This window comes from Protopterus annectens, chromosome 6.part0, assembly GCF_019279795.1.
Source record: "Protopterus annectens isolate FY-2018-M chromosome 6.part0, PAN1.0, whole genome shotgun sequence".
NCBI classification, from domain to species: Eukaryota; Metazoa; Chordata; order Ceratodontiformes; family Protopteridae; genus Protopterus; species Protopterus annectens.
In genome coordinates, this window is record NC_056737.1 from 74,742,997 (window position 1) to 74,815,085 (window position 72,089).

Genomic DNA, 72,089 nt, shown 5'->3' on the forward strand with positions numbered 1-72,089 from the left:
CAAAAGTAGAAATTAAAGCAGCTAAATCCACATTGCAGTTTATAATATACCAGTGCACATAAGGCAGGTTCTTCCCAACAAAACAGACTCATGGTTTTAACTAAAATACACAACTGGTACTTTAAGTTCAGCCTTATACTTCTGGGAAAAACTTCTGGTAGAAGATCTCCCTGGAAGCTTTCTGGCAGGAATATTTTCCAGCTTCTTTTCCAACATTGTTCTTCAGTTCTGCTGTTCTGGGCACCAACTTCCCTTAACCAATGGCAAGCATTGCCTTAGCTTGTCTCCATACCCCCTTCTATAGTATATTTAAATGCTCATTTAGCAAATCTGTTCTAACACATGCAGTTCCCTTCTACTTCACTGACTAAATTTAAAAAAAGCAATGTTCTATTTATACTTTTTTGTGTGATTGACATTACTTATACAACCATGTACACATTTTTTACTTAATTATTTATTACATCTGTTAACCAGGTAGGTGAACTGGTCCAGGGACTGTTTTCTGTCATGAACCAAGCTAAAAGCCAAGGGCATACCAGGCAGAGGAAATATACAGAAGGAAAGAGGGAAGGTAACAATAGGATTGGGGAGAACACTGAAATGTATTTTTTTCTGCATATTCAGTGCTTAACTGCCCATTTTGTAAATTTTATTTATTTTTTCTTTTGAGAAGGAAAGCTTGGGAGGGATGCAAGGGGAGCGTACTGGAGGCAGGGGATCAGAAAAAATAGAAAGCAGAAAGACTGACAGGGAGGTGCTGAATCCTGGGAGTGTGACAGTGGAATTACAAACATTGGGGATGAGGAGGACTGGTTAACAAACAGGAAAGGGATGTGACACACAAGGAAGGGAAACACCGGGATGGAAGATAGTGTTTGTATAACCCTCCTTTTTCTACACTGCCTGGTTAGAACCAGAGGAGGTCAGTCAGAATGCTGACCATCCTCCCTATTGGGCCCTGTCTGTGGCGGTGAAGACTGAGTACGACAAAGCTGAGACTATAAGTCATGAGGACCCCTTGGAGATGTACATAGCTTGACGTGATAATCAGGAAAATTATTTCACTAGTAATATGCAAGCAAGATGTAGCACTATAACAAAATAATACCACTTCTACTGTGAAACACACTGATCACATGCACACATAACTGGTAGTAACATTAATGAATAATGCATAAAAAATAACTATCTCATAAGACTACTTCACCTTGACAGTGACTCCTTATCCTCTGGAAAAGTAGGAGTCCTCCTTGGTTTCCAGCTAAGCCTTAAAAGAAGGACCAAAAAATTAAAACCTCCTCAATTACATATCCAATACAATCAGAACAATGTACAACTGAGATTACAATACAGTAGCAATATCAAAGTACCTGCAGTACATCCCAGAGGTCCTTACTTTGACACGTATTCCCACTGACTAAGAAGGAGAACATGGCAGATTCTCAGGTCACTGTAGTGGTGCTGGCATTGCCCATTTGAAAGTGGTACACCAGTGGCATCAGACACAATCCTGGCACGACTCTGTCATGTACCGATTTTACACTGGAGACCCTTCACAGCAGTCCCCATTTAGGCTCCCTAGGTTGCACCTATGTAGCAGTGATAGGAAAATTTTACTTTCCTTGCTGCACCACCTGGGAGGTCTGCCATTATCAGTGCCATTGGAAGCAATTGCAATTCACCAGGTGGTCACATTACGGAGAACTACAGTAGTCATCTTGTGGTCATGCATGCTGATGGTGCTGACATATGATACACACCATTGCATTGATACCGCGACTAGCTGCAGTACACCCATTACTTAGCACACACATGGCATGATGGTGTTAGTGTGTGAACACTGGCATCGGAACTCGATGCATGCTTCATGCTAACTGTGACAACAATTTTTCTCTTTAGGACCTTTGTACACTACAAACCTAAATTATATTTCTCCACATCTCCAAAAGGGTCACTCACCCACCCATGAATGCTCAGTGCGTTTCACATATGCTCAAAGGTTCATAGCCAAATATTAGGAATTTAGTCTGCAGACCATTTCAAGCCTAGCCCAAAAATATATTCAAAATTTCTCTCTAGCCTCAAGGAGGGCAAGGCAAGGCAAGACAAGACAGACCAGGGAAGAATTTGAGGCTGCCAGTCCAATTATGTCATGTAGTGGAAATTTGTTCCAGACTTGAGGGATATGAATCTATCACTTCAATGTGTCTTTATCTACTGAGGAAGGTTTAGCTCCTTTAGAGTATTTGAGGTAGCATTAGCTCTGCAAAGGAATAGGGGGTCAAACAGGGTTAGCTCTTTCATGGCATGAAAGGCTAGATGGAGATCCCAATGGAGGAGTCTGTAAAAAAACTAAGTACAGAGACAAAGCTGCCATTATCTCCTGATAACTAATATTTTTAAGGCCACTGATCTTTTTAGTTACAAATCTGTGAGGTCTCTCACGTTGTGTGATATGCTTAGATAAATGCAAGCCAAAAGGTACATTATATTTAATAATGGGTCTGATAAGATATGAGCAAAGGGGAATTAAGACTTCTTTGGATCTAGTGGAGATGCCTTTAGAAATTAGATGGGACAGAAAAAAGTATTTCTGAACTACTGTGGCAGTGGAGACATTTCCCTGTGGTACATTTGTCTGGGGACACATGGCTGAAGTGACATTCAGCTGCAGAGAAATATGGCTGTTTGCAAATTCCCTGTGGGCAAAGAGAAGCACACACTGCCGTGCTCACAGTTTTAATAGCCAAATGCATGGCGGCAGAAGAAGTAAGGAGTGTTGTGCTCGTTGTACAGTACATACTTGTATAACTACAACATGTAGAAGTGTGCTATAGCATGGAGGAAATCCTGCAGGCTACTGTTGTCACATTTATGCTCCAGTTTGTGTTTTAGGTAATGTTCCCTAGACATCGTGAAGGGGGTAGTGGTCCAAACACTCCAATTATAAAGGCACTGCCCATTGTGAACTGCATTTGTACTGCCACTGACATGCCCTCTGGCCAGCCTGCTGCTGATGCCTGCCATATTGCCTGCTGTCTCATGTTCCCTTGGGGACCATGGAAATTGTTTTCCCCCTGTGCATTGGTTATTAAAACTGTGGGCATGGCAGTGTATGCTTCTCTTTGCCCACAGGGAATTTGCAAACGGCCATATTTTTCTGCAGCTGAATGTCACTTCAGCCATGTGTCCCAGTCAAATGTACCACAGGGAAATATCTCGCTGCCTAGGCGCCTGAACCCATCTAATCCATGTTGGAGCAATTGCAATTAAAATAACATTCAATTTACAGTTATCTGCAAATGTAGTTAACTGTAGGCCAGGAGTACTGGCCTGAAGGACTGAGAAATGGACCTATGTCTGTTGATCGAGTTTTCAGAAACTCAAAATTCATGTCGATGAGATGATATGATTGAATTTCTGAAAACTCAAGCATTAAAAAAAACAAAAAACAAAAAAAAAAAACAAAAATCTTTTTTATGGTTTTGCAGGGGGGGCAAGCCCCCCCTGCCCCCCATACTCCCTGCTAATTTTATATACATACATATATATATATATATATATATATATATATATATATATATATATATATATATATATATGGGTCTACTACTAAGGCCCGAAAACACTATATACCGACAAGTATTTAACCGACGTGAAATTACCGAACTTTCAAACCACCGAAACTGTATATTGCCGACTATCGGTAGACCGACCAGAATAATTATCATTTATTGAAAACATGTTACGTACTATAATATAAATATAAGGATTGTGTATCCAATTGCGAAGCATTACGCATTCATCATGGCGGACACGTTACATGATTTTCCCGGAATCCTGGGAAAAACATATACACCAGTGCTATCACAAAGGAGTAAGCCTATGCTGGAGTTGGACGGTTACCTTTATCATCTGGAAAGAAGCAGAGGGAATCGCCAGTATTGGGGATGCAAAGAAAAGAAAACAGAAAGATGTAAAGGTAGAGCGGTAACCCTTTTAGTTGCAGAAGGGGAGCAACTTCTAAAATCTGTTTGCCAAGACCATACCGCAGACCCTACAGAGTTGCAGCGGTATCAGTTAAATAGTGATGTTAAATTAAGAGCTAAATATAGTAGAGACAACCCTTGCTCAATAGTAGATATCACTATGATGTCCACGTCTGTAGACACTGTGCAGACTATCCCGAGTAGAAGGTCACTTCTGCAAACTATTGGTAGAGTACGTAGGAGAGAAAGAGTTGTTAATATGGATGTTAGTGTCAATCTACACAATGTTAATGTAGACCATTATCCTTTGAAGTCGGGTAGTTTTATTGCAAAACGTGCCATTGACAAAACTAGCGATACCGTAGTGTACGTATTTACAACCATAGCAAACTTGAGTGATATTAGTAGTGCTACCATTTGGCTGATGGATGGGACATACTTCAATAAACAGGTTGATTGTCGACAGTTATACAGTATACATGGTTTCATCAAATGTGGACACTATAGTAAAGTAGTTCCGTTAGTATATGCTGTAATGAATAAAAAATCATTGAAATGTTATAATATGCTATGGCACAGTGTTTTTGAATTATTAAACAGTAACGGTATGGAATGTCAGGTACAGTTTGTACTTTGTGACTTCGAAGTAGCGGCTATTAAAAGTATCAGACATAATATTGACGGAGCCAAGTCTAAAGGGTGTCTATTTCATTTTGGACAGAATGTGTGGAGGAAAGTACAGTCGTTAGGTTTGACAGTATTGTACAATACTAATGCTTCCTTTCAATTGCAAGTGAAATCGCTAGTATCATTAGCGTTTCTACCAGAAAGTGAAGTTAAAGATGTGTTTGAACAGATGCAATCGACTTTCCCAGTAGAGGGATGTGAGTTACTAAAGTATTTTAATGATTGGTATGTACATGGAAAGTTACGGAAGTTTACAACTAGAATGAGAACGTCTGTTAGATTTCCTCCTTTACTTCCAATATCGTTTTGGAATGTGTCCGATTTGAATGATTTAAATCTGCCCCGTACGCAGAATTCTGTGGAAACTTGGCATAGAAGATTAAAGTGTCTGATAGGAATTAAGAACGTGGATCTACATATAGTTATGCAGGCACTGGCGCATGAGCAGAATAGAGTTGATGAATTGCGTGTACGCATGTCATCTGGATTTCCTCCATCTCCTAAAAAGCGTAAACTACTAAAACGTCATGAGCAATTCCGTACTGTTTTAAATAACAGACAGCATTACGACGGAGTGGAATTTGTTCGTAGTATTGCAAGGCTTCTTAAATTATAACTTTATTTATTTACTGTAATTTAAAGTGGTGCACGTTGATTTGAAGCGTAAAGTACAATTGTACTACATAGTTGAATAATTATACTGACAGTTGATTTATAAATGCTATTGTGCATTTTTGAAATGATAATTGAAGCTTCGGAAGCGTTACACGTGAGATGAATCACAGTGTTTTGCTTTACTTTAAAGGATTCTTTGTTATCTGCACTACTGCTATATATTTCAATAATGCTTTAAGTGACTATTTTCTTTTCACACGAGGATTTATATCGTGCTGTTATGACATCAAATGTTAGCATTGTTTCTGCTGCATTGTCGGTGAGTTTGATGTCGGGAATTTTGATTTTCGGTGAATGCAGCTGTCGGTACTTTTGTGTCGGTAAATTTGTTGTCGGTGAAGACCGCTTTCGGGCTTTTAAAGTAGACCCATATATATATATATATATATATATATATATATATATATATATATATATATATATATATATACCAACTCTGAGATAGCACTACATTGAGGAAAACGGTAAACTTCCCTATCCTCACTGTACTGCGATCTCTTTTCAAAAGCTTCAGATTTTCAGAAATTGGATCATATCATTTCACTGATATGAATTTTGAGTTTCTGAAAACACGATCAACTAACACAGATCCTGAGAAATATATGCCAAATAAGAGAGGGCCCAAAACTAAGCCCTGTCGTATACCACTGGTAATTTTTTATTCTTTCAGAAGTGACAACGAGATGTGTTCTCTCAGACAACGAGTTAGCAATCCATTGCAGAATATAAGGATTTATATTCAGATTTATAAGTCTATCAATAATGCTTGCATGGGAAAATAGTTTCAAAGGCCTTGGCAAGGTTTAGAGATGTGGTATGTATTGCATAACCACTATCCACTACTACAGTTACTTTTTCAAAAAAAGTAATGAGATTAAAAAGGTAAGACCTTCCTTTGTCAAAGCCAAATTGATGAGTGTCAAGGGTTAAGAGATTGTCAATGTCCAGATAAATGCAGTCTAAGATAATACACTCCATAGATTTGCATATGAGGCTAGTGAGATTAATGGCTCTATAGTAACCAATGTCCGTTGCTGGGCACCTTTGTGTAATGGCATTACAATGGTTGTTTCCCAGGTTTCAGGAATGTAACTAGTGGAGAGGTTTAAATTAAAGTAGGGCTTCAGAAAGGCCATATTTCACATTAATAATCAGGCAACTTGGTATGTTTGTCAGGGCCCATGCATGAAGCATTTCTAGTTTTTGAAAGGACTGAGAGAACTTGTTCCATAGTAATTAAACAGAGTGGCTGGGATTGTAGAACCTATGGAACTGCTGTAACTGTGGATGGAGTAAAATGTCCAGTAAATTTGTTTGCTAGGATACTATTTATTTATTTATTTACTTAACATTTGTTTATTGGGAAAGTCCGACTTGGAACAAAGCCAATTTTCAGTGGAGGACCACGGAGAAACACTCCAGATGCATGTATTTATAACGTGGGAGGAAACCAGAGCACTCAGAGGAAACCCACACAAACGCAGGGAGGACATGCAGACTCTACACAGAAGGCAACTCAGCTGAGAATCGAAAGGAGAACCTCTTGCTGTGAGGTGACAATGCTACTGCTGCACCACTGCACTGTCCCCAGAATATTAGCTATTTCATTTGGATCAAGAGAGTACAGTATTACTGTAGACTATCTCGGAACATTGTTGGATGTTAGTTCTTAACTTCCTGACATAGTTAAAGAAAAATGTGCAGTTATCAGTTAGTTTTGTTTTTACTGGCTATTTTAAGTTAATACTCATCTTTGAGCTTCGAAATGGTACCCTTTGTTAAGTTTGCACACGTGTACTCTTACGCTAGGTAGAATGAGACCTCTTACAAACATTAAGCAGTTTCTTTTTCTTACTATACAATTTATTTATATGGATAGGTATTCTGCCACAGGGTTTGCTTCTAAATTTCGCATTATATTTGTTGTGGACAGGGACTGCCTTATCAATAGAATTATTTAACTGGGAGAAGAATACAGAAGCATAGGTAGCAGTTTTAGTAATGGGATTCTTCAGAGGAGGATTACAGCAGAATTGACTCAAGTCACCAAGAAACTGAAGATTTGCTTTTGATAAGTCCCTAAACACAAAGCTATTTACAAGGGAAGTAACATCAATTTTAAAGGAAAAGATCACTAAATTATGGTCTGACTTATCAAGGCAAGATAATACATAAGGAGATGTGCAAAAAGTGACCACATTTCTGAAGACGAGATCAACGATATTGGGGACTTTAGTAGGATGGTTAACTATCTGTAAACGAGAGTTAGCATATATAATGTTAAGGAAGTGGACAGCATGCTGGCCATTGACAGTGTAGGTTAGCCAGTTTATTGATGGATAGCTGAAGTCTGCCATAGAAAGGTCTTAGGGTTAATGAGAATTTCAGGTAATGTGTAAAGATAGCTATCATGCTCAGAAGGGGCCACAGAGGGTGTTCTATAGCCAATATGAAGTGGTAATTAGTCTTGTTTATGGTGGTTTCTAGGAGTTCAAATGTGGCTTCCCAAGGAGTCTGACATGAGGTGATGATAGCCTTGATAAATACTGATCCTCCCCGACAACCATCAGTAGGTCTGAAGATGTGATAAGCATTATACCCAGTAGTAGTTCAATGCTCTGAAAGCATGTTTCTGTAACTACACATACAAATATTTGCAGGACAGCCCAAAGTTTGGAGTTTTTTTTTTTGTTAAGACTCCTTACACTGAGTAGTACACATAGATAAGATAGCCTCTCATAGTGGCATTGGTAACTGCTACAAAGAGGAAAACATGCAGTTTAGACATATTCTATACACTACTACTTGTTAGCAAGATTGCTGCTCTAGAAACTTTGAAATTGTTTAACATGAGCTCCCATTTCTGCCATGGGTCTCAGCTTGCTATAAAAAACTACACTGCAGCAACAAACTAAGCACTTCTCAATATTCTGAAGAAGGATTTGTAAGTTCAGCAATCATCCCTGACAGGTAAGTTTTTGGGATATGTATCACTTATGTGGTGCACTAGGTTATCCCTGACAATTCTGCTGTACTGTTCATTTTGCTGTTTCAAGGCACAACAGTGCAGTCTCTGTTCTGGGGAATGCTGCCATGAGAGGATCTACTTACTGCCATGGCAGCATAAAGGGAATGTTACTACAGGGATGCAGACTGACTTTTAAAGCACTGATGATCATTTTGTGTGTTAATATAGTCCATATGTACCTGCAGGCCAAACACAGAACATTTAATGTGTAAAGATATAACAGTTGTCAGACGGCTTGTATATTGTGCAAATTACTATAGATGTTACAACACTGCTACCTTGTGTTATGTTTGTTGGTGTGTTGAGGGGGATTTTGTGATGTACATGTACTACTAGGTGGGATACTTACATGCTAAATGCCATTGTCAAGAGCTTTCTGCAAGTTGCTGTAAGAGGTCAGCAGTGTGGATTGTGTCTTTGCTGGTGATGCACAAGAGGGATACAGATAGTACAGTGAGAAATGGATTATACACTGTTGAACTGTATGCAGCACTAATGCAGATACACACACACTTTGCAGTTGTGTCCATATACAAACCCCCCCCCAAACTCACACATTTGGTACGTTGTTCAATTTGTGGCATTACTGAATTGACTTACAATACATGTGTGTGTGTGTGTGTGTGTGTGTGTATATATATATATATATATATATATATATATATATATATATATATACACATACATACACATACACACACACACACACACAAAAACACCTTACTGAATGGGTACAAGCCATTTTGTCATGTACAAACATGTCTAGGCTAATTGAGATATGAGCATTATGTTCATTCGCACTGGCCTGTGTGAGTGCAAAGGCCACATTTGCAATATCATAGACAAGTGGAGTACAGAGTTTGCACACAGTAGGTGCCCCTGTGTGGCCACACATCATGACAGATAATGGAGAGTGGGGACAATGCAGTGCTATCATCTCCACTCTGTCATTGCTGAGGGGCATGCAATCCGATGTAGAAGTACATGAGAACAGTGTCTTTGTGCAAAGTCCAGTCAAGGCATGAGCCATTATTCATGGTCATGGAGTATTCTGTCTTCTCAGTGTGGTGTGGACTGTGCCTGTGATCATTCCAGTACAAGGCAATTCCATGGACAGGATTGTGCACTACTAACACCTACGTCTCCTGTGGGTAACCCATCCAACAGATCCCAGCACAGTACTGTAAAATATGCTAAATCTGTCTCCCCACACACACACACACACACACACACACACACACACACACACACACACACACACACACACACAAGTGCGCGCGTAGTATATCAAACACCTCCCCAAAGAGACTGTGCCATCTCTGACACTTGCCACTGTAGCTTTCCCCACATGTGCATATGATAACTGTACCTTGCACTCAGTACTGTGACTTGGGTAGCTCATCTTGGAAGCATAGTGTAATGAGGCTAAGCATGGAACAGCACAACCTGAGTGTAGGCTTACATGCATCATTTTAATGTTCTGTATAATGCTTTTCTGTGGCCTATAATTATGAACCAGATGCTGCCTTTTAGCCAGTGCCACAGCACACTGTACCCACCTTCACCTGATACAGTCCTCCTTGGCAGCTGGCTCCCTGACACGCTCCTCCTCAGGCACCTCTTCCACTACTTGAGTCTGGGACTTCCTCCTCCTGTCTACCCTGTTGTAACTGCTTGTATGTAACTATGTTGTATAACACTGCACAGACCTCAAAGATCTTGTTGTATGTTGCAGATTAATACTGAATTGCATCCTCAAATACATCCTGACAATGAAAGCGGGCCTTCAGCATGCAAAACTCATGCTTGACAACGACATGGGTCTGTGGTAAGGCATAACTGCATTTATTCTCTGTCATAGTCTGGAGAATTCTGATAGATGACGTCATTAATTATGGAGCCAGGGCATATCTGAAATCGCCAATAATATGTCCTTGGGTAAAATCACCTTGCACAAATTGCTCATACATGTAATATGTGTGAGTTGTGGGCACTGCATGAAAAGTCTGCAGACACACAAGTTATACCGTGCGCGTTACAGGCTACCATGCACTTAGAATGGAAGCCAGTATGGTTAATTGGCATTTACCCTCCTCATTATGTGGGCAGTTATTGCAATGTGGATACAATCTATAGCCCCGCCCCCAGCAGAGACAGTCACAAAAAACCTGGATGGTGTTGTTTCTGTCTACCTCGTTCTCTCCTCTGTGGTATGTGAAAACAACAAATGTTCCCTCAGATGCTGTAGAATGACATTAAGGAGCTAATGCAGTATCCTTCAGACAGATGCCATGGATACACCCATCATTTACACTGTCTGCTGTTGAAAGGTCCCAGTAACTACACATACAGTTGTGTCCACAGGGATGGATACTCTACAATTCTCTGAGCCTGCATATAAGGGTGAAACATATCATCCAGCACAGCGCTTTGGTCCACACTTTTTGTGTGTTAGGGGGTGATGCATCTTGACCAGCTTCTGCACACTGCTTCTGTCCACATGTGCATATTGGGGGGGGGAGTAACTCATTCTCCAACTAACTTCTACACAGTACCTCTGTCCACGCTTTTTGTGTGTTGGGGGTGGCACATCTTGACCAACTCCTGCACGGTGCTTCTGTCCACACTTTTTTTTTTGTGTCAGGGGTGACACATCTCAACTAGCTTCTACACAGTGCCTCTGTTCATACATTTTGTGTTTTAGGGAGTGAGACATTGTCTACCTCTTGCACAGTGCCTCTGTCCACACTTTTTTTGTGTCAGGTGTGACGCATCTCGACAACTCCTGCACAGTGCTTCTGTCCACACTTTGTGTGTGGCAGGGGGTGACACATCTTGACCAGCTTTTGTCCACACGTTTTGTGTGTCAGGGAGTGGCACATTTTGACCAGCTCCTGCAAAGTGCCTCTGTTCACACTTTGTGTGTGTTAGAGGGTGACACATCTCGACCAGCTGCTACACAGTGCTTCTCTCCATACTTTGCATGCGTTAGGGGGTGACATCTCATCCACCTCCTATACAGTGCCTCTGTCCACACTTTGTGTGTGTCATGGGGCGAAGCATCTCAACCAGCTTCTACACAGTGCTTCTCTCCACACTTTTTTGTGTTGGGGTTGACACATCTTGCCTAGTTCCTACACACTGCCTTTGTCCACACTTTTTGTGTGTTGGGGTGATGCACCTCGACCAGCTCCTGTACAGTGCCTATGTCCACATTTTTTGTGCGTTAGGAGGTGACATTTTGACCAGCTGCTGCCCAGTACTTCTGTCCACAATTTTTGTGTCATGTCCAGCTCCTGCACAGTGCCTTTGTCCTCACTTTATGTGTGTCAGGGGGTGACGCATCTCGATCAGCTCCTGCACAGCACCTCTGTCCTTACTTGTGTGTCACCATGATGCATCTCAACCAGTTCTGTGTGTCAGAGGATGATGCATTTTGTCCAGTTCATGCACAGTGCCTCTGCCCACATTTTGTGTGTAACGGGTGACATGCCTCTACCAGCTCCTACACAGTGACTCTGTCCACACTTTTTGTGTGTTGGGGGGGGGGGTTCATATGGATCAGCTCCTGCAGAGTGCTTTTGTACATACTTTTTGTGTGTCAGGAGGAGACACATCTTGACCAGCTCCTGCAAAGTCCTGCTGTCCACACATTGTGTGTTACGTGGTAACAGATCTTGATCAATCTCGATCAGCTCCTGCACAGCACCTCTGTCCTTACTTGTGTGTCACCATGATGCATCTTAACCAGTTCTGTGTATCAGGGGATGATGCATTTTGTCCAGTTCATGCACAGTGCCTCTGCCCACATTTTGTGTGTAACGGGTGACATGCCTCTACCAGCTCCTACACAGTGACTCTGTCCACACTTTTTGTGTGTTGGGGGGGGGGGTTCATCTGGATCAGCTCCTGCACAGTGCTTTTGTACATACTTTTTGTGTGTCAGGAGGAGACACATCTTGACCAGCTCCTGCAAAGTCCTGCTGTCCACACATTGTGTGTTACGTGGTAACAGATCTTGATCAACTCCTGCACAGTGCTTTTCCACACTTTGTGTGTGTTAGGGGGTGACATCTCGACCAGCTGCTGCACAGTGCTTCTGTCCAGACTTTTTGTCAAAGTGGATATACTAATTCCAACTAAAGGCTGTCGTAAACAGTCTAGAGCCCCATTTCACATCAAAGACTACTTTAAACTCTTCCATAGTCAGAAACTACCCTATTCCTGCGTAATAATGTGCTGAGAGTCACAAAATGCATTGTGCTGTTTAAATAGTTTAAAAATTCTAAAAACATGCTAAGATTACCTTTGCGCAGAATTGTCAATGTTGTATTTCTTTATTTATGTTTGTTTATTGGGAAAGTCCAACTGGGATAATAAGAAGTTATGTACCTACCATAACGTTCCATGTTAGTTGTCTTCTCTCGCCTTCTTTCTTGCTTGATGGGTTCGGCGCCGATCCTCGGCTCCGACTCGGCACTTGCTTTAGCTCGAGAACTCCTTTTACCAGCTCGAGGCAGCCCCATATCCCATGATGCAAGGCAGTAAGTACCCAGATCTCGTTTGTTGATAAAGGGCAATAACACCAAGCATAAAATACTTCCCAAAGGAAGAAGAAACTTACAGATGGAAAAATGACCAGGTCTAAATGGTCTTTAGCATAATAGTTTCTTATACAAGGTCTGTCCAGGCCAGGGGGAAGGAGGGTAGAAAGAAGGCGAGAAGACAACTAACATGGAACGTTATGGTAGGTACATAACTTCTAATGTTGTTGTCAATCTCGCCTTCATTCTTGCTTGATGGGACCGCCCCTAGCACCTCTATCCTGGGTGGCTCAATGGAACAAACTCTTGAGGACTGTAGAGCAAAAACTTGCTCTGTCCCTGGAGGCCAAGTCCAATTTGTAATGGGAAACAAAAGTGTGAGGAGTGGCCCAAGTGGCCGCTGCACAAATAGTGTCCAAAGGCAGTCTAGCTTGAAAGGCTGTAGAAGTAGCTAAACTCCTAGTTGGATGTGCTTTAGGTTTTGAGCACAGCTGTTTTCCCCTGATCGATAAATTTCAGTGATGACCGAAGAAAGCCATCTGGACAAAGTCACTTTAGAAACAGGAAGGCCTTTTTATTATCCGCATAGGAAACAAAAGTTGATCAGATTTTCTAAATTTTTTGTTCTGTCCAAATAATATCTAAGCTGACGGTGGACGCCAAGATAATGTAGCTTTTGTTCAGCTCTATCTGAATAGTTAGGAAAAATACAGGAGATCAATGGATTGATTCAGATTGTTTTTGAAGCGACCTTAGGTAAAAAGGATGGATTAGTTCTCAAAGATACACTGTCTTTGTGAAAAATCAAATAGGGGTCGAACCGAAAGAGCATGAAGTTCAGACACCCTCCTGGCAGATGTAATAGCCACTAGGAATAACGTTTTCCAAGAAAGATATTTTAGGGAACAAGAAACAGCTGGCTCAAGGGGAAGAATCAAGGATGTCAGCACTAAATTTAGATCCCACTGAGGAGGAGGATTCCTGATTGGAGGCTTTAGTAGGAAAATTCCTTTCAAAAAGGCCCTGCAGAGCCTATGGGACATAATATTATGATCTGCTATCCCGACATGAAAATTAGAAATAGCAGCCAACTGAACTCTGACTGTGGAAGAAGAGGAGCCTGCATGAAAAATCTCTGCTAAGAAGTCCAGAACTGCCTGAACAGGGCAGTAAAAGGATCAATATTTTGGGCCTTAGCCCAATAAGAGAAACGCTTTCCATTTGCTTGTGTAAATCCTCCTGGTAGAGGATTTTAGTGAAGTTACTATGATATCTCTAACTGGGTTAGAGATCAAAGGAAGCCTGGCTAAGGAAGGAAGTGGAGCAACCATGCTGTGAGGTTGAGAGAAGGGATTGACCGGTGCAGCTGACCGGATTGGTGAATCAGTAGATCTGGCACTGGGTCCAGATGCCACGGCTGCACCAAAAGGTGATGATGGAGGAACGGGAACCAAACTTGTCGAGGCCAGTAAGGGCAATGAGAATCAATTTGGCTCTCAAAACGGTAGCTTTCTGGATCACCTGAGGGATCAGAGGAAATGGAGGGAAGGCATAAAGAAGTCCCTGGGGCCAATCCTGGGTCAGAGCATCTCTGGGGATGGCCTGATAGAGGGAAGAGGCTGAAAAGTCTGGACATTTGCTGTTTTGGGGAGTAGAAAAAGATCGCAACATGGACGACCCCATTCCAGAAAAATCTCTTCCGCTACGGATTGCTTGAGAGACCACTCGTGAGGCATGAGAATAGCTCTGCTCAATCTGTCCGCTATAATGTTGGTTTTCCCAGGGATATGCGTTGCTACCAGAAACCGATGAGAGGAGATCGCCCATTGCCAAAGTCTGAGCGCTTCTCGACACAAGGGGTAGGACTTGGTTCCGCCCTGTTTGTTGATATACCACACTACAGACATGTTGTCTGTGTGGACTGCAATTGTCCCTACGGGAAGAAAGTCGTTGAGGGCTTGCAACGTTAAAAGCACTGCTCTCATCTCCAGGACATTTATGTGCAGATGGTACTCGAACGGTTGCCACGCCCCATGAACCATCCTGCCCTGATAATGACCCCCCCACCCGATCAGGGAGGCATCCGTGGTGACAGTGGCTATCGGGGACGGAGGTACAAAGCACCTGCCTTGGTGAACCTGAGACGATGTGATCCACCAAGCAAGATGTTCTTTGCATGTTTGTGTCACCAGAATCTGGTGACGCATTGGGAGTTGCTGGTATGACCACTGTGTGAACAGCATCCACTGAAGGAGCGCATGTAGAATCGAGCCAGGGAAGAAGAGTAATGGCCGCAGCCATGAGACCTAATACCTTTAGAACCATTCTGGCCTGTACTTTCTTGCTGGCCAGAATGATCCTGACATGAGTCTGAATGTCTGAAACTCTTTGTTCTGTAAGGGTAGCTGACATCCTAACAGTGTTTAAGTTTGCCTATGAAGGTAATAGACTGGCAGGGCGATAAGGATGACTTTTCAAGTTGACTGAGATGCCCAAATGAGAACAAAGGTCTATTGTGTAATCCCTGGCTTGTATAAGGTGATGCCTGGTGGTGGCTGACAGGAGCCAGTCGTCGAGATACGGAAACACCTGGAATCCTTGACGCCTCAGGTGAGCCGTGACCACTGCCATGCATTTGGTGAACACTCTGGGGCTGTAGTGAGACCAAAGGGCAGGGCTCTGAACTGGAAATGACTGGACCCCAGCAGAAAGCGGAGAAATCTCCTGGAGCGACTGTGAATTTTGATGTGATAGTACGCATCCTGAAGATCTATTGAGCACATCCAGTTGTCCTTCTGTAAGAAGGGCAGAATTGACTGAAGAGTGACCATTCGAATCTTGTCTTCCTGACAGACTTGTTGAGTCTGCTGAGATCCAATATTGGTCTCCAGTCTCCGTCTTTTGGGGACCAAAAAGAACCTTGAGTAGATTCCGGCTCTGAATGGTCTATTGTAACTGGCTGAATGGCTCTTTTGCAGTAGTTTTGCGATTTCTAACTCTGCAATGTCCCTTAGACCGGGTGGTACATCTGGAAGGGAACTTGAGGGGAAGGGACTTTCCTCGAAAGGAATTATGTAACCCTTGGATATGATCGACTGTACCCATCTGTCTTGAGTGAGGGAATGCCAGGCTTCTGGGTACAGTGATAATCTTCCCGACTGCCTCCAAGGAGGGACAGCCGGGCAACACCTCAGGGATGCTGAAAGGGCTTATCAGAGAGAGGCTCCCTGTTTCCCTGGTTCTTCGACCCCTCTGCCTCTAGAGCGTCTGTTGTTGTTACCCCTCTGCCTCTAGGGGTAAACTGACCACGTGAATCCGGCGTGACTCCTTGGGATTTACGGAACCACATCTTCCCACCCTTCTGTGCTTTGGGATAAGGCCTAGTAGCGGTGGAAAACGGACTCCAACAGCAGAAAGAGTCTTGCCGTCCTGCTCACACCTGGTCAAGGTCTCCTTCACCTGAGGGCCAAACAAAGCTGACCCATCAAAGGGAGAATTTGTGAAGGACGCCTTAAAGGGATCCGCGAAAATCACATAGCCGCATCCAGGCTTGGCGCCTAAGAGCCACACCTGTGCCTGCGGCTCTACTGTCCATCCGCAGCATAAGATATTAGCCGCATGGAGGAGTTAGCAATGGAATTGAGGGTTCCTAGCTGCGAAGCAATCTTTTCTTGAGCCCCTGCAGCTGTAGGATCCTGAACTACTTCTCCCAGCTCCTTCAGGATATCTCTGGAGTCTGGTGAAGTGACAAAGATAATTCAGCATAGCAAAGGTCGCTGAGGAAAACATCCGCTTGCATACCTATCCATGGTCCTAGAGTCCTTATTAGGAGGATGGACAGGCACGGAAGGATCTGCAAGTTCCTTTTGGTGGCCGCAGCCACCACCATGGCATCAGCGGGACACCCTTGGTTAGGAATTGTTTGTCACTAGGGGCAGTGATAAATTTAGAAGGCCTCCTAGGGACTGGCTCTCCAGAGTCAGGAGCTGTCCACGCCTTTGCAATAACCTGCATAAGGGGTCGAAGGCGGAGACACCCAGGAGGTGGAGGGCCGAGATCCAAACGCCTCTAGGTATACTGACTCATCTTCAGAGGGATTGTTGGTGGGCCAGTTTCCCTCTGTTTGAGAAGTTCTAGGATGTCTGAAAAGGAGACATCCTCAGAGGGGATCTAGGGATCCCTCTGACTCATCAAAGTCAGTATCCAAGTGACAGACTCGGGAGTCTACATGCTTCCTCTTACAAGTCCTCTTCCTAGGAGGATCTCCAAACATCAGGAGAATCCTCGGAAGAGGGGAAATTCCCAATGGGGAAACCTGAGGCGGAGGATCTCTGGGTCCTATAGCAAGAGATGTGGCAGAGATGTGAACAGGGACCTTAGAGGGAGGAGCTACGGAAGAGACTGCTGACTGATACCAGTGGCCAGTACACTCTTCATCACCTCAATGCTCCCCTCCCAGGCAGGTCCGAGAGAACCCGCCCAAGAGCTAGGAACTCCAGGAGCCACCGAAGGGAAGTCTCCGAGGCAGATGTCGGAGCCGAGCTCACCAAGGTCGAGGCTCCAAGGGAAGAGCGGCTCGGACAAGGGTCCGATGCCACTCACCCCTCGGAGGAGACCATGGAAGCCCGACCACCGAATCCCTCTAAGGAAGAGGAGATAAGAGTAGGGGCTGAAGGAACAGAAGGGGTATCCGTCCTCCAGCCGTAGCAGTAACCATGCCCGAAGACTCCAACTCCAAGCTCTGGGGTAGAGTTGAAGGAGGAACTGTAACGGGGTGTGGACCAACAGTCGTCTGCTGAGACGGACTGTGTAGCATTTGGGCCAGTACCTGTGACTTGAGTAATCTACTGACCACTCTCTCTAGGTCATGGTCTGACAACCTGGATGACCTTGAAGATCGGCTCCGATGGCTCCGCCCGATAGAAGAGGCGGAGACGAAAGTACCGGCTCCAAGGAAGGAGCCCCCCACCTCTTCCTGGAATGGCCCATCGGACCCGATACTACAGATCCTGTCGGCACCGACTTCTCGGAGCCGACAGAACGTCTCGATGTACCGGCTCCAGGAGCCGATACAGCTACCAAAACGGTGTCGGAGCCGATCGAGCCGACACCGATGCCTGTGCCACATGGGTGTCGGAGCCGATCGGAGCCGACATCGGCGGTCAAAACAGATTCGCACCGATAGCCATCGGCCAAAGCTTTGTGGATCCAGAATCGGCTCCAGCCGAGCCGATCTCGACTCAATACAGTCGGAGCCGAGGCCGCAGGCTTAGAAACAGAAGCCTGGGCCTTGGCAGTTTTAGTTGATTTTGTGGAGCCGACTTAGCCGGAGAGCCCTCCGCTTAGAAGACCCCTGAGAATCAACTTGTTCTCTCCTGCAGGACTCTCTGGCTGAAGGAGTGACAAATAGCACAGGAGTCCTGCAGGTGAAGAGGGCCCAAACAATACAGGCAAGAAGTGTGACCGTCTGTCAGAGACATCTTCTGACAGCACGAGTCACACTTCTTAAAACCTGAAACCCTCTCCTTAGACATGGTGCCGACACAACACACACAGACACACCAGTCAAAATTAAATTAAACAAAATACCAAGAGGTATTTTATAAAAACACCAACACACACACCCTAACAGGGGGGGGATGGGATAGGGAAAATTGACTAACAAAAAATTAAAAGAGACAGGGATTTCTGTCAGAAAAAGGGTAGAAATAAATTTAAACTATCAAAAAATTAGTTTAAAACTAAAAGGGGCTTGAAATACACAAAAGTGAACTACTTACCAGGAGCTGGTAAAGAGAAGACCTCCCAAGCGAAGCGGCAAACGAGATCTGGGAACTTACTGCCTTGCATCATGGGATATGGGGCTGCCTCGAGCTGGTAAAAGGAGTTCTCGAGCTAAAGCAAGTGCCGAGGATCGGCTCCGAACCCATCAAGCAAGAATGAAGGCGAGATTGACAACTTAACATTACCCTTTTTTCAGCAGTGGTCCAAGTAGAAAAGCTACACACTTAGCAGTTTTGACATTTACATAAAACACAGTTGCATGATATCAGAGGAAATACAAAATATAGGTTAAGTGTACATACATGACAGAAAACACTACAATAGCTTACATACACATCATTTAGAAATAGAGCAATGTACACAGCTTGCATAAGTAAATACATTGTTGATCTTTTAATTGAAATAGAGACAGGCTTGTGTATAGCAGATACAGAGATATAACACTGAAATACATTCTATAACATTACCTGTGATTTCTAGCAATTAACAAAGAAACAAAGAGGCTGCTTAACTATGGAAGTAACAAAAAGAGGGGAAGGAGACTGATAATGTAATACACCATGATACATTAACAGAAAAGCAACTATGAATGTATCTTTATATTTAAGACTGAAAAGTAAAGCAATTAGAAATGTAGAAATACTTGACGTTAACTGCACTGTTCTAAGGAGTATTAGTTTTGGAAAGATGAAGGGAAAGAGAGCTGAAACTGTGACAGAGGGGGTAAGAGTGAGACAATGGAGAAAAAGAAGTTAAGCTAAACTATTCCTTACTGTGTATGATAAAAGGTGATTCTTTGCCATGACACATTTTGAAAATTGAGGACCATAATGGATCCTGCAAAAATCTGTAGTAGTATTTTTCATTAAGGATGAAACAAATTTTCTTTACAACACCACCTGTAGCCTTAGCCCTTCATAACTACAGACAAACTATACCGTAACAATGTCAAATTATAGCTTCACTCACCCCAAATTACCTTCTCAGTGGCTATTCTAATCTGTAACCTGTCAATGTGAGCTAAACAACTCCTACAAAAACTGAAACATACTATGCTAACAACTGATCAGCTTCCTTCAGAATATCTTCAGATTTGGACTGTGATACTGGCTTAACATGATGCACATTTTTTGATCAAGCTAAAGTCTTTAATTCCCTGCGACATGATGAAATACAATGAAGCAATGACTAAGTTTGACATAAATCCTTATATTCTTAAATACATTATGAACTAGTCTTCGTGTAGAAGTCAGACAATAGTTATTCAGTGTTTTTCATCAAATTCAGCAAAAGTTCTTTGAGATGCCCTTTGTTTAATATTGTCTTTGCTACCAGTGCTACATGCAATGCTTGCTGGATTAATAAACAAAAAGACAACTGCAAAACAGGATTTACCATAATCACTATCAAAGATTTTGATTTAATTAATTTCTGTCTGTAAGAAATTTCAAATTGGGTGTCCAAGTCTGGGAACTCTTTCAGTCAATTCCAATGCATTCAATTTGCCCTTTCTCTTTTACTGCTCCTATATTCCTCCAATCTTTCCAATCAAAAACTGCAATAAGCATATCATTCCCAACAACACACCACTGTATATAACTCAAAAAAACTGTTGGCTAGAATTTCAAAGCAGACGTACTGTCTTCAATGCTGATTACTACCAGAGTCTTGTACCATCCAAACAAAAGACCACTGCTGTAATCACTCATACAGTGGTACATTCCTAATCATCAACCAACAGCCTCCAAGAGTCCTTACTGCTCCTTAGACATACCTTAAATAAGAAAGGAGATGCCCACTTCTCAACTTAGTTTCAAAAGTCTGTAATAAATGCTCCCTGTCCTTAAGAAATATCACTACCTTAACTACCTCCTAACTAAGTCAAGACGTTCTCACCTTGGACTTTCAAGATGAGTGCACATTGAGTAACAGCTTAATTCTAGCTCTCTCAGTGTGAAAATAAGGTCAGCAGAGAAGGCCAGTAGACTTGCGTTTATGGTTAAATTTCAGTAATTGGCTAGTAAGTGCACTGCCTGGATGCCAAGAAAAAAAAGAAATACAGAGGACCTGAAAAAATCAGCTACAAAAAAGTGAGGAAGAAACACTGACTGGGAAAAGTTCTGCAGCTGTTCAGCAAAATGCAAAGCAACCGCCACACATGAATTCCAGTAACCTACAGGAAGAAATAAGACAAGTGCACACAGACCTCGTTAAAACAAATGAAACACTGATGGGAGTATTTTAACACAAACAACAAAAGACTGGAAAAAATGAAAAAAGCTTTAAACAAATATTCAGATGAGGTGATAAAGCTGAAAAAAATCAGAGTTTAAAATGAAGAAAAGGCTAACTGAATATGAGACTGCTCAAGAAGAGATGTTTAAAAAAATAATATAATTAGAGAACAAAGCACGCAGGGAAAACCTGAGATTTCCAGCTATACCAGAGAAGCTGGAAGTAACAGACTGCATTAAATTTATGAAAACACAAATAAGCAACTGGACTGGTATTCCACAGCAGTTGTTGTTAGTTGAAAGGGCACATCTCTGATCTGTGATATATAACAATAAGTATCCTGTTTTTTTTGGTTATTTTTAGTAGTTATTGCTTCTTCTAGCCATTTATACCACTTTTTTCTTGTCTGCTGTCACACTGCTTGTAAAGCGTTTTTAGATAGTTTCACTGTGTGAATGGTATTAACTGACATTTTTTCTATTTACTAAGCATCGGTTTCTTTTGTTCTGATTTCCTGCCAAGGAGTGCATCATACAACTGATTTGTTTGCACTTAAAAGCATTCTTTAGTGTCTCCTTGCTTCTTTATCTGTTTAAAACTCACTGCTGTTTTTCTGCTGTTTTAAACATTTCTGTAGTGTTTTCTGTCTAAAATAGTGTAGCTAGTAGCTAATGCATAGTTTCCCACCCTCCCTATTGGTGTCTTGTTCTTATACTTGGTGGCTTTGCAGTTGCCCGCCCCTACTGTAAATTTGATCTGGGACACTCCTCTCAGTCTAGTGTCATTAGCTCATTCTACCTAATACACAGAGAACATTTGAGAAGGCCAACCCTCTTAGTTTCTTAACCTTGAATTATCTTCTGTTCCTACTTTCTTCATTTCCACTTTACTAAAAAAAAAAAAAAAAAAAAAAAAAAAACCTTTATTCAGCTGCTTGCTACTTTTGCAGTGTTTGTGTTTCCTCCTATAACTCTATTACTTCATCTTGGTTTTTCTGTTAATTCAAAACTATCATTGTTATACCTTACAATCAGCAAAAAATAAGTAGTAAAAAGGAATAGGAAAAACAGTACAAAATCAAAAAGAAGTCCACTCAGTATAGTTTAAAAACGGATAGTCCTTTATTCACATCAAGAACTCCATAAGATTTAGCTTTTTCATCTACTGCACCATAGACCTCATCAGAATTTTTCAGTTAATTGTTCTCTAAAGTGTTCAATTGCATCTTCTCTGCTGCATTTATTACTGCTGTTTTTAGCCTGTTTAAATTTTAAGTGTTACTCTAAGCCTCTTAGTTTTGGTTTAAGCACTTGGGCTTTAGGGCTACCCCTTAGCTCTCACTGGCACCTCTTCCTCAGAGTCTGACAAATATGGATGGACAGTTTCCTATGATTTCTCCTACCAGCCTCGTCAATATGGGCATCCTGAGACAGTGTAGCAACTGCCTCATGTACATGGACAACCATCTACTACTACCACCTAGGAAAACAATTTGAGAGAGAGATGCAATTAAACAAAAAAGCTAAAGTCTACGCTCCCTCTCTCACAAGCCAGTACATCTGGCACCGAGAAGGCTGTCAACACAATCACTACACCTCAACCACCACCCACAACTACACAACATACAACCACATATGTGGAGGTCCTCAAGAAAAACAAATCCAAACAAAGGAGACCTCAGAGGCAAAAACACATGAGAACTCCACAAGCCTCTACACCACATACCATGGATACTCCACATACCAGTGTCTCGCAAACACTAAGGCCTAACCATAAATCCAACATATAAGTCACAGGAGACACCACTATGAGACACACAGATGTGCCTCTCATCAGGCTGGATAAGGAGAAAGTCAAGGTTAGTTGTTTGTCAGGTGCAGAATCCATCATATCTCACACGCACTTAAGTCTCTCAATAGCAGGTACTGTTATGAGTCTGTCATAATCCATGTAGGTGTGAACGACCTGAGGCGTACCTCCCTGGACTATATAAAGAGAGACATGATAGAGCTCACTGAATGTGTGTCCTAGGCAGGTATGTCCCTAGCCTTAAGCAGCATTCTACCGTCACCCAGAATGATGCCTCAATACAAACAGAAAATGACTGACTTTAACAATTGGCTTAGTGAGCTTGAGCTTCTGGCAAAGGCCCCTGCTTCCCCCATAGTGCCTTTTTTCAGGATAAATCATGAGGTCAATACCACCAACATAAAAATTTCAACAATATGCAATTTAAAGGTCATGCTGCTAAATTCTAGGAGTCTAAACATTAAACTGCACTCATTGCAATCATTCTTATCCCTGGAAGATGCTGACATTTGTGCAGTCACAGAAACCTGGTTCAAAGCTGCGGAGAGCACCCCAGGCTTACCTGGTTACTCATCCTATCACACATTCAGACATCAAACTGTGGGTAGCAAAGCCAAAGTAGGTGGAGTTTCAATATATATTAAAGACACACACACCTCCAGGCTGGTCAAACAGTATGATGCACAGGAGACACTCCATGTGCAGTTAACCATTGACAAGACCCATACTCAAATTATAGCTAGCTACAGGCTCCCAAATTTGACTCTAGATACCCACTCCATCTATCTGGACCATTTCAAATCTATCAAGATTCAACCCATTACCCTGATCCTGGGTGACTTTAATTACCCAACCATAGATTGGAAAAACTGCTCATGCCAGAACAGAATTCCTCAATTTTATCAATGCAAATGCCTTGCAGCAGTTAGTCGATACCTCCACAGGAGGTGATAACATCTTGGACTTGTTATTAACCAACACGAGTAACTACTGCAGCACCCCTACAGTATCATCCTCCCTTGTAAGATCAGACCATAAAGTGGTCACTTTCAAAGCCACCATCTCCCCTGACCCCTCAATAGTGAGGGTCAAACAAAATAAGTCTCCAAAGCTGATTACAACCTCATGAGGGATGGTATAAACAGCTTCACAGCTCCCTCCCCCACTGTAGGAATTGGCACCAATGTCCAAAATTACACCAAAGTACTATATGAGCATTTCTATAGAAATGAATCAAGAATACCCAACAGTACAAAATCATCCTCTTCAAGGAAGAGTAAACTTGTCTGGTGGACATTTGCAATAAATAAACTATATAACAAAAGGAAAAAATACTGATCAGGACAAAGAAGGAGCAGGTGCCCAATTGGAAGCAATCTTTCCTTACTCTGAACAAGCAAATAAGAGCACCAGTGAAATCCTCTAAAGCCAACTTTGAGTCCAAATGGCCACATCTACTAGAGACAATCATAAGGCCTTCTTCACATATGTCCAAAATCTCAAAGTAAGCACCCAGATCTGTTCAGAACTGGTGGTCAAGGACACCACATACACAAATGCCAATCTACTAGCTGACAGATTTAGTGAAAACTTCTCCCATCCTTCCCCATCAGTAAACCAGGACATCCCAAGTACCTGGCCCCCACCCCTTTTCTCTAGGGAACAGGTCATCAATGCTCTCTCAAAGGCAAAAATTACAGCCTCCATGGAACCCGATATCATCCCTGGCTGCATCTTACATAAACTCAGGCAGCAGCACCATTAGGCACCCTATTCAGCCAGATAATGAGTACTGGCTTTGTCTCAGCTGAGTGGAGGACAGCCACTGTCATACCTTTACACAAAGGAGGAGCATCCACCGATCCAAGAAATTATAGACCCATCAGCTGAAACAGCCTGATCTTCAGGACCATGGAATGAATTATCATGGACCTCATTAACAGGGACACTGGCAACCTGCAAACACTTGACCCCACACAGTTTGGCTTTGTCAAGGGGAGGTCCTGTCTGTTAAATCTGTTCAACTTCTTTGAGATGGTCACCAAAGTCATGGACGAAGGGAAGATGGTGCACACTGCCAACCTTGACCTGGCCAAAGACTTTAACAATATTCCCCACTTGGGCACAGAAGATAAATTCTCTCAACTAGGCATCAATCCATGTGTTACCAGATAGGTAGCAAAGTGGCTCACTGATAGAACCCACCTAATCAAAATAGGGGAAGCCACCTCAAGCAGTCGACCTGTAACAAGTGGCATACCCCAGGGATCGGTCGTGGGGCCTCTGTTATTCGGGATATACTTCTCTGAGGTACAGGCCAAAATTAGTGGACTATGGCTGACCAAGTTTGCAGATGACTGCAAGCTAGACACAGTCATCAATTCCCCAAGTGATGTGGACGTCCTCCAAGAGGGTCTCACCCAAATGACTGGTGCCAGAAACATGCCCTCAAGCTGAAAGCCAAAAAATGCATCATCATCCCCTTTGGGGAGAAGGACATCCCAACATATTATCACATTAATAACAATATCCTAAAAAAAAACAATCAGTATTGAGAAATCTGGGCACCCAGGTTGATAGCAACCTGACGTTTGACCACCATGTTGCTTCCGTTGTACGGAAAGCTTTCTACATGGCCCACCTCATAAGTAAGGGTATCTCATCCACGGACAAAGAAAGTCATAAAATCCCTGTATTCTTCCCTTATAAGGCCAATTATTGAGTACATCACCCCCTTCGGCATGTACCTCACAAAACAGATGCAGCAGCTCAAAAGACCACAGAGGTTCCTCACCAGAAGAATCCAGGGCCTCCAACACCTACCCTACTCAGATAGGCTATAAACCTTATCCCTCTACTCAGTTTCATACAGACTCCTCAGGGATAACCTATGTTTGGCATATAAAGAAATCTCAGACTCTGCCTTGATGGGATTGCTGCACATTTGCAAGTCAAGCTCCACTCGAGCAACCTGTATGAGCGACCTCAACCTGGTCTGTGATATCAATAGTACTTGTAGGCAGTGCAGATAGGTGTCCCAGAGACTTCTCCATCTGTGGACTAGACTCCCTCTCCACATCAAGCAGAGTACCTCATTGCCCCTTTTTAAGTATAATCTGGATATCTGGATGGGAAACAGAAAATACACTCTTGGGATTACACCTGTGTCCCTGCTCGACAGGGGCTTTGGGTGCTGGCTTGTCTAAACATGGGCTAAACTCTTGGTTAGGCTTATAAGGGCCTCAGGGCCAATAGCCTACTAACCTCCTATGATCATGTGTATGCACCAAACCTGGCTATGAGAAAGCAACCTAGACCTTTAATAGTAAAGAAACAATCCTACCAGCAGGAGGAGTTGATTTTGACAAAACAGTAGCAGAAGGACAAATTATTAAAAGTTGGCAGACAGCAGTGTTTGTGGAGAAGGATTAACCATTGTACACTAGGCAGAAAAGAAGCAAATTTATTCCACTATTCAAGGAATGTCAAGATTCAGGTGTGAGATTCAAACTGCTGTACCCAACTGTCTTCAAAGTATTCTTCCCTGGAGGGACTATCATTTTTTCATGAAGTACATGCTAAGGAGAAAATACAAAAGTTTGCCCAACAAAAAGTGAGCTATGAAACAGAAAGATTCTGCTTCTTGTTCTTCTGGTAATAAAGACCACAGAAAGACTACCTGTGAAACTTCTTCCAATGTTTCATCAGGAAATGTTGGAATGAATGAAGGTTGCACAAAAGTTGACTAGAAGAATTCAGAGTACATTGGAAATGAAGCAGAGGCAGGAAATGGGAGATGGAGATGAACAGTAATAAAACCAAAACAATGTGGGATTACAATGCAATCAGTATATGTGTGAAATATGATGGAACAAGAAAAATTGGAAATATTGGACTTTTTCATTATTTGTTGGACTTGTGGTGACTCAAAGCATATGCCCTACTTCATGTCATTAATATTCAAAAAATGATTTGGGGAAGGTAAGAGGAGGGAGAAAGTTAACTGTAAGTAATGACATTTTTTTCTTACTAGCAGTATTTTTGTGGTGCATGGTTTTCTTTGCATGCTATAAAGTAAAGTTTTCTCAGTTATAAGTGTAATGGGGATTACAACGAGGTGCTGCTTTTTTCTTTTCTTTCTCCCTTCTCTTTCTTCTTGTTCAGGTTTAAAAAATGTAGGCAATGCCATGAAAAAGGCCTGGTTAAAAAGAGCATGACAAAAGAAAAAATAATATGCTTTTCTCATTCTTGCATGAGGAAATTACTGGATTAAGGATCTTAGAATGATTTAGTAACAAGTTTTAAGAGTAAGCAAGTAAATTAGAAATAATGTTGAACGTTATGAGGCTTTTTTCTAGAAATACATGTATGCTCAAGTAGCAATTCTGCAGCTGGTCTTCATGCTTCCATGGAAATCTGATAGAGAGAAACTGGCTGCCTGGTTCTTGTGTTCCCATGGAGACCATCTAATAAAAAGAAACTGGCTACAGTCTGGTAGCGAGTGACTAGCTGAAGAAAACTGAAGAGAAATTGGCTAGGACATAATGTTCTCTCAAAGCACTCAGGGGTTTTCCCCAGCTGGGAGAGCTATAAAGAAAATACAAAACCAGTTAGCACTTAGTAGAAGCATAGGCTGCACCATGCATCTTTAGCATGGAGAATTTTTCTTTTAGGTTAACTCATGTCTGACAGTCTGGCTCTCAGTTTGGGACTTTTGTTCCTATTACGAGGGTAAAAGTTCAGTATTTAAAGATGTACATAGTTTTGTGTGTTAGTATTAAGTTAATAGATTTTACGGGGGTATTGGGGGTGTGCTTGTTTTTTGTTTGCGGGCCTCCAATAAACAAAAGGTTTTGTAAGATATGACATAGGCTCAAATGGATACGACAAGAAACATCTGTATAAAAAGTTCAACCTATCAAACAATATACGCATGTAACAAAAAAGCTGGAACTAGACATTTAACAAAAAAGGTGTTACACAACAGATGGTAATAACCTTTTAATGCAATGATGCTTTCTGTAATGTCTTTAAATGTCAATGGTCTTACAGATAAATACAAAAAAGAATGAGTAGTGAACTATATTAAAAAATGAAGAGAGCAAATAGCTATGTTACAGGATATGCACTTAGAAAGAACTGAACACGTGAAATTGAGAACAAAATGTTTTCATGATGGTTATTCAGCAGAATACCTCGAAGAAAATGAGAAGAGGAGTACTTATATTATTTGCAAGAGGAGTTCCAATACTGATAGAACAGTTTAAAACAGATAATGGCAGATTTGTAGTGCCAAGGGGCTACTGGCAAGGGAGGAGGATTACAGTGGCATATATTTTTATTCCACCTAAAACTGCAATAATGAAGCTTAAGAAAATTCTGGGAGAAATAATCAGTTTTCAGCAAGGAATATTACTTATAGGTGGGACTGGAATGTGATTTGCAATAGTGAAAATGGGTCTGGGGGACCCAGAAGGGAAGGTATAACAAAGGAGGGTAGCTTTTTAGAGAAATTTATGAAAATATTTGGCATGGAAGATGTGAATTCAGTAACAGGAGTTTGAAGTGAATTTACACATTATTCCCCAAGATATAAAAACTGGGCTGGGCTGGGCTAGGCTAGGCTAGACCGAATTTACATTTCACAGGAATATGTGCATGTAATTGAAGGTCTTGATACGTAGGTCAATATTTTTTACACTGTAAAAACTGTAGGCAGAATTGGTAAAACAGATTAGAAGTGTCTGCAGTTGGGCCTCATTCCCACTAATAATCCCTTTTTTTTCTACATCTTCTAAGCAGGCAACATAACCCAGACCTTTCCTGCACCACCAGTAAATACTGTTGCAACCAGCATCCAACTTCCCTTTCCACTGAACACTAGAGTTCTTGTTCTATTACATAACTCTTTTAAATTGGCCTCTATTACAACAGATTAAAAAAAAAACAATATTTACGTTACCATTCCCCACTTAAGGCTTACTGATTATTTTTCAAAACCACCCCTTACTGGTTTTTCCCAGTGCAGCCCTGCGCCATTCACCCTTGCTGAGCTTAGGCTCACTTTGCTCCCCTACCCTGTCCCCATTTCCCACCCGCCCCCATTACCTCCAGATTTATACCTAACCGCCTCATCCATTCAGCCTCCATCAATCATTTCCAGCAAAACCTCCTCAGCTATAACTTCCCTATGCCCTCAGCCACAACCAATCACTTCTAGGAAAACCTCAACTACACCTCGCCTATTTCCTCAGCTTAGATACTCCGCCTTCTATTTTGAGCACACTCACACCATATCAAACCAACTATTCTCTTTCTCCTAGTCCTAACTCACGACCTGTCCTATCAAACCATAATAAATCCTGCCATTACAACCCCTTCAAAGCATACCTCATTTCACCCAACCACCACTATAAGCTTACACATACCCCAAATAGTCACCGGCACATAACTGTCACTACCATTAGGTATACTCCTCCCAACCTCTACTCTATCTCTTACAACAAATAGCTACATTACCATTCTAACCAAACTCTCCAAACTCATACACCACTTTAGTCACCAACTTATTCTTGCCAAAGACATGCATCCCAATCCAGGTCCAAACCTTTGCACATCTACCCCTTCCTTCCCATCCCTCTTGCCCAACCTACCCTCCTTCTCTCGACCATAAAGCAGCCTTCTACTACTAAGCTTAAACATCTGAAGCATAATAATAAAGTTCACCTACTACATGCCTTGTTATCCCCTTATTCACCAGCTCTACTATCCCTAACTGAAACATGGTTGAAACAACTGTATACTACTACACCCAACAGTGAATTCCTCTCACCTAGGTGCAATGTATTACGTAATGACAGATTATCCAAAAAAGGGGGTGGGGGGTAGCATTACTTTACAAAAACAACCTAAAAATCTGTACTATTGATCCTCTTATCCTCCCCTTCAATACCTCTGAACTACTTCTAGCCAAACAAACAGTGACAAAAAAATCTATCAATATTATCACAGGCTATATACCTCCTGGCAACAATATCTCCTCTCTAGAAGCCCTTTTACACTGGGTTAATCTTAATCTGCCCCAAGAAACAATCATCTTAGGTGACTTCAATACAGACTGGCACTCATGTTCAAACATTAACCATATTAATCTCTATAGTGTCTCCCAAGTTATGCAATCCAGCACTAGGCTAGGAAATAACAAAACTAAAAAGTCTCCTACACTGGTTCCTGATAAACAAAACCAGTTCCCCTTACCAAGCAGGTGTCCTACCAGACGCTCTCAGTCACCACCGACCCACCGTCTTACTAAAAAATAAAACCCATTCCAACTCTACCCCACTAACCCAAACTACCCGAAACAGACGCAACTTTGGCCCTAACAAATTCAAATTAGAACTAAAACACCAACATTGGAACAAACTAAAAAAAGTTCCCCTAGATGAAGCTGTTAATCAATTCAACAACACTTTCCTGTGAATCCTGAATGACCACGCCCCACCTCGTACTAGCAAACTCAAAATGAACATAGCTCCCTGGATCACCAAAGAGACTAAAAATAAGATAGCAGAAAGAAACAGAGCCTGGCAGCACTGTGGGCCACAAAAACTGCAGCTACTAGAAAACAATTCCAAAAACTTAGAAATGAAACTAAGAAAACTATTCTCCTGGACAAAAATAACTATTTCCTATATTTGCAAAACAGACAACACCATCCCAAAAAATTATGGGCCGGAATAAACTACTTTACCCTGGTAAACCCCTCACTCCTCCACCTACCTGCACAAATGAAATCACAGATATTCCAGATTCATTCAATAAATACTTCACAGAAACCATTTCCAAACTAGATCAACAACCCACTACTACTAAAACCAATATTCCCATGTTTGTATCCAGGCCCAACACTACCTTCCAATTTCAACCCATCCCTACTAATTATGTCAAAAAATCGCTAACTAAAGTTAAACCTACTACCCTAGCAGCTGACAGCATCCCCCCCTGAATACCTCCAGCTGGCAGCTAATGAGTTAGCCTACTCAATCTCTATTATGCTTAACAGATGCGTATCTGAAAGCACCATCCCATCAATTTGGAAAACCTCATATATCATCCCTTTACATAAAGGAGGCACATCCACTGACCTTACCAACTATCTCCCTATTGCCATTCTTTTCCCTCTAGCAAAAATTCTCAAAAAATGCATTCACCACCAGCTTATGTCATACCTACTCAACAACCAACTACTCTCTCCCACCCAGCATGGATTCTGACCTGCCCACAGTACAACCACAGCCCTTCTCTCCTTTACAAACTACATCAACCAAAACAGACACCTAGGTAAACTTACATATGCCATATTCGTAGACTTGTCAAAAACCTTTGATATGGTCAACCATCCTAAACTGCTCAACTCCCTCACTAATCTCAGCCTAAGCAACCACTCAATAGCCTGGTTCCAAAATTACCTACAAGGTAGACAACAAGCAGTTCAATGAGACACTAACCTATACTCAATGCTACCTATTACCACTGGGGTCCCACAAGGGTCCATTTTAGGTCCCCTACTATTCTCTATCTTCATTAATGATCTCCACTGTATCTGCCAAGAAGCAACCATTATACAATATGCTGGCGACTCAACTTTAGTCTGCTTAGCCAATAACCCACACAAACAGCTCACTATCACCCAAAAAGCCTTCAAAACTACTGAAACATGGTTTCTCAACAAAAACCTCTTACTCAATCCAAAAAAGACCAAATTAATGATATTTAAGCCAACCAAATCCACTCCAACTCTCGATTCATTTAATATAGTCTCTAGAGATGGAATTATCATCTCTCCAGACACGCATCCTAAACTACTAGGAGTGACCATTGACCAACAACCTTAAGTTTGACCTACATATAAACCAAACTACTAAAAACATCCACATAAAACTGGGCAGCCTCTATAAAAACAAACCATTTCTAACTGAACCTGCTAAAATAACCATTGCCCAAACCCACCTCCTCTCCCCACTATTATATGCTGCTCCCATCTTCACCAACCTACCCAAAGCTGAAATGGCCAAGCTCAACATCTGCTATAATCAAATTGCTAGATTTGCTACCAGTGCCCCATACCATGCTCACCACAGTCAGACAATACGTCAACGCAACTGCCTCAAATTTCCAAACCTTCTCTCATTCTACCAGCTCTCTTTTGCTAACAAACTGCTACTACTCCCTGAAAAAAACACCAACACTATCCAACTTAATCTACAAACCAATCCCAGACAACTTCGCTCTAGTGATAAAAGACTAATTAAGGTAACCAAAACCAACAACTCAGCAGAGGACTCACTATTCCCCAACTACATAGGTAAAATCTGGAACATATTGTCCTCAGAGATTATCTCTGCCACATTTATTTTATACCTGGCAAATCCAGAGAGAGACATTACAATGTCGTGGAACATTTTAAGGCAGTTTCAAATATTTTCGGGATACAAAATTAATGAAGCTAAAACAAAGGCAATAGCAGTAAATTATGTACCCACACACGAATTGGTTCAACATTATCCGTATCTATAGGGACATGATTAAATGAAGTATTTAGGAGTATGGATTAAAAATTATTCTGGTGTGGCAGCTAAGGATATGTGGGAAGAGACTAAACAAAAGATAGTACAAAAACTGAGAAAATGGAAGCTTTGTTACATGTATATGGCTAGTAAGATACAAGCAGTCAAAATGTTTTTAGTCCCTTTAGTCTTATACACAGGTCAGGCATACTTTCATCAACCAGAGGAGAATTTGTGAACAGCAATTAATAAAGAGCTGAAGGACTTTATCTGGGAAGAGAAGACAGCAAGAGTCAAGTGGGATAAGCTGATTCTTCCAGTAGAACAGGGCGGATTTGGATTACCCAATTTGAAGGGCTATTTCAGAGCTACACAGTTAAGGCTTCTATACATAGCACAAGTAGAAAACTAAAATTCAAAGTGGAAAGGGATTATGTTGAAACGGGGGAAGCTCAAGAAACAAGGAGTGACTGGGATTTTGGATACAGGCCTTTAAGGAGAATAGCAATAATCATAGAAAATATTAAATCCATAAAGTAGCAGAAAGTATGCTAAGAACTAAGCCAACACGGAAATGGAGAAAGGCGATTCTGCTGATAGGGCTAACTGCAATTAGGGGTATAAACAATAGGCAAGAGGGGGCTGGAATTTACTGGAAAAAACTGTCAAAAGAACCAAGGTATTTGGAGCAAATAACTAGAGAGGGAATGGTAATAGAATGGGAAGAGGCCAAGAACTCATTTGGACTGCAGGTTAGACATTACCTTCCCTACTGATATCAGAGTATAGGCAAAGTGAAATAAATAGGGGGTTCCTAAACAAAAGGGCAGTACTGGTTGAGCTTTTAGTACATAAAACAACTGACACTGAGATTGTTAGAAAAGGATAGCAGCAAACTACATACGAAAAAAATGGGAATTGTGGGAACAATACATACAGGGGAGGAATGAGATTTAAAAGAAGGCAGGACTTAAATGAGTTATGTAATGTTTCATTGAAAATGATTGGGTAGATTATAAAGGATGTATAATATTTGCAAGTGGGTAAGTATCAGCATGGTTTGTGATGTAAAATGCTTGCAACTAGGATTGTGTCGGTGTGGTTTGTTTCCATTTATGTAAATGCATGATTGCTTATGTCATAAGTGATGGTTTAATAAAGATTAAAACTTTTGTTTAGTGTCTCACTGCCATTTTTCTGCTGTGATAAACATTTCCGCAGTGTTTTCTGCCTAAAATAGTGTAGCTAGTAGCTATAGCATAGCCCAGTTCAGGTTTGCTATCTCTGGGCCTGGTTGTTTGTTTGCAGTGGCTGTTCTAAGCACATTTTCCAGGCCATCTTGGATTAGCGGAAGTCATTCTTCACTTTAGTGAGAGGATTGTGTTAATTGGCCGCTGACTGGTAGATGTTGGCTGGTGTAGTGCTTGGAGTTCTTTTGAGCTTTTTTTTTTTTTTTTTTTTTAAGTTGTTTCAGGTTTGTACCTCCTGGTATTTAAGCCCTACCTTTGAGAGGATTTCTGCTTATTCATACTGAGCTGAACGAAGGAGGGGCAATGACCACAACTCTGATCTGTGATATATAACAATACGTATCCTGTGTTTTTGCTCATTTTTACTAGTTATTGTTGATTCTAACCATTTATAGCACTTTTTATTGTCTGATGCCTACTCTTTACTGTATTGTATTGCCATAAACAAATCTGCACTGTTGTAGTGAAATTGTCTGCCTTACAGGGCCTGTTAAATTACTTTTGTTACTGTCACACTGTTTGAAAAGCTTTTTTAGCTAGTTTCAGTGTGTGAAAGGTTTTAACTGGAAATTTCATTTGTTAAGCATCTATTTGTTCTGATTTCCTGCCAAAGAGTGTATCATATAACTGATTTGTTTGCAGTTAAAAGTATTCTCTACATTCTCCTTACTCCTTTATCTGTTTAAAACTTTCGGTTAGGGTCTCACTGATGTTTTTCTGCTGTGATGCACATTTCTGTACTGTTTTCTGCCTAAAATAGTGTAGCTAGTAGCTAGAGTGTAATTCCTTACCTTGCCTCCCTATTGTTGTCTTGTTCTTAAACTTGGTGGTTTGCAGTTGCCCACCCCTACTGCAAATTTTATCTGGTTAACTCCTCCCTGTCCTGTGTCATTAGCTCATTCTACCTAATACAGAACATTTTGGAAGGACAACCCCCTTAGTTTCTTAACCTTGAATTATCTTCTGTTCCTCCTTTCTCCCTTTCCACTTTACTAAAAAAAAAAAAACCTTTATTCTCCTCCTACTCTGTTATTTCATCTTAATTTTTCTGCTACTTGTTCTCTAAAGTGTTAAACTGCATCTTCTCTGGTGCATTTATGGCTGCTTGTTTTTAGCCTGTTTAAATTTTAAGTGTTATTCTAAGCCTTTTAGTTTTGATTTAAGCACTTGGGCTTTAGGCCTACCCCTTAGTTCTCCCTTGCCTCTCTCCCTCAGATTCTGACAAATATGGATGGACAATTTCCTACAGTTCCACCTGCCAGCCTGGTTGAAATGGGATCCTGAAACAGTGCAGCAATTGCCTCATGCACAAGGACAACCATCTGCTATTACCACCTAGGAACACAATATGTGACAGATGTAATTACATAAAGAAGAATCTATGACTCTCCCTCACAAAACAGTATATCTGGCACTGAGGAGATTGTAACACAATCACTACATCTCAAACACAACACACACCCACATATGCGGTGGTTCTCAACAAAAACAAACCCAAACAAAGGAGACCTCAAAGGCAAAAACACATGCAAACTCCACAACCCTCTACACCACATACAATGCCTAGTCCACACACCAGTGTCTCACAACCACTAAGGCCTAACCATAAACCCAACATATTAGTCATAGGAGACTCCATTGTGAGACGCACAAACTCTCACCAGGCTGGATAAGGAGAAAGTCACGGTTAGTTGTTTGTCAGGTGCCAGAATCTGCCATATCACACACGCACTCAAGTCTCTCAACAACAGGTGTTATGACTCTGATATAGTCCATGTTGGCGTGAACGAATTGAGATGTACCTCCCTGGACTATATGAAGAGAGACACGATTGAGCTTGCTGAATATGTGTCTCAGGCAGGTATGTCCCTAGCCTTAAGCAGCATTCTACCATCACCCAGAATGATTCCTCAATACAAACAGAAAATGATTGACTAACAATTGGCTTAGTTTCCAGGGGGACCCAGTACCTGACAGCTTCAGAAGATATGACTGACGGACCACGATGCTTTGCTAGAGTGGCCTGCATTACGGCCTTGTCTCCCCCATAATGCCTTTTTTAGGATAAGTCATGAAGTCGGTACTAACATAAAATTTCAACAAAAAGCAAATTAAAGGTCATGCTGCTAAATGCTAGGAATCTAAACATGAAACTGCACTCATTGCAAGCATTCGTAAACCTGGAAGATGCTGACATTTGTGCAGTCACAGAAACCTGGTTCAAAGCTGCGGAGAGCACCCCAGCCTTACCTGGTTACTCATCCGATCATATAGTCAGAACCCAAACTGTGGGCAGCAAAGCCAAAGGAGGTGGAGTTTCAATATATATTAAAGACACACGCCTCCAGGCAGGTCAAACAGTATGATGTACAGGAGAAACTCTAGGTGCAGTTAACCATTGACAAGACCCCTATTCAAATCATAGCTAGCTACAGGCCCCCAAATTTGACTCAAGATGCCCACGAAATGATCAGGACGTCTTCAAATCTATCAAGATTTAACCCTTTACCCTGATCCTGGGTGAATTTATTTACCCAACCACAGACTAGAAAAACTACTTATGCCAGAACACAGATGCCCAGAGATTCCTCAATTTTGTCAATGCAAATGCCTTGGAACAGCTAGTCGATACTCCCAAAAGAGGTGGTAATATCTTGGACTTGGTATTAACCAACATGAGTAACCTCTGCAGCACCCCTACAGTATCATCCTCCCTGGTAAGATCAGACCATAAAGCAGTCACTTTTGAAATCACCATCTCCCCTGACTGCCTTCTAGCTAGAGTCAAACAAAAAAACTTTCCCAAAGCTGATTACAACCTCCTGAGGGATGGTATAACAGCTTCACAGCCCCCTCTCCCTCTGTAGGAACTGGCACCAATCTCCAAATCTACACCAAAGTACTATATGAGCATTTATATAGATGCATGGAATCAAGAATACCTGACAGGACAAAATCATCCTCTGCAAGGAAGAGTAAACCTGTCTGGTGGACATCTGCAATAAATAAACTATATAACAAAAGGGAAAAAAATTGCTGTCCAGGACAAAGAAGGAGCACGTGCCCCATTGTAAGCAATCTCTCCTTAGCCTGAACAAGCAAATAAGAGCACTAAATCCGCTAAAGCCAACTTAGAGTCCAAATTGGCCACATCTACTAGAGACAATCATAAGGCCTTCTTCATATATGTCCACAGTCTCAAAGGAAGCAACCAGATCTGTTCAGAACTGGTGGTCAAGGACACCACATACACAAATGCTGTAGATATAGCCAATTTATTGGCTAACAGATTCAGTGAAAACTTGTCCCCTCTCTCCCCCCATCAGTAAATCAGGACATCCCCAGTACCCCCCCCCACCTTATCTCTAGGGAACAGATCAGCACTGCCCTCTCAAAGGCAAAAAATACAGCCTTCATGGGACCAGATAACATCCCAGGCTACATCCTACATGAGCTTGGAGCACCATTAGGCACCTTATTCAACCAAAGCCTGAATACCAGCTTTGTCCAAGCTGAGTGGAGGACAGCCACTGTCATCCTTTTACACAAAGGTGGAGCATCCACCGATCTGGGAAATTATAGACCCTTCAGCCTAACTAGCCTGATCTGCAAGGCCATGGAATGAATTATCATGGACCTCATTAACAGGGACATTGGCAACCTCCAAACACTCAACCCCACACAGTTTGGCTTTGTCAGGAAGAGGTCATGTCTATTAAATCTGGTCGACTTCTTTGAGACAGTCACCAAAGCCATGGAAGTGGGGATGACAGTGCACACCACCTACCTTGACCTGGCCAAAGCCTTCAACACTATTCCCCACTCGGGCATAATAGACGACTCTTTCAACTAGGCATCAGTCCATATGGTACCAGATGGGAAGCAAACTGGCTCACTGATAAAATCCACCTAATCAAAATAGAGGAAATCACCTCAAGCAGTAGACCCGTAATGAGCAACGTACCCCAGGGATCGGTCTTGGGGCCTCTGTTATTCGGGATATACTCCTCTGAGGTGCAGGCCAAAACCAGTGGGCTATGGCTGACCAAGTTTGCAGATGATTGCAAGCTGGGTGCGGTCATTAATTCCCCAAGTGATGTGGACATCCTCCAAGAGGGTCTCACACAAGCAAATGACTGGAGTCAGAAACATGGCCTCATGCCAAAAACTCCCTCATTATCCCCTTTGGGGAGAGTGACGTCCCCACATATTATCACATTAATAACAATATCCTAAATACACAAATTAGTAGTGAGGGATTTGGGCACCCAGGTTGATAGCAACCTGACTTTTGACCACCATGTTGCTTTCACTATATGGAAAAGCTTTCTACAAGGCCCACCTCAGAAGTAAGGTGTCTTGTCCAGGGACAAAGCGGTTGTAGCATCCCTGTATTCTGCTCTTATAAAGCCAATCATTGAGCACAACGCCCCCTTCGGCATGTACCTCGCAAACTACATGCATCAGCCAGAGAGACCACAGAGGCCCCTCACCAGGAGAATCCAGGTCCTCAAACATCTACCCTACACAGATAGGCTAAAAGCCCTGTCCCTCTAATCAGTTTCATACAGACTCCTGAGAGGTGACCTCTGTCTGGCACACAAAGCAATCTCAGAACCCACCTCCATGGGACTGCTGCATATCCGCAAGTCAAGCTCCACTCGACTAACCCGTACGTGCGACCTCAACCTGGTCTGCGAAATCAATAGAACTTGTTGGCAGGACAGATTTGTGTTCTAGAGACTCCCCCATCTGTGGAATAGACTTCCTCTCCATGTCAAGCAGAGCACCTCATTATCCCTTTTTAAGAGCAAACTGGACGGGAAACAGAAAATACACGCCTGGGATTCCACCTGTGTCCCTGCTGGACAGGGGCTTTGGGTGCTGACTTATCTAAACATGGGCTAAACTCTTGGCTAGGCTAAGGGCCTTACGGCCAATAGGCTTGTAACCTCCTATGAGCCTATGTTTCTTGTTTAAAAAAAGGGGGGGGGGCAGGAATTGAATAATTTATGTAATGTTCCTTAGGATATATAGCAATATATGTGAGTTATAATATTTGTTAATTTGTTAATGCAGTTTGGCTACTTTAGTATAAATGTAAAATTGCCTGTGTCACAAGTGATAATTCAATAAAGGTGTTTAAAAAAAAAAAAAAAAAAAAGATGTATTCTCTCCTTGAACTAGATTGTCATACGTTCAGGCAGCACTTACATAATCAACATACTTCCAACTAATTTCCTACCTTCCTTTAGTTATTTTGTAACAACTTTACTAACTCTTTCTCCTACAGCTCACTAGCTTCTTTATCCCACTGCAGGAATCAGTTTATTTCATACAGCCATGGTTCATGCATCAATTAGCTTACCTGTAACCAAAATCTTATCTAAGACAAGTTTAGGCATTCTAATTAGGACACTATGTCAAATTAATTTTTGAAGTAACTTCTCTACATTTTCAAATATTTTTATTGTTGAGCTTCAATTGCGTCTGCAAATCACTGTAATTGATCACTATCTGATGCTGTTAAATGTTCGTGTAAATCACTGCACTTGTACATTTTCACTTTAATAGTCTCTGTTAGTTACTGTTGCTGGAATTAATGAAATATTTCTTCCTTGGCCTCACCTGAAAACAGGGCTTGTGCACAGTTAGGTAATCTCAGTAAATAAATGAAATATGAATTCACCCATCCATCCACAACCCCCTTTTCCAATAAATAAAATAAAACGAACATGGATCACAACAAAGTGTCTTTCATTCTTTGCTAGGGAATGAGCCTGAAATAATTCTAGTCTAATGAAAATGCAAATGTCTAAGACTTTTCGTGTAACTGAATATTTGAAATGTCTCATCACTAATATGTTTTTGTAATCTATACAGAACTCTGTAATCTGTAGAGAACTCAGCACAGCTCCTCGTGGTATCCAGCAGAGTTCCTAGAGCAGCAGAGACCAGAAAAAGCAACTTTCCAGATTTTAAGTATTTTTTCTTGCATTTTTTGACCATTTGTGTCATTCGACGACTGTTTCTGTCTATTTTATAGTGGTATTACCTGTTTTTCCTGTTTTTATAAGCTTTAATTGTTGGTTGCACTTCTTAGTTTAAGTTTGCTTAAAAGTTAAACTACAGGCTAATACACTCAAGTGTACTAGCTTTTGATAGCATTTAATCGAAAAGCAAAGCATTTATTGTGTTTTCTGTTCTGTCTGTGAAAAAAATTTGAAAAAAAACAAAAAAATATTCTTGTTCTCCTAACTTTCCTGGCTAGTTTGTTCCAGTGATCAGATTTTGCTGATCCCTCGGCTTTGTCTTGGTTCCTGTAATTCTCCATTTTCTTTGTTTGGTCAGGGGGAAGTTTCTTTACTCACCAGTGGGAGTGGGGAGAACTGAGCTGCCTGTTTGTCCTCAGAGGAGTGGTTTAAGATAGTAACTTGTAATTCATTGGCCATTTTGGGTCATTTCCTGCCTTTTCCAGCCCCCTGCTATAAAGCACGCTTTGGCGGGCTTTTCTGGCTGTAGAGAACTCAGCACAGCTCCTCGTGGTATCCAGCAGAGTTCCTAGAGCAGCAGAGACCAGAAAAAGCAACTTTCCAGATTTTAAGTATTTTTCTTGCATTTTTCGACCATTTGTGTCATTCGACGACTGTTTCTGTCTATTTTATAGTGGTATTACCTGTTTTTCCTGTTTTTATAAGCTTTAATTGTTGGTTGCACTTCTTAGTTTAAGTTTGCTTAAAAGTTAAACTACAGGGTAATACACTCAAGTGTACTAGCTTTTGATAGCATTTAATCGAAAAGCAAAGCATTTATTGTGTTTTCTGTTCTGTCTGTGAAAAAAATTTGAAAAAAAAACAAAAAAATATTCTTGTTCTCCTAACTTTCCTGGCTAGTTTGTTCCAGTGATCAGATTTTGCTGATCCCTGGGCTTTGTCTTGGTTCCTGTACTTCTCCATTTCCTTTGTTTGGTCAGGGGGAAGTTTCTTTACTCACCAGTGGGAGTGGGGAGTACTGAGCTGCCTGTTTGTCCTCAGAGGAGTGGTTTAAGACAGTAACTTGTAATTCATTGGCCATTTTGGGTCATTTCCTGCCTTTTCCAGCCCCTGCTATAAAGCATGCTTTGGCGGGCTTTTCTGGCTGTAGAGAACTCAGCACAGCTCCTCGTGGTATCCAGCAGAGTTCCTAGAGCAGCAGAGACCAGAAAAAGCAACTTTCCAGATTTTAAGTATTTTTTCTTGCATTTTTCGACCATTTGTGTCATTCGACGGCTGTTTCTGTCTATTTTATAGTGGTATTACCTGTTTTTCCTGTTTTATAAGCTTTAATTGTTGGTTGCACTTCTTAGTTTAAGTTTGCTTAAAAGTTAAACTACAGGCTAATACACTCAAGTGTACTAGCTTTTGATAGCATTTAATCGAAAAGCAAAGCATTTATTGTGTTTTCTGTTCTGTCTGTGAAAATAATTTGAAAAAACAAAAAAATATTCTTGTTCTCCTAACTTTCCTGGCTAGTTTGTTCCAGTGATCAGATTTTGCTGATCCCTGGGCTTTGTCTTGGTTCCTGTACTTCTCCATTTTCTTTGTTTGGTCAGGGAAGTTTCTTTACTCACCAGTGGGAGTGGGGAGTACTGAGCTGCCTGTTTGTCCTCAGAGGAGTGGTTTAAGACAGTAACTTGTAATTCATTGGCCATTTTGGGTCATTTCCTGCCTTTTCCAGCCCCCCTGCTATAAAGCACAAGTTTGTCGGGCTTTTCTGGCTGTAGAGAACTCAGCACAGCTCCTCGTGGTATCCAGCAGAGTTCCTAGAGCAGCAGAGACCAGAAAAAGCAACTTTCCAGATTTTAAGTATTTTTTCTTGCATTTTTCGACCATTTGTTCATAGGTTCATAGGTTTATACTAGGCTATCTGCCCTAAGGCATTTATAAGCCTAGCCCAAATTTTTGTGGCTTACGCCACCCCTTATATGAAAAAATACTGTGCCCATTAGTTTGTTGTGCCTCTGTCCAGCAGTGACACAGAGATGATTCCGGGGATAAACCTACGATCTCCCATCCACAGGTCAAGATTTCTCTTGAACAGAGCCAGCGAGGTGCTCTGCCTCACATGGATCGGGATTTTATTCCACAGTATAGGGAGTCTCTGAATGATAAATCTATCCCTCCAGCATGTCCTATTTATACCCGTGCTAAGGTTTAAGTCGCTTGCTCTAGTGGTTTTGGTGGATTTGGATTTTTTGAGGTGGAGCATGTCCATTAATTCCGGGTTGGACATGGCCTTGTATGCCAGGCACATGTCACCTCTGAGCAGACGGTATGCAACTGAATAGAGCTGGAGTTTCTTCAATCTGGCAGCATATGACAGATTTTGGAGTCCCTTTATCCTTTTGGTGAGGAACTTTAGGGGTCTCTCCAATTGCTGCAGATGTCGGGTGAGATACATCCCGAATGGGGCATTGTACTCGATCATTGGTCTGATAAGTGAAGAGTACAGGGGAACAATGACCTCACTAGATCTGGATGTGAATCCCTTCATGATCAGGTGGGAAATGTAGAAGGTCTTTCTAACCACTTTAGCAATGTGAGTGTCAAAAGAAAGGCCACTGTCAACCTGGGTCCCCAGGTCCCTGATAACCTCTTCTGTGCTTAGTGGATTGCCACCTATATGGTAGCTTGGGGTTACCTTGTTTTTCCCGAAGGGTATGACTATACATTTTTTGGCGTTTAACTTCAGGCCATGGCTCTGGCACCAGCTATCTGTTTCTGTGAGTCCCTTCTGAAGGATATCCGTGTCCGATGCACTTTCCACTATGACGCCCAGTTTGCAGTCGTCTGCAAACTTTGTCAGCCAAAGTCCTCCCATGTTGGCCTGTACTTCTGAGAAGTAGATGCCGAACAATAGGAGGCCAAGGACCGAGCCCTGTGGGACACCACTTGTGACCTGCTTGGAGTCTGACATAGCGCCAGCAACTCTAACCCTGTGGGTTCTGTCCTTAAGCCAGTTTGCAACCCATCTTGTGACATATGGGTTTACATTTAAGCTGGTAAGTTTTCTACAATACCGAGTGGGGTATTGTGTCAAGGCCTTTGCAAGGTCAAGGTAGGCTGTATGGACTGCCTTTCCTCATCAATGGCCTTGGTAACTGTTTCAAGAAGTCGACCAAGTTCAAAAGGCATGATCTGCCCTTGACGGCCAAACTGGGTCGGGTCCAATGTCTGCAAGTCCCCTATATCTTTGTTTATGAGCTCCATTATGATCCTCTCCATAGCTTTGCAGACTAGACTTGTTAAGCTTATGGGGCGGTAATTACCAGGGTCCGTAGAGGCACCGCCTTTGTGGAGTGGGACCACAGTTGCCGTCGCCACTCCTTGGGCACGTATCCTGTGGTAAGGCTGAGATTAAACAGCTGCCTTATGTGCAGGTTTAATTCCTCATTTAGCTCGTGTAGCACACAGCCGGGGACACCATCCGGTCCCATTGATGCTGTGTTTTAGCTTTAGAGAGAGCAGCTTTCACCTGCGCATTTGAGCTGTCTGGGAGGCTACACTCTGCTGGGTTAGTTAGCTCTCCTCTAGGGGCGAGAGGGAGGTGAAGTTTGCACTGAGCCTGTCTGCCAGTATGTTGGCAATGTCTGTGGGTTCAGTGATTTTTGTATCATTTTGGACTAATTCTGAGCATATCTGGGAGTTTCCACCCAGATTCCTAACATAGCTGAAAAAGGCCTTATGATTGTCCTTTGAATCCATGGCAATTTTTCTCTCAAAATTGGCCTTAGTTGATTTTATGAGTGCTCGTATTTTTTACTAATAATGATCAGGGGTGACTTCCCTTTTATGGATTTTGTTCTATCATGTAATAGCTTTCTCCTCTTATTGTAAAGCTTGTTAATGGCTGGGGTCCACCAGACTGGACGTTTGCCCTTTGTGGAAAGAGTCTTGGTTTTATTTGGGATTGCCTGATCCATGCAGTCCTGGAGGTGTTCATAGAAGGCATTTGTAAGGGCTTCCGCAGCTTGGGTTGTGGTTTCCACTGGCTCAGGGGCCTTGAAGGATACCACACCAGTCTTGAGTAGTGTGAAGTTTGCTTTAGAGAAGTTCTACACTGTGGTCTTTTTTGTTTGGGGTGGGGGCGGGATGTGGATTTCCAGTGAGATTAGTTTATGATCAGATCTCACCAATGAGGGATATACTTCCGGTGTGGAGCATTTTGTCCCCATGTTTGTGATAATGAGATCTAGTATATTTTCTCCTCTCGTGGGAACAGTGGCTAGCTGTTCCATGGCATTTGAATTTATGAACTCCAGGAACCGTTGGGCTAGAAAGTTAGGGCTTGAGTAATGTTCCCAGTCTATATTCGGGTAGTTGCAGTCACCCAATATGATGGTGTTTGGAAATACATTTATGTCATTCGACGACTGTTTCTGTCTATTTTATAGTGGTATTACCTGTTTTTCCTGTTTTTATAAGCTTTAATTGTTGGTTGCACTTCTTAGTTTAAGTTTGCTTAAAAGTTAAACTACAGGCTAATACACTCAAGTGTACTAGCTTTTGATAGCATTTAATCGAAAAGCAAAGCATTTATTGTGTTTTCTGTTCTGTCTGTGAAAAAATTTGAAAAAAAACAAAAGATATTCTTGTTCTCCTAACTTTCCTGGCTAGTTTGTTCCAGTGATCAGATTTTGCTGATCCCTCGGCTTTGTCTTGGTTCCTGTACTTCTCCATTTTCTTTGTTTGGTCAGGGGGAAGTTTCTTTACTCACCAGTGGGAGTGGGGAGTACTGAGCTGCCTGTTTGTCCTCAGAGGAGTGGTTTAAGACAGTAACTTGTAATTCATTGGCCATTTTGGGTCATTTCCTGCCTTTTCCAGCCCCCTGCTATAAAGCACACTTTGGCGGGCATTTCTGGCTGTAGAGAACTCAGCCCAGCTCCTCGTGGTATCCAGCAGAGTTCCTAGAGCAGCAGAGACCAGAAAAAGCAACTTTCCAGATTTTAAGTATTTTTTCTTGCATTTTTCGACCATTTGTGTCATTCGACGACTGTTTCTGTCTATTTTATAGTGGTATTACCTGTTTTTCCTGTTTTTATAAGCTTTAATTGTTGGTTGCACTTCTTAGTTTAAGTTTGCTTAAAAGTTAAACTACAGGCTAATACACTCAAGTGTACTAGCTTTTGATAGCATTTAATCGAAAAGCAAAGCATTTATTGTGTTTTCTGTTCTGTCTGTGAAAAAATTTGAAAAACAAAAAATATTCTTGTTCTCCTAACTTTCCTGGCTAGTTTGTTCCAGTGATCAGATTTTGCTGATCCCTGGGCTTTGTCTTGGTTCCTGTACTTCTCCATTTTCTTTGTTTGGTCAGGGTAAGTTTCTTTACTCACCAGTGGGAGTGGGGAGTACTGAGCTGCCTGTTTGTCCTCAGAGGAGTGGTTTAAGACAGTAACTTGTAATTCATTGGCCATTTTGGGTCATTTCCTGCCTTTTCCAGCCCCCTGCTATAAAGCACACTTTGGCAGGCTTTTCTGGCTGTAGAGAACTCAGCACAGCTCCTCGTGGTATCCAGCAGAGTTCCTAGAGCAGCAGAGACCAGAAAAAGCAACTTTCCAGATTTTAAGTATTTTTCTTGCATTTTTCGACCATTTGTGTCATTCGACGACTGTTTCTGTCTATTTTATAGTGGTATTACCTGTTTTTCCTGTTTTTATAAGCTTTAATTGTTGGTTGCACTTCTTAGTTTAAGTTTGCTTAAAAGTTAAACTACAGGCTAATACACTCAAGTGTACTAGCTTTTGATAGCATTTAATCGAAAAGCAAAGCATTTATTGTGTTTTCTGTTCTGTCTGTGAAAACAATTTGAAAAAAAAAAAAATATATTCTTGTTCTCCTAACTTTCCTGGCTAGTTTGTTCCAGTGATCAGATTTTGCTGATCCCTGGGCTTTGTCTTGGTTCCTGTACTTCTCCATTTTCTTTGTTTGGTCAGGGGAAGTTTCTTTACTCACCACTGAGAGTGGGGAGTACTGAGCTGCCTGTTTGTCCTCAGAGGAGTGGTTTAAGACAGTAACTTGTAATTCATTGGCCATTTTGGGTCATTTCCTGCCTTTTCCAGCCCCCTGCTATAAAGCACGCTTTGGCGGGCTTCTCTGGCTGTAGAGAACTCAGCACAGCTCCTCGTGGTATCCAGCAGAGTTCCTAGAGCAGCAGAGACCAGAAAAAGCAACTTTCCAGATTTTAAGTATTTTTCTTGCATTTTTCGACCATTTGTGTCATTCGACGACTGTTTCTGTCTATTTTATAGTGGTATTACCTGTTTTTCCTGTTTTTATAAGCTTTAATTGTTGGTTGCACTTCTTAGTTTAAGTTTGCTTAAAAGTTAAACTACAGGCTAATACACTCAAGTGTACTAGCTTTTGATAGCATTTAATCGAAAAGCAAAGCATTTATTGTGTTTTCTGTTCTGTCTGTGAAAACAATTTGAAAAAAAACAAAAAAATATTCTTGTTCTCCTAACTTTCCTGGCTAGTTTGTTCCAGTGATCAGATTTTGCTGATCCCTGGGCTTTGTCTTGGTTCCTGTACTTCTCCATTTTCTTTGTTTGGTCAGGGGAAGTTTCTTTACTCACCACTGAGAGTGGGGAGTACTGAGCTGCCTGTTTGTCCTCAGAGGAGTGGTTTAAGACAGTAACTTGTAATTCATTGGCCATTTTGGGTCATTTCCTGCCTTTTCCAGCCCCCTGCTATAAAGCACGCTTTGGCGGGCTTCTCTGGCTGTAGAGAACTCAGCACAGCTCCTCGTGGTATCCAGCAGAGTTCCTAGAGCAGCAGAGACCAGAAAAAGCAACTTTCCAGATTTTAAGTATTTTTCTTGCATTTTTCGACCATTTGTGTCATTCGACGACTGTTTCTGTCTTTCTTATAGTGGTATTACCTGCTTTTCCTGTTTTTATAAGCTTTAATTGTTGGTTGCACTTCTTAGTTTAAGTTTGCTTAAAAGTTAAACAACAGGCTAATACACTCAAGTGTACTAGCTTTTGATAGCATTTAATCGAAAAGCAAAGCATTTATTGTGTTTTCTGTTCTGTCTGTGAAAAAAATTTGAAAAAAAACAAAAAATATTCTTGTTCTCCTAACTTTCCTGGCTAGTTTGTTGCAGTGATCAGATTTTGCTGATCCCTGGGCTTTGTCTTGGTTCCTGTACTTCTCCATTTTCTTTGTTTGGTCAGGGGGAAGTTTCTTTACTCACCAGTGGGAGTGGGGAGTACTGAGCTGCCTGTTTGTCCTCAGAGGAGTGGTTTAAGACAGTAACTTGTAATTCATTGGCCATTTTGGGTCATTTCCTGCCTTTTCCAGTCCCCTGCTATAAAGCACACTTTGGCGGGCTTTTCTGGCTGTAGAGAACTCAGCACAGCTCCTCGTGGTATCCAGCAGAGTTCCTAGAGCAGCAGAGACCAGAAAAAGCAACTTTCCAGATTTTAAGTATTTTTCTTGCATTTTTCGACCATTTGTGTCATTCGACGACTGTTTCTGTCTATTTTATAGTGGTATTACCTGTTTTTCCTGTTTTTATAAGCTTTAATTGTTGGTTGCACTTCTTAGTTTAAGTTTGCTTAAAAGTTAAACTACAGGCTAATACACTCAAGTGTACTAGCTTTTGATAGCATTTAATCGAAAAGCAAAGCATTTATTGTGTTTTCTGTTCTGTCTGTGAAAAAATTTGAAAAAGTAAAAAATATTCTTGTTCTCCTAACTTTCCTGGCTAGTTTGTTGCAGTGATCAGATTTTGCTGATCCCTGGGCTTTGTCTTGGTTCCTGTACTTCTCCATTTTCTTTGTTTGGTCAGGGGGAAGTTTCTTTACTCACCAGTGGGAGTGGGGAGTACTGAGCTGCCTGTTTGTCCTCAGAGGAGTGGTTTAAGACAGTAACTTGTAATTCATTGGCCATTTTGGGTCATTTCCTGCCTTTTCCAGCCCCTGCTATAAAGCACACTTTGGCGGGCTTTTCTGGCTGTAGAGAACTCAGCACAGCTCCTCGTGGTATCCAGCAGAGTTCCTAGAGCAGCAGAGACCAGAAAAAGCAACTTTCCAGATTTTAAGTATTTTTCTTGCATTTTTCGACCATTTGTGTCATTCGACGACTGTTTCTGTCTATTTTATAGTGGTATTACCTGTTTTTCCTGTTTTTATAAGCTTTAATTGTTGGTTGCACTTCTTAGTTTAAGTTTGCTTTAAAGTTAAACTACAGGCTAATACACTCAAGTGTACTAGCTTTTGATAGCATTTAATCGAAAAGCAAAGCATTTATTGTGTTTTCTGTTCTGTCTGTGAAAACAATTTGAAAAAAACAAAAAAAATTCTTGTTCTCCTAACTTTCCTGGCTAGTTTGTTCCAGTGATCAGATTTTGCTGATCCCTGGGCTTTGTCTTGGTTCCTGTACTTCTCCATTTTCTTTGTTTGGTCAGGGAAAGTTTCTTTACTCACCACTGAGAGTGGGGAGTACTGAGCTGCCTGTTTGTCCTCAGAGGAGTGGTTTAAGACAGTAACTTGTAATTCATTGGCCATTTTGGGTCATTTCCTGCCTTTTCCAGCCCCTTGCTATAAAGCACGCTTTGGCGGGCTTCTCTGGCTGTAGAGAACTCAGCACAGCTCCTCGTGGTATCCAGCAGAGTTCCTAGAGCAGCAGAGACAAGAAAAAGCAACTTTCCAGATTTTAAGTATTTTTTCTTGCATTTTTCGACCATTTGTGTCATTCGACGACTGTTTCTGTCTTTTTTATAGTGGTATTACCTGTTTTTCCTGTTTTTATAAGCTTTAATTGTTGGTTGCACTTCTTAGTTTAAGTTTGCTTAAAAGTTAAACTACAGGCTAATACACTCAAGTGTACTAGCTTTTGATAGCATTTAATCGAAAAGCAAAGCATTTATTGTGTTTTCTGTTCTGTCTGTGAAAAAAATTTGAAAAAAAAACAAAAAAATATTCTTGTTCTCCTAACTTTCCTGGCTAGTTTGTTGCAGTGATCAGATTTTGCTGATCCCTGGGCTTTGTCTTGGTTCCTGTACTTCTCCATTTTCTTTGTTTGGTCAGGGGGAAGTTTCTTTACTCACCAGTGGGAGTGGGGAGTACTGAGCTGCCTGTTTGTCTTCAGAGGAGTGGTTTAAGACAGTAACTTGTAATTCATTGGCCATTTTGGGTCATTTCCTGCCTTTTCCAGCCCCCTGCTATAAAGCACACTTTGGCGGGCTTTTCTGGCTGTAGAGAACTCAGCACAGCTCCTCGTGGTATCCAGCAGAGTTCCTAGAGCAGCAGAGACCAGAAAAAGCAACTTTCCAGATTTTAAGTATTTTTTCTTACATTTTTCGACCATTTGTGTCATTCGATGACTGTTTCTGTCTATTTTATAGTGGTATTACCTGTTTTTCCTGTTTTTATAAGCTTTAATTGTTGGTTGCACTTCTTAGTTTAAGTTTGCTTAAAAGTTAAACAACAGGCTAATACACTCACGTGTACTAGCTTTTGATAGCATTTAATCGAAAAGCAAAGCATTTATTGTGTTTTCTGTTCTGTCTGTGAAAACAATTTGAAAAAACACAAAAAAATATTCTTGTTCTCCTAACTTTCCTGGCTAGTTTGTTCCAGTGATCAGATTTTGCTGATCCCTGGGCTTTGTCTTGGTTCCTGTACTTCTCCATTTTCTTTGTTTGGTCAGGGGAAGTTTCTTTACTCACCACTGAGAGTGGGGAGTACTGAGCTGCCTGTTTGTCCTCAGAGGAGTGGTTTAAGACAGTAACTTGTAATTCATTGGCCATTTTGGGTCATTTCCTGCCTTTTCCAGCCCCCTGCTATAAAGCACGCTTTGGCGGGCTTCTCTGGCTGTAGAGAACTCAGCACAGCTCCTCGTGGTATCCAGCAGAGTTCCTAGAGCAGCAGAGACAAGAAAAAGCAACTTTCCAGATTTTAAGTATTTTTTCTTGCATTTTTCGACCATTTGTGTCATTCGACGACTGTTTCTGTCTTTTTTATAGTGGTATTACCTGTTTTTCCTGTTTTTATAAGCTTTAATTGTTGGTTGCACTTCTTAGTTTAAGTTTGCTTAAAAGTTAAACTACAGGCTAATACACTCAAGTGTACTAGCTTTTGATAGCATTTAATCAAAAATCAAAGCATTTATTGTGTTTTCTGTTCTGTCTGTGAAAAAAATTTGAAAAAAAACAAAAAAATATTCTTGTTCTCCTAACTTTCCTGGCTAGTTTGTTGCAGTGATCAGATTTTGCTGATCCCTGGGCTTTGTCTTGGTTCCTGTACTTCTCCATTTTCTTTGTTTGGTCAGGGGGAAGTTTCTTTACTCACCAGTGGGAGTGGGGAGTACTGAGCTGCCTGTTTGTCTTCAGAGGAGTGGTTTAAGACAGTAACTTGTAATTCATTGGCCATTTTGGGTCATTTCCTGCCTTTTCCAGCCCCCTGCTATAAAGCACACTTTGGCGGGCTTTTCTGGCTGTAGAGAACTCAGCACAGCTCCTCGTGGTATCCAGCAGAGTTCCTAGAGCAGCAGAGACCAGAAAAAGCAACTTTCCAGATTTTAAGTATTTTTTCTTACATTTTTCGACCATTTGTGTCATTCGATGACTGTTTCTGTCTATTTTATAGTGGTATTACCCGTTTTTCCTGTTTGATAAGCTTTAATTGTTGGTTGCACTTCTTAGTTTAAGTTTGCTTAAAAGTTAAACTACAGGCTAATACACTCAAGTGTACTAGCTTTTGATAGCATTTAATCGAAAAGCAAAGCATTTATTGTGTTTTCTGTTCTGTCTGTGAAAAGAATTTGAAAAAAGCTATATATATTCTTGTTCTCCTAACTTTCCTGGCTAGTTTGTTCCAGTGATCAGATTTTGCTGATCCCTGGGCTTTGTCTTGGTTCCTGTACTTCTCCATTTTCTTTGTTTGGTCAGGGGGAAGTTTCTTTACTCACCAGTGGGAGTGGGGAGTACTGAGCTGCCTGTTTGTCCTCAGAGGAGTGGTTTAAGACAGTAACTTGTAATTCATTGGCCATTTTGGGTCATTTCCTGCCTTTTCCAGCCCCCTGCTATAAAGCATGCTTTGGCTGGCTTTTCTGGCTGTAGAGAACTCAGCACAGCTCCTCGTGGTATCCAGCAGAGTTCCTAGAGCAGCAGAGACCAGAAAAAGCAACTTTCCAGATTTTAAGTATTTTTCTTGCATTTTTCGACCATTTGTGTCATTCGACGACTGTTTTTGTCTATTTTATAGTGGTATTACCTGTTTTTCCTGTTTTTATAAGCTTTAATTGTTGGTTGCACTTCTTAGTTTAAGTTTGCTTAAAAGTTAAACTACAGGCTAATACACTCAAGTGTACTAGCTTTTGATAGCATTTAATCGAAAAGCAAAGCATTTATTGTGTTTTCTGTTCTGTCTGTGAAAAAAATTTGAAAAAAACAAAAAAATATTCTTGTTCTCCTAACTTTCCTGGCTAGTTTGTTCCAGTGATCAGATTTTGCTGACCCTCGGCTTTGTCTTGGTTCCTGTACTTCTCCATTTTCTTTGTTTGGTCAGGGGGAAGTTTCTTTACTCACCAGTGGGAGTGGGGAGTACTGAGCTGCCTGTTTGTCCTCAGAGGAGTGGTTTAAGACAGTAACTTGTAATTCATTGGCCATTTTGGGTCATTTCCTGCCTTTTCCAGCCCCCTGCTATAAAGCATGCTTCAGCGTGCTTTAGCACGGAGTTGCCATAGGAGCACACAAGAGCAGCGGCGGTTAATTAAGGTTAAACTATTCAGGCTACCTAAAGTCCACTCTTCATTTTTTCCCTTAGAACAGCTCTTCTTGAACTCTACTTCTAATCTAACCAGCCTATTCTCTATCTGAAAAGTTCAGCTCTACTTGATTCCTAAGTAGACTATTCTCTATCTGGAAAGCTTAGCACTTGCTCCTAAAGTACTTTTTACTCTGATATAGCACTTTTTATTATACATAGTACCCCACCAGCCTAAAACCCCTTTTTCGATCACCCACATCCCTCGAAGTCTTTTCAAACTCAATTACATAAAGTTTTTGTTTTTTCCTTCTAGCATGTCAAGGGGTCAGTTGCTAGCGCCCTCTCCTGCTCAGCTGGTGAAACTGGGAATATTGAGGCAATGTTACAATTGCCTCATGTACACAGACAACCCTCTCCTTCTCCCACAAAACACAAATACATGCAAAAGATGCAACTATATAGCCAAACTGGAGGCTGAGCTCTCTCAACATAGGACTGGCAAGACCAGACAGGAGGAGAAGGTAACCACACACACCACAAACCCAGTCTCACATAGTATTATCACAACTTCAAATCATGCACATAAACACACAAAGACATACTCGGAGGCTCTGATCAAAAATCTACCAAAACAGCAGAGGCCACCAAAGCAGACACCCAAACAACTGCCACCTCAGGACACAACACATGCAACACATAGACCACAAAGTCAGTGTGCCAAACAGTCACAGCCGTTAAGGCCAAACACAATGCCAGACACACTCATCATAGGTGTCTCCATAGTCAGACACACTGACATCCCACTCACCAGACTGAGTAAGGAGCAGGTCACAGTAAGCTGCCTGTCGGGCGCTAGAATCCGCCACATAACGCAAGCACTCAGGTCACTCAACAGCAAGTACAAGTATGACTCAGTCATTGTCCATGCTGGTGTGAATGACCTGAGACGTACCTCCCTGGACTACATGAAAAGAGACACAGAGGAGCTCTCTGATTATGTAGCCCAGGCAGGTATGACCCTGACCTTGAGCAGTATCCTACCTTCACCAAGAATGATGCCACAATACAGAGACAAGATGATCAGCTTTAATAATTGGCTTAATCTCTGGTGTCATTCAAAGGGGATCCAATGTCTGTCCGCCTGGGATGACATGCTGGACAAGCCACGCTGCTTCGCAAGGGACGGCTTGCACCTGTCACCCCTAGGCTTCCGGATATTGGCAAAGGCTCTTGCCACCCCATAGTGCCTTTTTAGGCAAGGCTCAAATTCTAAACCTACCACCTAGAACACAAAAAGAAAAAACTAAGGGTAATGCTGCTCAATGCCAGAAGTCTCAACCTCAAGATGCACGCATCAAGCCCTTCTCAGTATGGAGAACATCGATGTCTGTGCTGTGACTGAAACCTGGTTCAAGGCTCCTGAGAGCACCCCGGCACTATCAGGTTTTACCTCATATCATGCGTTCCGGCCCCAAAATCCGGACCACACCAAGAAAGGAGGGGGGGTATCCATATTCATCAAGGATACCCACACCTCCAGGTTGGTGGCAATGCACGAGGCATCGGTGACCATCCAGGTGCAATTAACCGTAGGCAAGACTGCTCTGCAATTTGTAGCATGTTACAGGCCACCCTCTCAAACTCAGGAACCTCACACAGCTTTCCTGAAAACACTGGAGGGGATAAATGTATCTCCAAACACCATCATATTAGGTGATTTCAACTATCCGAATATAGACTGGGATCATTGCTCAAGCTCCAACACTCTAGCCCAAAGGTTCCTAGAGTTCATAAACTCTAATGCCATGGAACAACTAGTCACCATCCCCACAAGAGGAGAAAACATACTAGATCTCATCATCATGAACATGGGGACACAATGTTCAACACCGGAAGTATACCCCTCATTGGTGAGATCAGATTATAAACTAATCTCACTGGAAGTCCACATCCTGCCCCCACCCCAGATAAAAAAGACCACAGTGAAGAACTTCTCAAAAGCCGACTTCACACTTCTTAAGACTGGTGTGGTTTCTTTCAAGGCCCCCGAGCCAGCAGAAACCATTACTCAAGCCGCTGAATCACTTACAAATGCCTTCTACCAGCACCTCCAGGACTGCATGGATCAGGCAATCCCAAACAAAACAAAGACTCTTTGTACCAAAGGCAAGCGCCCAGTCTGGTGGACCCCAGCCATAAACAAGCTCTACAATAAAAGAAGAAAGCTACTACAAGATAGAGCAAAATCCTTAAAAGGGAAGACACCCTTGATCATTATAAGTAAAAAACTACGATCACTCATAAAATCCTCCAAGGCAAATTTTGAGAGAAAAGTCGCTAAGGACTCAAAAGACAATCATAAGGCCTTTTTTATCTATGTTAGAAACCTGGGAGGAAACACCCAGATATGCTCAGAATTAGTTCAAAATGATGTAAAAATCACTGAATCAACAGACATTGCCAACATACTGGCTGACAGGTTCAGTGCAAATCCCCCCCTCCCCCCCAAAAGGAGAGATATCTATACCAGCGGATTTGTAGCCCCCCAAACATCTCAAAAGCTCAGGTGAAAACTGCTCTCTCCAAGGCGAAAAACACAGCATCTATGGGACCAGATGGTGTCCCGGTTGTGTGCTCTACGAACTCAATGAGGAATTAAACCGCAGTTAGGGCAGCTGTTTAATCTTAGCCTCACCTCAGGATACGCACCCAAGGAGTGGCGTACGGCAACTGTGGTCCCACTTCACAAAGGCGGTGCCTCCACCGACCCTGGAAATTACAGCCCCATCAGCTTAACAAGCCTGGTCTGCAAAGCTATGGAGAGGATCATAATGGAACTCATAAATAAAGACATAGGGGACTTACAGACATTGGATCCAACCCAGTTTGGCTTTGTCAAGGGCAGATCATGCCTTTTAAACTTGGTTGACTTTTTCGAAACAGTCACCAAGGCCATTGATGAGGGCAAGGCAGTCCACACAGCCTACCTTGACCTTGCAAAAGCTTTCGACACAATACCCCACTCGGGTATCATTGAAAACCTCACCAGCTTAAATGTAAACCCATACGTCACAAGATGGGTTGCAAACTGGCTAAGTGACAGAACCCACAGGGTCAGAGTTGCTGGCGCCATGTCAGACTCCAAGCCGGTCACAAGTGGTGTCCCACAGGGCTCAGTCCTGGGCCCCCTCTTGTTCGGCATCTACTTTTCAGAAGTACAGGCAAACACAGGAGGATTATGGCTGACAAAGTTTGCAGATGACTGCAAACTGGGCGCCATAGTTGAAAACACATCAGACACAGATATCCTTCAGAAGGGTCTCATAGAAACGGATAACTGGTGCCAGAGCCATGGCCTAAAGTTAAACGCCAAAAAATGCAGAGTCATACCCTTCGGGAAAAACAAGGTTACCCCTAGCTACCATATAGGTGGCAATCCACTAAGCACAGAAGAGGTTATCAGGGATCTGGGGACCCAGGTTGACAGTAACCTTTCGTTTGACACTCACGTTGCCAAAGTAGTTAGGAAGACCTTCTACATTGTCCACCTGATCATGAAGGGATTCACATCTAGATCAAGGGAGGTCATTGTTCCCCTATACTCATCACTCATCAGACCAATGATTGAGTACAATGCCTCATTCGGAATGTATCTTACTCGACACCTGCAGCAATTGAAAAGGCCCCAAAATTTCCTCACCAAAAGGATAAAGGGTCTCAAAAATATGTCTTATGCTGCCCGACTGAAGGAACTCCAGCTCTATTCAGTCGCATACCGTCTGCTCAGAGGTGACCTGTGCCTGACATACAAGGCCATGTCCAACCCGGAATTAATGAACATGCTCCACCTCAAAAAATCTAAATCCATCAGAACTACAAGAGCAAGAGACTTAAACCTTAACACGGTTATAAATAGGACATGCTGGAGGGACAGATTCATCACCCAGAGACTCCCTATGCTGTGGAACAAAATCCCGGTACATGTGAGGCAGAGCACCTCGCTGGCTTTGTTCAAGAGAAATCTTGACCAATGGATGGGAGATCGAAGGTTTACCCCAGGGATCACCTCAGTGTCACTGCTGGACAGAGGCACGGCAAAATAATGGGCATAGTATCCTTCAAACTTAAGTGGTGGTGAAAGCCACAAAACTTTGGGCTAGGCTTATAAATGTCCTAGGGCAGATAGCCTAGTATGAACCTATGAACCTATAATTACAATAAATTGTTACAAAGTCTAACACAATCAGAAAGTACAGTTTTATAAAACGTTACCAAAACAATAGATGTCCTCCTTCTCTTACTGTTGCAGTATTCTTAATGTTAGGGGTCTCCCGCTCAGGGCAGTCTGACATTTGGCCAGTACACCAAAGCCCAATGATCTTGTATGTGCCATATGTCAAACTTATGTTCCCTGAACAGAATGTAGGGCATAAAAGTTGAGGTACAGACACAGTTACCCCAAAATGAATTGACCGTCTCCATAGGACAAAGGAGTCCATGCACATTCAAAAGGAAAAATGCAGAAGAGAAATGAGAAACCCTCAGAAGGAATCCAAAAAAAAAACAGAACAAACAAGAGGGGGTTGGAGGAAGGGAGTGAATACTGCAACAGTGAAGTGAAAGACATCCACTGTTATGGTAAGATTTTGTACAACTGTACCATGTCCTAGATCACTGCTGCGGCATTCTTAACATTACAGTGAGTAAAAAAGCTCAAGAAACAGAATGGGAGGTGGAAGGCTGAGTAGATCTCTCAACAAACCCATATAAAATGGTTCTAACAAAACCTGCTCTGGCCCTAGAAACCATATCCAACTTATAATGCTTAAAAAGTATGTACTAAACACCAAGTAGCAGCTTCAAGAATGGAATTGGTGTACTCCTTGAAGAAGGCAGTAGAAAAGGCAACAGTCCCACTGGAATGAGCTCTAACAGAAGTGGAGAGAGATTTGCTATAAAAAGCATAACAAAAAAAATGGCCTTAAGACATGCAAGAGGAGATGGTTTGCTTAGAAACAGCCAAACCTGATGTCCTGTGATGAAAGGAAACAAAAAGCTGGTCAGACTTAAGAACGGCCTTAGTTTTATCCAAACAGTACTGACCTGTATGTGCAAATCCAAGGTATGCAAGACCCTCTCAATGGAGGGGGGTTGCACCGATTATTCAAGGAGAACTCATTTACTACCCTGGGCATACAAGAAGGATTACTATAAAGAGACACCCTGTCCCTGTGGGGAAAAAACAAAAAAGGAAGAATGGCCATAAGGGCCTGGAGCTCAGAAACCCTCCAAGCAAAACAGCCAGCAACAAAATAGTCTTCCAGTTACAATATTGCAAAGTAGCAGAATCTGCAGGTTCAAAAGGAGCCTGAGCCAATTTTTCCAAAATTTTCCAAAACAAAATGAAGGTCTCCTTCGAGGCCTAATATGCAGGTCACCTTTAAGAAAGTGTCTGACCTCAAAATGAGAGGAGAATTCAAGGGCATACAAGCAGAAATGGGTGACAAATGAGACTACACAGAAGAATAGGCCAGACCAGACCAGACTGGAAGAACTCAAATAAGAGAGAACCAAAGGGACCCCGACTGAAAAAAGGGTCCTGGGTACGAGCATGGCACCAGACAGAAAATCTTTTACATTTGGACATACAAGATTTTCTGGTTGACAGTTTCCTTGTCTCTTGTAAAACCCTGAGTATATCCTCATAAAAGAGGTGCCTGAAAGGGATCAAAACCGCTATCTCCGAGGTCCAACCGGTGAAGTAACTTGTGGTGATTGCTCCTGGCCAGATGCGTTAAGAGGGGGAACCAATGCTGTCTTGGTCAGAAGGGAGACACTAGCAAGATTTTTTAGGGGTTCGGATGAATCTTCTGCAGGACTCCTATACGTAGAGGAAGAGGAAGAGGAGAGAAAGCAGAAAGAAATCTCTTTCCAAGGAAAAGAAAGGCTGTCTGTCTTCCACACCAGATTAAGAGGGGAAACAAAAAAGACCTACCTGAGGAATAGCCCACCACTGGACAATGTCCAGAAACATGTCTCTGAAGTATCGATTTATGAGCCTGTGTTTTGGACCTGCTCAGAGAATCTGCCACTAGATTATCCTCTGAAAGAATGTATAATGTCTGAAGAGCCACTCTGCAGAGGAGGTAAGATTTTCTGCCTCCCTGCTTGCTAAAGTACCACATCACTGTAGTGTTGTCTGTGTACACCTTCAAGGGTCCTGGAGAGAACAAGGGGTAAACAGTTTGAAGAGTCAGAATCAGAGTTCTTATTTCTTTGATGTTGATATGGTCTGACTTCTGATGGGGGGGACAGAGACACTGAACTTTCAGCTTACCAAATGAAGCCCCCCACCCCAAGTCTGAGGCAAGTGAGCAGTTCTCGAGAAGGGACTGAAGGCTGAAAAAGTAGGCCTAGATTGACAGCAAACTGTTGAAAACACCACTCGAATTCCTCTTTAGACATGGAAGGAGAGGTAGACTGAAATCCAGAGGGTGGCAATACTGCAGCCAAACTGACTTGATGAGCCATTGAAGCTTCTGCATATGCAGTCTGGCAAAAGGGAGCATTGGAATAGAAAAGGCCATGAATCCCAGGGCCCAAAGAAACTCTCTGGCGGTCAGAGGAAGAAGAGACTGAAAGAAGGCTATCAATGACAAAACTTTTGAAGGTGGAAGAGACTCCAACATTGGCACTGTCTGAATCCTGCATCCCAGATACACATGATCCTGAGAGTCAGGATGGACTTTTGGAAGTTGATAGTGAACCTTAAACTTTGAAGAGGAGAGATGGTGAACTCCAGATCCTATAACAGGCAACTGGGAGAAGGCGTCTGAAAAAGCAGGTCATCTAGATAAGGAAAAATCTGAATGCCTTGCAGCCTGCAGAAAGCAATCACAGGCTCTAGGCATTTTGTGAATACCCTTGGGGCAGTAGAGAGGCCAAAAGGCAAAGAAGAGAACTAAAAATGAAAGGAAGAAAAAAAGAGAGTGAACAGGTAAGCATCCTTAAAATCCAAAGATACCAGAGAAGCCTGGCGTAGTAAAACAGGAAACAGTATTTGAAGAGTAATCATCTAAAAAGAAGGGACCTTGAGAAAGTTTTTGAGCAGGGAGAGATCCAGAATACGTCTCCAAGTGCCCTCTTTTCGAGGAACCAAGAACATCCTGGAATAAAAACACTCATCCATTTGGGATGGGGGAACAGGTTTAATGGTTCCTTGCTTCACCAGGGACCCTAGAACCTCCAGAAAATGAGGAAGCTGGTCGACAGGAGGTTGAGGAACCCTGAAAAAGGAGGAAGAGACTTCCATACCATGAAGTAACCCTGACGAATAACAAAAAGAACTCAAGAGTCTGAAGTGATGAGAAGCCAATTTGGAAGACAAAGGGAAGGCTGAAGGGACAAAGCAACATGGTCTAAGATGGGGGGGTTGAGGAAATTGTCAAAGAAAAGTAGGCTTATAAGATAAATGAGGCTTCTGGGCCACAGAAATCTGAGAAGACTTAGCATAGAAGGGCCGCCTACTACCCTTCTTTCTCTTGGAGGCCTGGTGGGGTTGCCTGCGAACAAAAGCAGATCTAGAAGGATAATTCCTCTGGCACTTAGGGACAGGACAGGCAAAAATATGTTTAAGGTCCTTCAAGGCTTTGCCTTTCTCTTGAACAGACTTAAACAAGTCAGCAGCAGCAGTCTCAAAAAGATGTTTATTATCCAAAGGAGCATCCAACAACTTGTCCTTAATGTCCTTAGGCAAAGGCTGGAGAGGAAGCTAAGAGTAACGCATGATATACGCAGAAAAGCCACAGCTCTGGAAGAAGCATCAGCAGCATCACAGCTACACTTAGAGATCGCAGCAAAGGCATCCAAAGTAGATGCCAAACAGCCTACAGAGCTATTACCCACTTCTAGAATTACATCTGGTAGAGGCAGGACAACTAAAGAATCTGGCCAAGACTTATTGGTCTTCTGCTTACCTAGTGGGAGTATCTCAGGGTTAAAGAATTCCATAATGTTACCCTTGCCTAACAGTTTAAGCCATTGGTTTTCAAGATAAATGGTCATGGAAGACAAATGACTTTGACTGTCTTCGGCACAAATGCATTTCAGATACTACAAGAGGTACAGTCAAAGGAAGCACCCAAACAAAAATTATACTGTTTGTGAGGATCATTACTGGGAATGTGCCTCCCACACTGACATTTTCCCTTCTTGGATGATATGAACTCTAGGTAAGAAAAACAAGACCGAAGAAAAGAAAAAAAAAAAACAACCCCAACAGAGCACTTATCTGATGGCTAGGTTTTCAGCACAGCAACAAGGCACTCAGACAAATAAGCAATAATGGCATTTGGACTGGTGGCAAAGTACATCTGGGTAACTGCATCCATGCTGTAGGTTGTGTGGGGAGCATAAGTGTGATGTACAGTGCATACAAGATCATTAGCCTTTGGTATAGTGGTCGAATGTCAGGCTGCTCTGGGCGAGACAGCTCCAACGTTAAGAATACTGCAACAGTGATATAGAAGGAAATCTGTATTTATCTGGTAGCATAACCTGCTGAAAGGAGACAAAACTTAACACAGAAACAATTAAATCACAGCTGAAGGGTTTTGCTGGGCCTATTATCCTGCCAAACAGATGGCACTTACTTCAACTGATTTGCCATGGTTTTTACATTTCATTAGAATTTGTGTAAGTGTTACGGCTTCCTGAACTCCATTACTGTTTTTCATTTCATAGACCTTAGAGAAAGGCTTTCTGAAGCACATCAAGCTCTCTCTTTCAAAACAAAAACGCATACTAACAATTTACCCTTTCTTTTCAACTTATGCTCACCTGTTCTTGCACATTTATCTCACTACCAATGAGATTCCTCCTCCATACTTCATTTCCTGTAAAATTAGCCAGCCTTGGTGTCCAGATGCCTTGTACTTTCAGGAAACCTAAGTGGGTCCCCTCAAGCTATGCTTGAACTGTTCAATGTGGTGGCCTTGCCTGCTTCTGGTAAAGAGAAATTTGCCACTGGGTTCTGCAGTATGGTGTTTTTCCACCATAGGAGCTCCTTCTTCAGGCATAGAAGGAGAAGCAATAGGGTAACCAGGGTTTGAGATGAATGCTGTTTTCAAGCATTTTTTTAGGAACCATTGACATTTCCTTATCTGTAATGTTGCAAATGGGATTATGAGAATGCAGGATGCCATGCAACTCAGAATCCACAAATTCCCTTTCTGATGTGTGTTGTTTTGGAAACAGACTGGTCAGGTAGTTTGTCAGAAAAGATTTCTTGCCCTGGGAAAAGACGGCTTTCTGTTGGGCCAAATCTATGAGGGTTCCCAAAAAGATCCTTATTTGAGTAAGAGTTTGTGACTTTTGAAGATTTAAGGTGAGACCTACCTTCTGAAAAGTGTCTATAGTGATCTGCAAGGCATCTAGGATCTCAGCAGTGGATTTTTCCTGAATGAGACTATTGTCTAAGTAGCGGTAAATATTAACTTCCAGAGTTCTGCAATGCTATCAGAGAAGCTAAACATTTTGTGAAAACTCTGGGAGCAGTGGTCACCCCAAAATGGTAAAGCACAGAATTGGAATTGAGAGCCTGTTGTTACAAATCTTAGGTATTTTCTGTGACTGTCTGCTATAGGGATGTGGAGGTAAGTGCTTTTAGGTCTAGAGTGACTAAGAATACATTTTGGAAGATCATGGGAAGTAATGTTTGCAAAGTAAGCATTTTGAACTTTGGATTACGGAAAAACTTGTTTAGTTTTGAAAGGTCAAAGATAGGACTTCAGGTGTCCTCCTTTGTTGGAACTAGTAAGATCCTTGAGCAGAAGCCTTACTCTCTTGTCCTGGAAGGACAGGCTGGATGGATCTTTTGTGAAGTAGTCCCCAGTGGGTAGAAACTAAGAGGCTTTCATTCTCTTTTGGTTGTTCTGGAATGCTCAAGAAGAGTGGGATGAACTGCATGAAGTACCCCCTTTTCTACAATGTTCAGGACCCACTGGTCCCTAGTGATGGTTTTCCACTGATTTTGGAGGAAGAAGACTCCTCCAGACAGAGGTTTGGAGGGGAGGGGAGGTAGGGGTATGGGAGGTTGAGGTTAAACATGGTCATAGGTGGTCTCTGTGCTTGGGTGGGCTTTTTGGAGCTCCCTGTTCTGTGCGATTATTCTGATTGCCACCTCTTGGATTGTCTGCATCTCTTGTCACAGGGAGGCCTCCCCTTGTTTTGTCTAAGAAGGGAAGGCCAAGGTTTTCAGGGGTAATTCCTACTGTACCTTGGTGTCGGAGACAGATAAAATTCCTTCAGTTTTTATTTGCTTTCTTTTTTTATCCAATTCTCAAAAACTTGTTCCACTGGAGGCCCTTAAAGGAATTCTTTGTCTAGTGGAGCATCTAATAGTTCAGGCTTGACCTAATCTAACAGGGGCTGGGTCCTACTTGATGCATCTACGGCACCATAGCCACACTTAAAGGAGTGTCTGTGGACTTGTAAAGCTTCTTTTGCTGTCTTCTGAATTTCCCATGATAAGCTTTTAACCACAATAAACTCCAAATTAGCTAGAATATTGTCCTGGAGAGAGTCAAGTTACTTTGGCATAAGGAACTGGCAATTCATTGCTCTCATTGCTAGGGTGGCAGGGGTATAATTTCTTTTCACAAATCTGTTTAATAGTCTATATTCCCTATCATTAAGTAAGGGATGTTTAGTTGGTCCATTAGGTACACCTTTGGTGGATTTAGTAGAAACTATGGGAGGGTCAGCCTTGGGATTTCTGTAAAGGTGCTTGAGGTATTTATGTACTTTGTAAAACCTTTCTGGTTTCCTAGGAGCAAGTGCTAAAGAAGCAGGATGCAATGTCTTCAAAGACATCATTCAGTACTATGTGTACAGGAGAGATCGCCAGTGGCATGGAGGAAGGCAAATTTAGCAGTTCCCTGTAATGGGGTTCTGAGCTTATGAGAACTGTTTGGTTTCCCAACTGAATGTCTCCTTCATAGCATGAAGGGTATCTCTAAAGGAAAGGTCCTGGCAGGTGAGGCAGAAGAGAGGGTTTCATCAAAGTCTGAATCTGGATAAATTTCTGATGGCAAGGGTCTAGAATTGGACAAGTCCTTCTCATCTTATAAGCTTGAGGAATCTGAATCTTCCTGAAAGGCCACCATCCTACTTCTTTTGTATGGAGAAGCTTTAGTAGCAGAAATAGAAATGTTGGAGCGCTCTCTGGATTTCATGGAAGCCATAAATTCCCATTTTATTTTTTTGGAGGTCTTGGGCTTTGGCCTGAGAACAAGTGGCTGAAAGCAGAAGTGAAGGAAAAGTAAGTGATTCTCTTCAGTTTAGGTGTCCAGTTAGAAGGGATAACCTGAAGTTACGGTCATACAACAGCAACTTCAGTTAAAGTTTCGGTAGCAGAGGTAAACAGGGTGTCTCCTTCAAGACCCTCAATGTGAACATCAGAAGCAGAGTTCTGTTGCGCGACCTTCGATCCAACCAATATCTGTGTCATGGTATTAGTGGTAGGTAGGCCAGAAACCATGGTAGCCTCATGAAGGGTTGTCCCAGAGGGTTTGGCCCTAGGAGTCGCTGGACCAGGGGGCCACAAAGGCAACTCACATGGGTCATTGATCGGCTTGGGGACTAGAGCTGGAGCTTTCTCAGAAATGTCAGAATCCTTGGCCTTTTTATCTTTGTTTCTTTAAAATGACTCTAGCAGAAGCTGGTATTTGCAAAGACCCTGAAGTAGTAGCTTGTGATTCCACTAGGGAAGTGGTAGGCAGGGTTTCCATTTGGGCAGCTAATACCATGGCCCTACAGTTAAGGGTTTTCCCACAATAAAAATTTGCACAGTCAGGACAATCTGAGATGTCATGCTGAGATCCTAACCAGAACAGACAAAACAAGTCAAAATATTTATGCAGGATTTGCTTCCCAAACTTCAAGCAACTGACCTTTTTAAACATTACATTAACAGAGGAAAATCCCCAGATGGGTACTTATATGAATGGAAGTAGCAGACACACTGAAAAAATGAACTGATCTTTGATGGCAAGCATTTTGAACACATGAAAAGTGCATCAGACTGCATGGCCAGAAAGAAATGAAGATGGTGCCAACGGACGCCCTTCTTATACCCTGATATCCAGATGTCAGTCTTTGTACGTCTTTTGACTAGGGATGATGCAAAGACTCTAGAAATCAGGTTGGCCATAGACTTCTGCATGGCAGTAAGATCCAAGAATCAGTACTGGAGCACTGAGTATGAAAAAAAATCTCTCTATAAAATCATTCCCTTAATGACACTTAAAGACTACATGGGATGGGTGGGAACACTAGACACCAAGGATACGCTGTGTAATGTGCCTCAAAAGCACTTAAAGGAAAAAAAAATCACATTTTGCAGCACAAAAGATGTGCATGCATGTGTAGGGAGGACACTAGACACTAGGGATAATCCTCATGGTGTGCTATAAAGGCACTGGAAAAGATTAAAATCCTGCATACTCCCACCTCAAATAGAGGATAATGGTCCTGTGTGTCACTAGAAGACATCAGGGATACATGCAAATAGTATTTAAGTATGTTTAAAAATAAGTGAAGGGGGACAGGTTTCAAACCTTGCACCCTTTACACAGGAAGCAGGAGCATTAAAAGACTATGCTAACTAATCTGTTGGTGTAGTTGAGTTGTTTTTTTTTTTTAACATATGACATATAAGCACCAGTTCCTGGCATGATATAATGCTTGCAATAATACAAGAATCGTGAGGACATTAGGGGGAGTCTTAAGTACAAAACTAGAAAGAAAGCTAAACATCACTGGCATTATTTAAGATATTACCAGGACTCATTTAAAAAGTTAATACAGCAACAACTCTATCAAAGACATGCAGTCTACCAACACTAACAAGTCTGCCATTATTGACTCACTGTTAAGATTCAAAGGGCGGGGACAATAAGAAGAGATTTCAGGGGCAATCAATAGGTCAGGGACAGGTAAGAGGTGTGTGTGTGTGTGTGTGTGTGTGTGTGTGTGTGTGTGTGTGTGTGTGTGTGTGTGTGTGTGTGTGTGTGTGTGTGTAAAAAAGTGAATGAGTTTACACAGTCTTTTGAATGGATTACTTAGCTTAGTGAGTTAATACTCCTTTTTGTGTAAACAGTGCAAAATTCTAAACCTTTCATAAAACACAGTACTACTTTTACTCTATTCAAACATAGTTTGGATTAACAAATGGGTAATTGCAAAGTCACCCCCCCCCCCAATTTAGCACCACTGGCCATTATGGATAAAAATGTAATTACCTCAACATATACATATGTTCAGCCCATTTTTTTTGGATATTCGTATTACAGAATGTAAGAGTTAATAATTTCCATGGAAATCCAAGGCTACACTTCTTAAGATCCTCATAGCTATAAACCTGTTTGGGGGTGCCTGTGCCAAAGGGATGCATAGGCCGCCAGCACTAATTATCACAGGAAAGTGATGATTTACACTACAGATAGTTAATGGAGATTCAGAGACTTGCAAATTAAGAGATAATGAGTTAAAGATTTTACTTGGAATCATTTCTTTTGCAAATGGTCTAGTAACTTCCTCCTTCCCTTTCAAACGTTCATAGGTAGGCCCATTTTAAGCCTAGCCAGTTTCCCTTTCAAAGGTGAGAATCAAACCATGCTCCTTGTGTCTGTGCAGTAAGTACATTAACCATTATACCACCTCCCAACCCCAATACTCAAGACCTTTTAACTTACACGATCTTTGGAATAAAGACTGCCCCTCTTTTTCTGGTAGGTGTGGAATAAGCCTGATCTACAAACACCTGAACTTCGTCACAACACAGCCACATGTCAGGCATCCAAATAGAGATAAAACCATAAAGGTCCTTTTCCAAATTTGTCAACTCCTCTTCTTTTTAAAGTACTGAACAGCAGTTACAACTGATCATTGAAACAGCTCATACAACAAACTGTCTGCGATTTGAGGGTGAGCCTCGTGGTGTGGCAGGAACAGACCTAAATGTTTTAAAACTATTCAAACAGCTACCTAAAGCAGCTCCGTCATAGGATGATACACTTCTCTGCCCAAGTAAAAATCCTCAAAAGCTGACCAGTTCTAGACTGAATCAAACCAGTATAAGGATGGGCTGACCCATTCCATCCAAATCTTATCAGAAATGTATTCATTTTATCCTTAGTCCCTGCTCCTCTCTCATTGGTTCACCTATGTTAGGTGCCATTATGACCTCAATCCTAAGTTGCTTGCTGAAGTACATACATTTTTTCCCCAACATCAGTTACATTTTCCTCAGTCTGACCCCTTGTTACCATGACTGTCTTGTCTGTTGCGTGGTACAGTTTTGCTTCCTATATCATTGTTTTACCTTATAATTTAAGATGCATTCCCTTTCGCTTGATCTTATCTTCACATCCTTTGAAGAACATGCTTTTCCAATGCTTGGTTTTGCTCATGTTCATACATAAAGGCTTGTTGCCTCTGTGATGCCAGATTTAATTTTTAAACAGATGCCCTCTGCATGTTACCATGAGTCACTTCAGAGACTGTTTTACAGAATCATAGGAGGCTACTAGTTTAATGGCCCTGGGGCCCTTACAAGCCTAGTCAAGTGTTTCTCCCCAAAAAGAAACCTATGTCAGCACCAGTCACCCCTATCAATGAGGGACACAAGTGGAACCCTTGGGACAAATTTGTGGTTTCCCATCCACTCATCAAGGCTGCACTTGAAGAGGGTCAGCGAGGTGCTCTGTTTGACATGTATGGGAAGCCTATTCCAGAGATAGGGCAGCCTCTGGTAGACATACCTGTATCTCCATCAGGTTTTGTTGATGTTGCATACAAGATTCAGGCCTTTAATGCAGGTAATGCGTGAGGAGTTAGTGTTATGAATATGGAGCATCTCTAGTTGGGCAAGGTCCGAGACTGCCTTGTAGGCAAGACACAGATCACCCCTGAGCAATCTGTACGATACTGAATACAGTGATAGTGATTTGAGCCTGTCCACTTAGAACAGGTGCTGGAGGCCATGGATTCTCTTTGTAAGATATTTCAGAGGCCTTTCCAGTTGGTGCAGATGTTTGGAGAGGTACATACGAAATGGGGTGTTATACTCAATTACTGGTCTAATGAGGGAGGAGTATAGAGAGGTAATAACCTCCTTTTTTCTGGCTGCAATCTGTTTACTTATGTGATGAACCACGTAAAAGGCTTTCTGATCGCTGCCGCTACATGGTAGTTGAATGTCATGTTATTAACCTGAGTGCCCAGGTCTCTCACCACAGGTTGTGTGCTTAGGAGGTTGCCATTGATGTGGTAATCAGTAGGGGCCATGTTTTTGACAAATTGTATGATGATACATTTTTTTGTGTTTAGCTTGATGCCATGACTTTGGCACCAGTCATTAGTTGCTGTGAGACCCTCTTGCAGTGTGTTACACATCATCGGGGAGTCAATGACAGCACCCAACTTACAGTCATCTGCAAACTTGGTTAGCCACAGGCCTTTTGTCTTTGCTTGGACCTCTGAGAAGTAGATGCCAAACAGTAGTGGTCCCAGGACAGATCCCTGGGAAACTCCACTAATGACAGGTCTGCCATCGGTGGTGGAGGCGCCTATTTTGACTTTGAGGGTCCTGTCAGTGAGCCAAGTTGGCAACCCACCTGATGAGATAGGGATTTACGCCAAGTTGTTAGCTTTTTGATGATGCCCGAGTGTGTCAAAGGCCTTAGCCAGGTCAAGGTAAGCTGTATGCACTGACTTTCCCCTCATCCAGGGCCTTGGTGACAGTCTCAAAGAAGTCAACCAGGTTCAATAGGCAAGATCTGCCCTTGACGAATCAGAACTGGGTGGAGTCAAGTCCTTGGAAATTGCCTAAGTCCTTGTTTATTAGATCCATAATAATATGCTCCATGGCTTTACAGACCAGAGTACAGACCTGTACTTAGGCTGTGGTTGAACAGGGTACTCAATGGTAAAGTCAGTTCTTGCTGGAGATGGTGCAGAATGCAGCCTGGGATACTATCAGGTCCCATGGAAGCTGTGTTCTTTGCCTTGGATAGGGCCTTCAGCATTCGATCTCCAGAGGTGTGAGGTGCAGGACAGGTATCAGGGATGTCGAAAGGGCATTTGGGGGGGACAGGTGGGGTGAAGTTTGAACTAATCCTATCTGCTAGCAGGTTGGCCAAGTCAACAGGATCAGTGAAAGTGATACTGTTAAGTACTAATTCGGAACAAACCTGGGCTTTGCCATGGAGGTTCCTGACGTAAATGAAGAAGGCTTTGTGGTTTCCCTTTGTTTCAGAGGCTAGTTTCAATTCATAACTGGCTTTGGAGGCTTTCACTAGTGAAAGTTTCATTCTGAAAGTAAGTCAGAGTAAAGTCCAGAATGTGAAACATCCTTTATAAAGACCTACACTTTAGTTTTCAAGTGGCTTGATTCTGTGCTGCAGTGTCACTTTCCCAGTTCCCAACAAAACACATTTAAACTTTAGAAGTAAACTTGTTTGAAGCATTTCCTCTTACGTGCCTGATGACTTGTGCATCTGACATCCTCTCTCATTCCCTGTATGAGTCAGTCACATCTAGCCCTGGTGGATCAGTCACAAAAATTTCTTGCTTCCTTGAAGGCATGGAATGCTACACAATTCCTCTGTGTACCTCCACCATTGCAGCTAACATTTGACATCATTAGGTCCACCATCAACTTTTTTTCTACTATTCTAAACAATTCTTCTAAAACTGCCTTGTCCATTCCACCCCTTCCCCTTTTGTGAAGGGGACTGCAAGTAACATATGACATTTGTCTGCAAGGTGACCCATACCACCTCTCCCACTCTGCAGTTGCCTGTTATTTATGTTCTTCTGATCCCTTACTTACAAAACCTGCAGCATCCCTATAGGTTCATAAATAAGTACTAGGTCTTTAGATAAATACTAGGCTACTTCCCATTTGGTTAGAGACTAGCATTATCCATCCCATGGTCGGTAACTATATATTACCTCAATGAGAATAACTGAGATGGTACCATAGATAATTTGAGGGGACCCATGTACGGGATAAAAGCATTAGGAGCTGCCTCTGTCCATTCTAGCTTTGTTCTTGCTCAAAACCAGGATAAACTATATCTCTAAATGTGAAAAAGTACCGTTTCGTTCCTTACACCTTCTTACTCTCCCTTCTTCACTTACTTCCTTACTGCTATTTAATTATCTTCCCTGACTTTCTCTCTAAATATAGCATAAGCCTGTTCTTCTCTCGCTTCATACTGCAATTCCCATTTGTATTAGATTAACTTACCTTTAATCTCTCTTCAAATTGTCTAAAATGTCTATAAATATTAAAGGATTGTCATATAACTTGTACTGCTTCTTAACCGATGTTTTTATATCTTCACTAATTTGTTATAATTATTTAAAATGCAGATGTTTTTGTTTTATTTTTAAAGACTGTAAAGTTATTGTTCTTAAAATGTTTTGTAAAAATTTGGAGATTTTCTCCCTGGGCCTCCGCTAAAAATAAGCTTTTACCCAGTTGGACTTTCCAGGTAATCAAACGTCAATAAATAAGTAAATCTGTTTCCCATCCATAGATCTAAATTGTGCTTGATTATAGACAGGGGTGAATTTTGTTTTATGTGTGTGTGGAGTCTGTTCCGCAGCAGTGGTATTCTCTGAGAAATATACCTAACCTTCCAAACTGTTCTGTGGATATTGAAGAAGGGGTTTAGATCCCTAGAGTGAGTACTTTTAAAGTCATCTGACTTGCTGATGTGCAGTAAATCCATCAGTATTGGGCTGAAGAGGATGCCTTTTATGCCACACACAGGTCAGATGCTAGCAGTCTGTAGGATACAGAGTATAGTGACAGGACTGAGTTGATCTAAGTATGTCATGTTTCTTTGCCCTTCCCATCACTCCTGCAGCAATGATATGCTGATAAAGAATCATGGTTCTGTGAGTACCAGGTGACTGACAAATTTTATTAAGGTCATTGTTCAGGACAACTTTCTGTATATGCCTTTAATAACAGTAGCCATGCCCCCCCCCCCCATTATACATATACACACACACACACACACACACACACACACACACACACACACACTAGTTTTTTTTTCCTTCAAGAAACAGCTTTACTGAATTGTCACTTGTGAATAGGCAAACTTGTATTTACATAAAAGTTAAACAAGCAAGAAATAATAAGTTAAACAAGCAAGAAATAATGCCCAACATGGTGTGTGTTATTGTGGAAATAATGACTGCCCAGGGGTGTTCACCTCTGGAAGGATGTTATTTTCACAATAACAAGCACCCTTGGAGGGCATTATTGTGCTTAAAGTATGGGGACTGTCTGTAACATTGATGTGTTTCACTTAATTTTTTTATTACTATATTATTTTTTTTATGTAAAATAGTTCCTCCACCTAATGTTTTAAAGTTGCTGTAGTATATGTAAATGGTGCTGAAGGAGCCATTTTACATCCAAAATATGTCATTTTAAAAAATATCTAGATATTTACTGGTATTTTTGGTCCCTTACTCCTAAAATGTGTGGTTTGTTGCCAGTCACTGGGGACTGAAGTCACTAAATAATGACATACTTTTGACTTTCAGACTATTTCCTTTTTAAAATTCATGTTAACACAAATCCTGTTATTAAAACTACTTTGTAATTTTATAAGAACGACATTTAAAATCTGTTCCTATTTTTGTGCATTTGTTCCCCCCTTATTTTAAGCTTTATTCAGATATCTTGAGCAAAAAGGTCAAGAGGTATGCAAACCACTTTAATGCTGCTTCCACTGCACCATCGATATCAATCTTTCTCTCTCACACACACACACACTTACTTCAGAAAATGTATGCTAACACAAGTCCTATTTATAACAGCAATATTTAAAATATGCTTCTATTTTGAGCCTTTGCTCCTTCTTTACGTTAAGCTTTATCTAGATATCTTGAGCTAAAAGGTTGAGAGGTAAGCAAACTGTTTACTGCTGCTACTGCCACTACTCGATCGCTTTCTCTCTAGTCTCTCTTTCTCACTCACACACACCTCGCTTTCATGCATGCAAGCATGTACATGGTCTCTCTCTCTCTCTCACACACACACACACACACACACACACACACACACATTTTTTTTTCTGTTTTATTTAGTTTTTACACCTGTTAAACAGCAAACGTTCTGCTTAGGGAACGTAAAATAATGGCTCAGTTTGATCTCACTCTCACTAGCATACACGCATACCCTCTCACACACAAACACACATCCCCCCTTTTTTATATATTGAACACTCGCTAAACAGCAAAAGCACTGCTTAGTGAGTGCAAAATAATGGAGGCCATTAGTTTTTTCTGTCCGAGCTCCATGGCTAGATATGCTGCTGTGAAGCGCTGGACTTATTTTCCAGCGGGCATTACCTGTAGATTAACACCCTGCTGGAGAACATCCGTTCTCCAATCAGGGTGTAATCTACAGATCTCCCATTCTCTAAAGCATATTAACAAGTTTACATTTACAAATATTATACATCACAAATATTGTTTTACACAACACAATCAATCCAACATTCTGTAGCAGCGTTGACACTTTTTCTTTCAATATCTTTGTAGTCTTTTATTTAATTAACACTTTTACTCTCTTTTAGTGAGTTCTCTGTAATTTGTATACTTTACTAACAAATGAGCAGAGGTGACAGAAATCTGTTTCTTGACTCATTGTGCCTTTGCACTAGGCTAGCTTAAATGCTTTAAAGGAGAACAATGGGATATTAAAGCAGATTGCTCAACCTGCTGTCTCTTTTAGTCCTTGTTATTTAATCATGGTTCAAAAAATAATCACCACAGCTGTAAAAAGTAACCCACTCTACTGTTTTACCTCGTAGGCTTCCTACCTTTCTGTACTGTTTTAGTTTCAGTTTGAAAACCCAGTTGAAAAACCTCTAGCTGGCTCTTAGTTGCTGATGTCATGTCTGCCAGACCTCTTGCTGTAGTTACCACAATGTTTCCTGCCACAAAGTGATGTAACCACTGCCTTATTTGCATGCTCTATAGAAGAGGCAGTGAACCTCCCACATAGTGATGTCAGAGCTGCCTTGCCCAGCAAACTCTATTCTAATCTAAATGACAAACTATAATCTCAATTATCTGAACAACCCTACTGATATGTGACAAAGTACAGTGAGGAAGTACAGGCAACAGTACAGTAACAGCTGCATGAAGAATGAGCATACATTTGCAATGACCATGCGTACACATTAATTGCATCTTTTTACATAGGAAGCAGATGTTTGTCACAATTAATAGACAACACTACATAAGATTACATGAAGTATGCGATACCCTAATATTAAATTACCCACTTAAAAAAAAACATGCGACTGCTGTCATGCAAGTACGTGAAATATCATGTTTATAAGTCAATCAGTTGTTAGCTATTTAACCAAACTGGAAGGAAAGAAACTGGGAGTTTGATGGTTTGCAAAGCTGTGATTGCTCCCAGTGCTATGGAGCTCAGATCTAAATTTGAAAGCAGGAGGAGTGCAACAAAAAAGTGCCCCACTGTAAGGGAGGAAAGGCTGTGACAAAACAGTACATTAGTCAGGTCACCTGCTGTGAGCTGTCAATCACATGCAGATAATGGGTCAAATTACCCTTAGCACTTTAACAGCTAGGGAAGGAAGGTGTGAAGGGGGAGGGGAGATACCTTGAAGAACTACAATTCAGGCGTCACAAAAGAAATCAAGTTAGC